This window comes from Pelobates fuscus, chromosome 4 (genome assembly GCF_036172605.1).
Source record: "Pelobates fuscus isolate aPelFus1 chromosome 4, aPelFus1.pri, whole genome shotgun sequence".
NCBI classification, from domain to species: domain Eukaryota; kingdom Metazoa; phylum Chordata; class Amphibia; order Anura; family Pelobatidae; genus Pelobates; species Pelobates fuscus.
Genome location: NC_086320.1, coordinates 335,492,886 through 335,564,974, shown reverse-complemented (window position 1 = coordinate 335,564,974; position 72,089 = coordinate 335,492,886). Strand labels below are relative to the sequence as shown.

Below are 72,089 nucleotides of genomic sequence, written 5' to 3'. Positions count from 1 at the left end.
GACTTGACACATCGCATGTTGCAAGTAAATAATCATCATGCCAGCTAAAATCTTTTAAAATATTAAGTAGACTCATTGAATCTTGTAAGAAAGCCGGAGTGCTTTTAACTAAGGGTTGGAGGTGGTAGTCAATATATTGAGACAATGCGGACAGGACTGAATTAATCCCAGAGACAATGGGGCATCCTGGGGGGTTGGCCATATCCTTATGAATTTTGGGCAATATATATATAACAGGAAGTCTCGGATGTTCTGGGAATAAAAAAGAGAACTCCTTTTTGTCCAAAATATTATCCTCTAAACCCTTCTCCAGGAATATTTTCAAATTGTTTTTAATTCCTTCTAGAGGGTCCTTTTTAAGTTTCACATATGTGGTTGTGTCATCCAATTGTCTATATATTTCCCGTACATACCAATTCTTGTCAAGGATGACTACCCCTCCCCCCTTGTCTGCTGGTTTTACAACAATTGATTTATCTCTTTTAATTGAATCTATAGCTTTTCTTTCTTGAAAAGAGATATTCTGTTCAAATTTAGTAAGGGGCTTAATATTATGTATATCATCAAGGCATGAATTCTCAAAAACCTTAATGGTATCTGTCTTAAGATAGGTGGGAAAAAAATCCGATTTTTTCTTCAGATCTGAATGTATAATTCCCAAACCTTCACTCATTAAAGCCGTATTGGCCATTTCTACTGGCATAGTTGGATTTTGTTTGTTAAAAAAATTTTTAAGACAAAGTTTTCTAGTGTAGCGATTAAGATCAAGAAATACATCAAACTTATTTGCTGAAGAACTGGGTACAAATTTAAAACTTTTGGATAAAATTCCTCTCTCTGCTGGGGAAAGGACTCTATTTGACAAATTAAAAATCCTTATCTCATTTCCCTCTGCCTCCTTTTTCCTGGCATGATCTCTCCCTCCTCTTTTTCCTCTTCTGATTTTCTGGTCCTTTTCCTTGGGGTTTCTTTTATCGGGGTATTTCTCCCCATTCTGTTCCCTAAAAAAACATCCTCCCTAGGTTCAGTTCTAAGGGCTTCAAAACGATTCTTTAGAGGTATTTGTGGGGAGTCCCTTCTAGCTGTACTTCTCCTATTATTAGAAATCTCTCTTTCCCTAAACCTATTCCATCTCTGAAAAGATGGCACAGGCTCAGGATAGTTTGGTCTAGGTGGCTCTGGTTGTGAGGTCCTTCTAGGTCTCTGAGATTTATTTTCCTGAAAGTGGGACCTTGTCTTATTGGGCCCATAGTTGTCCTCCATTCGAGATTGAGAGTCCTCTTTTCTAAATCTATAATTATTGTGAAATTTAGGATGCTGGTGGATATATTTGTTCCTGTATTGAATTGATGATTTCTCCCTAACTTCTGGAATTCTAGGTCTCTCTTTATGTCTCTGATGGTAATTGTCCTTGTTGGAATTGGGTGGCACCCTAACCCTATTATTAGCATAATCTTCAAGATCTCTATTAAATTTTATTTTTTTGTTGAAGATGAGACTTTTCTAAATTTTATTTTTTTGTTGAAGATGAGACTTTTCTCAATGTTATCTATTTTATTGCTAATTTTCTCTGAGAGACTCTCAAAGTCTTTAGTCCCTACGAAGGGTTCCAATTTAGTTTTGATTCCCTTAATCAAATCATCAATTTCCCATAAATTGTCCCTTCTTTCTGAGACAATAATATTAATCATAGTAATCGAAAATGATTCCAAAGCAGTGGTCCATATCTGTCAGGATCGGGACAGGGATCCAACACGCAGAGTACAAACAGGAGAAGTTACGTATACCGGACCTTAGAATGGCCGGACTAACGTAAGGAGTAAGCAAAGAATGGTCTAGAGACAAGCCGAGGTCGAGGGAACGAGAGAGCAGGTAAACGAGAGACAAGCCGGGTCAAAAAGGTAATAGAGGTAAGCAGGGTAGAAAAACTACGAGCCGGGTCAGAACCAAACAGACAAATAGAAATAAGAGCGCTGAGTGACTAGACTAGCTAGAACCACGACAGGGCAATGAACCAATACACAAAACCTTATTTTATACCCTGGTTCTAAATAGATGATCACGCCCCCGGCGAGTCCTGATTCGTGCTCAGGACTTGATTTACAGGTCGGAACGGATAGTCGTCATGACGTCGGCTACTAGAGCCGCGTCATAAAAGGAGGCGGATCAGAGGCGTCCGGCGTGTAAACGGCCGAGAGGACTGCGAGGAACGAGTGAGTCAGCCCCTCTGAGAGGGCGGAATTCTAAGTGTCTCACCTCCTCTGAGGTAGAGACAACAGGTACCCTGACAGTACCCCCCCTCTCAGAAACGCCCACCGGGCGGAAGGAACCGGGACGAGACGGAAACCGGGAATGAAAAGCCCTGCGGAGGCGAGGAGCATGCACCTCCTCCTGGACCACCCAAGACCTCTCCTCAGGACCATATCCTTTCCAGTCCACAAGATATTGTAACCTCCCCCGAGAAATTCGAGAATCGAGGATGGAGTTGATCTCATACTCCTCCTGGCCCTCAACCTGAACAGAGATTGTTGTGTGCAAACTCCGCCCAAGGAATCAGACCGACCCAATCGTCCTGGTGTTCGGAAACAAAACAACGCAAATATTGTTCAATCTTTTGGTTGGTGCGTTCAGCAGCTCCTTTAGACTGGGGATGATATGCAGAAGAGAAATTCAATTTGATACCCAATTGAGAACAAAAGGATTTCCAAAAACGGGAAACAAATTGGGGACCTCTATCAGAGACAATTTCGGAGGGTATACCATGTAAACGAAAAATCTCTCTCGCGAATATCTCAGCCAATTCAGGAGAAGACGGAAGTTTAGGTAAGGGCACGAAATGAGCCATCTTAGTAAACCTGTCAACCACCGTGAGAATAACAGTCTGTCTTTTAGAAATAGGCAAATCGACAATGAAATCCATAGCCAAACAGGACCATGGTCTCTCGGGAATTTCCAAGGGGTGCAAGAGCTCACAAGGAAGCGTATGAGGTTGCTTAGTCTTCATACAGACCTTACATGCCCCGACGAAATCCTTAATATCCTTACGTAATGAAGGCCACCAGAAATCTTTAGAAATCAAGGAACACGTCTTGCGTATGCCAGGATGCCCAGCCACCTTGCTGTTGTGAAAGCACTGCAACAGTTCCAGTTGGAGTTCAGGAGGAACGAAGTGCCGTGCCCCGGGAGCCTGTCTGGGAGCCAGATGCTGTACCTTCATGATCTCGGCAAGCAACGGGGAGTGTATCCTGAGATTCGTGTTGGCGATAATATTGCACTTGGGAACTACAGAGGACAAAACCGCATCAGATATAGTAGCGGGTTCATGTTGGCGAGACAAAGCATCGGCCTTAGAGTTCTTAGAACCAGGTCTATAAGTGAGCACATAATTGAAATGAGTGAGGAATAAGGACCAACGAGCTTGCCTGGCGGACAAGCGCTTGGCTTCCCCAATATAGGACAAGTTCTTGTGATCTGTCAAAATAGTAACAGGTTGCAAGGTCCCTTCCAATAAATGTCTCCACTCCTTTAAAGCCATAATAACCGCTAATAGTTCCCTGTCACCAATGTCATATCTGCTTTCAGGCCCAGACAATTTCTTGGAAAAAAAAACACATGGATGTAACGGTTTATCCACACCTAATCTTTGAGACAAGATAGCACCTATACCTGTCTCCGAGGCGTCTACCTCGAGTAGAAAAGGCAAAGACGTATCAGGATGAACTAAAATCGGTGCTGAAGCAAAAAGATCCTTGAGTGTTTTGAAAGCAACGAGAGCTTCAGTAGACCAAGTCTTAGTGTCAGCCCCCTGTCTAGTCATATTGGTAATAGGCGCAATAATAGACGAGTATCCTTTAATGAAGCGCCTACAGGGAGTGCAGAATTATTAGGCAAGTTGTATTTTTGAGGATTCATTTTATTATTGAACAACAACCATGTTCTCAATGAACCCAAAAAACTCATTAATATCAAAGCTGAATATTTTTGGAAGTAGTTTTTAGTTTGTTTTTAGTTATAGCTATTTTAGGGGGATATCTGTGTGTGCAGGTGACTATTACTGTGCATAATTATTAGGCAACTTAAAAAAAACAAATATATACCCATTTCAATTATTTATTTTTACCAGTGAAACCAATATAACATCTCAACATTCACAAATATACATTTCTGACATTCAAAAACATAACAAAAACAAATCAGTGACCAATATAGCCACCTTTCTTTGCAAGGACACTCAAAAGCCTGCCATCCATGGATTCTGTCAGTGTTTTGATCTGTTCACCATCAACATTGCGTGCAGCAGCAACCACAGCCTCCCAGACACTGTTCAGAGAGGTGTACTGTTTTCCCTCCTTGTAAATCTCACATTTGATGATGGACCACAGGTTCTCAATGGGGTTCAGATCAGGTGAACAAGGAGGCCATGTCATTAGATTTTCTTCTTTTATACCCTTTCTTGCCAGCCACGCTGTGGAGTACTTGGACGCGTGTGATGGAGCATTGTCCTGCATGAAAATCATGTTTTTCTTGAAGGATGCAGACTTCTTCCTGTACCACTGCTTGAAGAAGGTGTCTTCCAGAAACTGGGAGTTGAGCTTGACTCCATCCTCAACCCGAAAAGGCCCCACAAGCTCATCTTTGATGATACCAGCCCAAACCAGTACTCCACCTCCACCTTGCTGGCGTCTGAGTCAGACTGGAGCTCTCTGCCCTTTACCAATCCATCCATCTGGCCCATCAAGACTCACTCTCATTTCATCAGTCCATAAAACCTTAGAAAAATCAGTCTTGAGATATTTCTTGGCCCAGTCTTGACGTTTCAGCTTGTGTGTCTTGTTCAGTGGTGGTCGTCTTTCAGCCTTTCTTACCTTGGCCATGTCTCTGAGTATTGCACACCTTGTGCTTTTGGGCACTCCAGTGATGTTTCAGCTCTGAAATATGGCCAAGCTGGTGGCAAGTGGCATCTTGGCAGCTGCACGCTTGACTTTTCTCAGTTCATGGGCAGTTATTTTGCGCCTTGGTTTCTCCACACGCTTCTTGCGACCCTGTTGACTATTTTGAATGAAACGATTGATTGTTCAATGATCACGCTTCAGAAGCTTTGCAATTTTAAGAGTGCTGCATCCCTCTGCAAGATATCTCACTATTTTTGACTTTTCTGAGCCTGTCAAGTCCTTCTTTTGACCCATTTTGCCAAAGGAAAGGAAGTTGCCTAATAATTATGCACACCTGATATAGGGTGTTGATGTCATTAGACCACACCCCTTCTCATTACAGAGATGCACATCACCTAATATGCTTAATTGGTAGTAGGCTTTCGAGCCTATACAGCTTGGAGTAAGACAACATGCATAAAGAGGATGATGTGGTCAAAATACTAATTTGCCTAATAATTCTGCACACAGTGTATAATAATTGGAGAATCCAATAAACCTCTGAATGGCCTTGAGTCCCCTGGACAATGGCCAATCTAAAATAGATTGGAGTTTAACCGGATCCATCTTAAACCCGTCCCCAGAAATAACGTACCCAAGAAAGTTTATCTGAGACTGGTCAAAACTACATTTCTCCAATTTGCAGTACAATCCATGTTGTAGAAGTTTGCGCAATACCCTTCTGACTTGTCTGTGGTGAGTCTCAATCTCACTAGAGTGTATAAGTATATCATCCAGATATACAATAACGCAATCATGTTGAAATTCCCTTGACAATAACGACTATTGAGATCCAAGGGGAACCTGCCTGAAGAGTAAAAGAAATGTGTATGTCCCATTTAAGTGACATAAAAGCTGCATAAGTCCTGAGCCTACTTCTAAACGGCTCATCAAAGTGTGAGTGATTTCATCTCAGAATTTCCCATTTTATTGCATATAATATACAGGTTGCACTATGTTGTTCTCTGTGTTTATATTTTTTGTATAGGGAACTCTATAATTGAATCTACTTACTGTATATAAGGAGATACCTATTATTTGTTATACTCCAGGTAAAAAACCTCCTTGGTGTGTGTGCGCGTTTTTACTTTTTTTGGTTGTACTTTAGAAATATATGCCCTGGTTCACACATTTACTATAAAGGGAAATCATGTTTAAACGCTGTGATTTTTTTACAGTTGAAAAGGCAGCTGTACTTTAGGGATGATGCATTCATAATGGTGCAATGAGTTCAATCCATTTCTATTAAAATTTAACATTCTGCTACTTACTATATAGACGTCAACTTCATTACTATTTAAAATTAAAGCCAAAAATAGAAAAAGCATGTGTCTACATTAAAGCACATTTAAGCATATTTTAAATAAATTCAGAATTGTATTTATTAACAGTGCCTGTTGAAAAAATAAATAAATATATATATATATATATATATATATATATATGCGGATATATATATATATATATATATATATATATATATATATACATACATATACACAGACACTGTGATTTATTTTTTTATTTGATTTTTTTTAAAACCTTTTATCAAATGTGAATATAGAAAGAAATAAATGAATTAAACAAATAAATACTTAGCCACATAGGTATTCACCCCAGAGTCAATACTTTGTTGAAGAACCATAACTGTGGATGTTTTCACAGGTGTGAGCAGTGGAGTCAGGGTAAGGCAGTACCTCCTCCCCAGTTTTTGTTGCAATGGAAAAAAAAAAATCTATTATGCTAAAGATGAATGCTGAGTGTGTGTCAGAAATATTTTGTGTCTATCAAAATTAGAACAGTAATTCCATACTTCCTCCTTTATTGATGGCTACATCAGTGTTCCTCATTGCACAGCTTGTGGAGTTGTCAGTGTCAGCACGTGGCAATGTCAGATGCTTGCAAGTACCATGGATGCCTAGGGTCCACAGTTGCTGTGTTGTTCGTCTGTGCCACCCCCCTACCTCATGGGCACCACTCTGTGACTCCAGCCTGCTTAACAGTGTTAAGCAGGCTGCCTTCAGGCACTGAGGGACAAGCAGATATGAGGGAGAGACGGCGACCCACACTACACCTACCAGCTCTCAAACGGCAGAGTAGGCACCTGCCCACCGACATGACACATGCATACTCTGCCCAACAATACAGGTGAAGGGAGTGAAGAGGCTGTGAATGAGCTAAAGATTTACTGTGCTCTTCCTTCACAGTTCCTTGGTGAACTCTGTAGTGGTTGCCACTACATCACTACAAGGTGCATATGGGAGCTGTGCAGGAAGAGTACAGAGATACTTAGAAGGACCCACTTCCCACCAGGGAGAGGATCCACTCCAGCCCTTCTAGGGACATTTAGTGAAGCGGTGTAGATAAAAAATCATGTGTATGTCTGCAATTTAAATGAGATTACGTGTGTGTGTGTAGTGTACGTGTCAATATGTGTGTGTTTAGCAGACAGCGCCCTAATTTTGTATCCTGTAAAGTACACTATAGGCAGCCAGTCCCCTTCAACTCATCGAAGTGGTCTGGGTGCACTGTTCCTGTCCCTCTAACCAGGCAATTGTAATTATTGAAGTTATTGATAAACTGCAATTATTAGCTTGCCCGGTTAGCTCCACCTCTTGTGGCTGTCTACCAGAGAGACACTAGAGACTCTTCCAGGTAGTTCGGTGACTTTTGGTCGCTAAAACCCCATAGAAAAGCATTGATTTAATGCTTATCTATGGAGTAGTCCTAATGTGCTTGTGATGCTCGCCGTGCATGTGCATTAGGCCCCCTGCCAGCTGATGTCAGCGGAGGTGGAGCCAGACCCAGCACTGAGGGACACTGGTGCTGGAGTCAGGTAAGTGACTGGCAAAAGGGATTTTAACCCTTTCAGCCCTGCGGGGGAGACGCGAGGGAGGTGGGCACTATAGTACTAGGAATACAACTTTGTATTCCTTTGTAAAGACTTCTCTTTACCCGTATGTCTCACTTCCTCAATTCCAAGTCTCTCCTTGACTTCTGCCCTCTCCACTCTACTGAAACTGCTCTTATCAAAGTTACTAACAACTTAATTGCAGCTAAATCCAAATGACACTACTCCATACTAATTCTTCTTGACCTCTCTGCTGCCTTTGACACCGTTGATCATGCTCTACTTCTTCAAACTCTTCAATCACTCGGTCTCTGTGACTCTGTCCTCTCGTGGTTTTCCTCTTATCTCTCCCAACGCTCATTCAGCGTCTCCTTTTCTCCTCCCCTCATCCTGTCTCGGCCGGAGTCCCCCAAGGCTCTGTCCTTGGTCCCCTTTTATTTTCTCTTTATACAGCCTCTCTTGGCAAACTTATTACCTCTTTTGGATTCCACTACCATCTGTACACTGATGACACCCAGATATATCTCTCCTCCCCAGACCTCTCCCATGCCGTCGTGCAACATGTCACTGCTTGCCTTTCTTCCATCTCTGACTGGATATCCTCCCGCTTTCTGAAACTCAATCTCTCTAGAAGTGAGCCCCTTGTCTTTCCTCCTCCTAATACTGATCCTCCTCTTTCGCTCTCCCTTCAAATTAGTGGTATCCACATAAGTTCATCCTTGCAAGCACGTCCTGGCGTCATACTTGATTCTGGCCTCACCTTTGAGCCTCACATCCAGTATGTTGCCAAATCCTGTAGATTCCATCTTAAAAACATAGCCCGCATCTGCCCCTTTCTTGTGCATGATGCTACCAAGGAGCTTGTCCATGCTCTAGTAATTTCCCGCATGGATTATTGTAACCCTCTCCTAATTGGTCTTCCCAAAAGCCATATTGCCCCGCTACAGTCTGTAATGAATGCTGCCACCAGACTGATTTTCCTCTCTAGTCAGTCCTCTCACACCTAACCCCTCTGTCAGTTCTTACAGTGGCTTCCTGTATCCTATAGGAGTCAATTCAAAGTGCTAACCCATACCTATAAAGCACTGAACAATTCTAGCCCCTCTTATATCTCTTCACAGATCCATAGGGGTATGCCCCTTCTTGCTCTCTCCACTCTGCCTGTGACCTTCTCCTGTCCGCTGCTCACACCTGTACGGCCAACTCACGCTTGCAGGACTTCTCGCGGGCAGCTCCCTTCCTATAGAATAGCCTGCCTACCACCATCAGACTCTCCCCTTGTCTTATATCGTTTAAGAAGTGCCTTAAAACCCTCTCTTTAGGAAAGCTTATGGCCTCCCAGACTAACCACTACCTCACATACCTGTATCTTGCTCTCTCCTAAAGGGCAGCACTCTACTCTCTCCTCCACGTCTGCTTCACTCCACCTTATTTAATTGCTATTTCCTGTCCTAATGTGTTTTATACCCCACCTCCTATAGACTGTAAGCTCGTTTGAGCAGGGTCCTCTTCATCCTATTGTTTCTGTAAGTTTTCTTGTAATTGTCCTATTTATAGTTAAATCCCCCCTCTCATAAAATTGTAAAGCGCTACGGACTCTGATGGCGCTATATCAATAATAATAATAAGAAGGGAGTTAAAGGGACTCTCCAGTGCCAGGAAAAAAAAAATGTTCCTGGCACTGCAGAATCCTGTAGTGCCCCACTCCGCCCCACCCCCCATCCCATGTTGCTGAAGGGGTTAAAACCCCTTCAGTGACTTACCTGAATCCAGCGCCGATGTCCCTCGGCTCTGGGTCAGGCTGCTAAAAACTGCAAGAATTACACTTGCAGGGTTAAGGGTAATGGGAGTTGGCACCCAGACCACTCCAATGGGCAGAAGTGGTCTGGGTGCCTGGAGTGTCCCTTTAACCCCTTAAGGACACATGACATGTGTGACATGTCATGATTCCCTTTTATTCCAGAAGTTTGGTCCTTAAGGGGTTAAGGAAATGCATTCTTCCTCTTGTCTCTGTATTTAAAGCCTGCTTTTTCTTGCATTTAAAGGTGCTTTTAAAAATACTTCAGTTGTCTGAATTATATGTTTAACCCCTTAAGGACCAAACTTCTGGAATAAAAGGGAATCATGACATGTCACACATGTCATGTGTCCTTAAGGGGTTAAAATGTTTGATGGATGGGAAGTTACTGACGGATGTTGACTGGGAGGGAGTGACGAATGGCGACTTTAGTGTTAAAACCGTTTAGCCCCTTAAGGTGAGAGTGCGTCCGGGGGCCTCCTAGCATCATAACAATTTCATTTGGATAAAGTTGTTGTGGTGCCTTATGCTTACTTGTATTTTTTTATACATGGTGCTTTATGGTGCCTTATGCTGCCTAAACTGTCCCTTTAATCACGTCAATATTTTGGGTGTAATTTTGAAACGGTGCTCCATTATATAAACTTAGTTTTCTCTAATATGATTTTTAAATCATTTATTGCCTTTGCATTGAATTAGATCCTGGACTCTATAAAAGACAGAGATGTGTTGGAAATCTTTAAAGTGGTTGTTTCCCAAATATGTGTACCTCTCTGTTTACGGTGTTACACAAAACATCATCTCTTTTGGGGTCAAGAGTTGAGTATATGTGGCTAAACAGGGATGGTACAGCTTAGCACCCTGCCCACTGCTTGGAAGCATTCAAAATGTCGGTCAACCAGAAGAAAATGGTGACTTGGTAAAGACAACAAGCCCACTGATATGAAACGATATTCGTATAGCCCCTATTAAGGGTCTATGTTTCTAACTGCAATTTCATTGATACATTTTTGTTAAATAGTAAATGGTTAAAAACGGTGCTCAACATGCCTCTTGTCAATACTCCAGAATTCCTGGTTCTGTGAATAAATACAATTTGTGTTTTGTATATACACTATTGTCAATTTAAGGGTTAACATTTGTGCTCTCTTTTTATCTTAAGTGCTGGTTCCTCCCTTCTTTAACACTATTCTATATATGCAATATCTAAAACTGCTAGCTAAGTGAATCGTTAAACCATTGAGATTGCTATCATTATATCATGGCGTAGGCAGACCAAATATAGAAAAATGTTCGAGTACTGACAATGGCTTTTTTTGTAACACAGTAATAAGGTAATCTGACAGTATATGAAATGTCTGATGGCATCTCCTAGGCAAATTTCTCATTAAAAATGCACCAGTTTTATTTATGAACCACTGTATGAATCGTCAAAGGAAATGAAATATCCCATAACTCAGCATAATTGCACAAGGCACTAGTGACAGAGCCCACCTCCCACTTAGAATGTACCAGCCATTACGAGATTGTCTGTCTGTCTGTTTTACGTCTTCTATTGTACCTTTCACTGTTAAAGGGACACTCCAGGCACCCAGACCACTTCTGCCCATTGGAGTGGTCTGGTTGCCAACTCCCACTAAAAACGAATTGCACATGTCTAGTGTCTGGCTATCCATCTCATTTGCACCAGGTCCTAGCAACAAAAGGGTGTTCCACTAAGTAATAAAGATGCTTGCTAAGGGGTTAAATAATTTTGAGATTAATTGAATTTTAAGTCATTCTAAGTTGCATTTTCAGCTGAATTTGGGGAAAACACTTGAAGCATTTTTTGTGTTGAGCTATTTCAGTAGCTTTTGTTTGATTTGTTCATTGCAAACAGCTGAATGTTTGTAAATTTTTACAATAAACCTAATTTTTGAAAAATGTAAAAACATTTTTTTTAATGGGGTTTAATAATTTTGATTATGTGTGTGCATGGGCGTCCGCAGGAATATTTTCAGGGGGGGGGCATAATTGTAATGACATCCATGCTCGGCCCCATTTTGACAGTGTAATGAAGGGGAGGGGCATAGTCATTATCACATGAAGCGCAAGCAGAGAAACTGCTATGTTTACATATGGATAATCCAGCCTCATTGACAGCTGCTAAAGGCGCTTCCGTGCTTCTCACTGTGATTTTCACAGTGAGAAGACGCCAGCGTCCATAGGAAAGCATTGATAATGCTTTCCTATGGACTGGCTGAATGCTCGCGTGGCTCTTGCCGCGCATGTGCATTCAGCCGATGACGACCGAAGGAGGAGGAGAGACCCCAGCGCCAAGGGAGCCTGGCGCAGGAGAAAGGTTAGGATTTAACCCCTTCCTCTCCCTTCAGCCCGGCGGGAGTGGGGCTGAAGGGAGAGTTTGTTTTCCTGGCACTATAGTGGTCCTTTAAGAAATCTGATGCAAACTCTTATTAGAAGAATAAAGTTGACATTGTCTGATTTAAGTATTGCAATGTCTAATCTGTTTTAATATTAACACTACTCAATGCACCCCATTAGTACACCCATGATCAAGGCACTATCACTGAATTAAAAAAATAAAAATCTGTAATCTACATTTCGCGTTACATTTGGCCACAGCAATAGGTGGCATATCCCCTCCATGCACAACTTAACCTTTCTTCATATTCTCCATCTTTCCATTCTCCATGTGTCCATTTTCTAATAACTCCCTACACCCACCTTCATATTTATCCATATTCCCTCCTCTCCCACCCCTCATTCTGTCCCTTTCTCCATATATTCTCCCTGTCTGTTCCATCAGGTGGCATCCCCATTGAAAGGGAGCACATGGGGAGCATTTGGGGGCAGCATATTTTGCCGCCCCCTGGTTAGTGCCTGCAGGGGGGACTCGAGCCCTGATATTCTTAGTATCATGACGGCATTGATGATATTTGCAGTGAATAGGAGATGAAATAGCAGAGAACAACAATTGTGGATTATACCTCCTTTTATGTTGACCTCAGACACTGAATGAACACAATGCAAACAGTGCACAGGAATGTGTAGGAAAAGGCAACCTGTGGCACTAAAATTTTTTTTTTTGCACAATTTCGCATAAAAATCATTCACCCAATAAAAAAAATGGATAAGAATCCTGGATCTTGAAATCCTAAGCTGATAATTTGTTTTCAACCTATTGGCTAACCACTCAGCTGGGACAATGTAGAAATGAAAAGACGTGCAGAACAAGATGGGACACACTATGCATGACACAGTCCCTTAAAGGAAAACCATAGGTAGCCAGACCACTTCATCTCAGATAAGTGGTCTGGGTGCAGTACCTATGTCTGTTTAACTCTGCAATTCAAAACACTGCAGTTTCTGAGAAACTGCAATAATTACATTGCAGAGTTTACTCCATTTCTATTAGCTGTCTTCCAAATGGCCACTAGAGGCACTTCCTGGTCCCTAATGCAGTTTTAATTGCATGGGGACGTCTAACATCTTCAAAATCCCCATAGGAAAGCAGCATTAGATCCCACCATCGCCATGAAGTCACGGTTTGAGGAAACCTAGCCAGTTCTGAGGGAACCTCTTTGCTGGAGAGTGACACTACAGCGTTCAGTAATACAGGTTTCTATTCCTAATGCTATAGTGTTCCTTTAACCCCTTAAGGACACAACTTCTGGAATAAAAGGGAATCATGACAGAATATATCCGTCATCTGTCCTTAAGGGGTTAAAACAAAATGTAACTCTTCTTCCATTACTCCCACACCAGAATGTACTTACCTCACTGTGACCTGGACTTCTAGTCTTGGTAGGTCAGGCAGAGCTCAGTGTGGTGCATTCTCATAACGTACATAATGTCACGGTGCCTTGCATTGCTACATAAAGTAAATATCAACGAACTCGGCAAAAAACAAGGATAAAGCTCTCTCTTACAGAATACCCTCTGCATTACTCTGCACGCTGCCTATTTGTACAAAGTATCTATTTGTCTGTGTTGGGGACTGGATTTTATGTTTTATTGCATTTTCTGTTCAATTAAATTTTTTTTTCCAATGATTTTTTCCCCCCATTATATTTATTTTTAATATACCTAATAAAACAGTTGTATGTTGATCTGGTAGGATGTGAACATACAAAATCTGTGTTTATGCATTTCCGTCCTCCCCCCACCCATCCAAATTCCTACCTGCATGGAGTTCAGTCCCTGTGGGAAAGGCTGGATTCCTGTCATTCTGCACTGCTGGAGTGACCGTGATTAGTGAATGGTCTCCCTCTCTCTATTCCTGCTGGGTGATTTAATGTCTTCATTGTGTGAAAAATCAGAATGAAATTCCTCATGGTTTAGGTATTCTCTCCAACCCTGTAAGATATATTAAAAGGTATCTGACCCTGACCCCTCCAGCCCCCCCTCCCCCCCACCACCACCACCACCAAAAAAAAGGAGAGAGAAAAAAGACAACTTAATTTTTTATTTTTTTTTAATGTTCATTGCTGAGGCCAAGTTTTCACTGCAGCCAGACCTTCTTATAGTGAAGTGACTGTACTGCAATAGCACTCACTACAATGTGCTCTCCTTATTGCCTCTTCTTTGAGAGTGCTGCTTTAAAGGGACCCAATGTGTTTCTGTACATGTATAGGCACTTTCAAACACCATTAGATGCATCCTCATATTTAGAGATCGTTTGCACAATGCGAAAAAATATGGACATGCGTGTATACACCTACAGGGTCATTTACTACAGTGAGAAAGGTCAGGAACTCAATGTGAATTTCAAATTTAAGGAAAAAATAGTTCATGCTTTTAGTTCAGAATTATGGTCTAAAATTTGAAATACACTTTGATTTTCTCTCTGTATTCCCTGCAATTCTCACTTTTCAGTAAAGAACTCTTTCGAAAGGCCTACATCAGATATGTAACCAGTAAACACAAATTCATGTTTTTGTTTTTTTAATTCAATACCTCTCTGAAATATATATGCTTTAGTAGTAAATAAGTAACTAAGTAAATAAGATGATGTAATCAGGGTTATTCACTAATGTGAGAATTCAAGATGACTTCAAAGTGAATTCCAAATTTAAAGGTATCCTATAGTGCCAGGAAAACAAAGCCATTTTAGGTTAAAACCTCTTCGGCCACTTACCTGAATTCAGCGCCGAGGGACTCCGCCCATGCTCCTCCCCCACCGAAGAAAGCCGGCGGGGTAGACCTAATGTGCATGCGCGCATTAAACATCCCCACAGGAAAGCATTATTCAATGCTTTCCTATATTTGGAAAATCTGAAGCTGGAGGTCCATGAGCAGGTCCATGACCTCCAGCATCAGATAACAGACCAAAAGTCCGTTGGGATTCTGGAAGCGCCCCCAGTGGGCAGACTTAGAGCTGCAGTGTAAACATAGACCAGTTCACCACCGCATGGAATCCCACAAATCTATGTTAGGGGAAATTCCCCCAAATGTAGACATGCTTTCTTGCACATGCTAGCTAGCTAGTTCATCCTAACTTACCGGTGAATTCACTTTACGACCGTGTTGTAAGAACGGAACCTGGTCGGTAAGTGAGGACAACTTGTAATATATAAAAAAATTTATATAAGACCTGGTCTTAGTTTCGGGAAATAACTGTATTTTTCTCTACTGCAATAATTCTAGTTCATTCTGTGGACTAATGTTTCAAAGTTTTAATCCAAGCACAATGTTTAACTGCATGACTGCACTTGGAGCTGCCTACTTTACACTGCACTTGAACAAGGCCTTAATAACTCCTGTTTATACCTTGGGTTTAATGTGATGAATCGAATATGATTGTGATTTATGAAACATAAAATCCCCCCCTCCCCCCCTGTTTTTTTGTTTTGATTTTTTTTGGGTCATTTAGTGACAAACTTTTAAAACTGTAAACACGTTTATGCAGGGCGCTTCATGTCACTTTTTTTTTTCTTATATGTATAAACCATTATTGCCAGTTTTCCACCAAAATCTTGTGTTTTGCTTGGCCATTTACAGCACTACAGAAGATATTGGTGTTTTACACTACAATTTGTTTAGATCTAGAGTGTCCAGATTGATAACACGTCTGTATTATTAATATTCACTCTGCATGAATATTTTTGAATTATAAATTAATTACTGGTATAGAGGCACAGCTTCATTAATATTTACTCATAACACTCCATTTTTAGTTGCAAGAGGATTCGTCATTTCTTAGTGACAAATCCTCAATCATCACCCAAATTTTCAAGTTTGAAATATTTTTTTCCATTCTGTGCATGTAGTCAAGGAATAAATGAGGACATTGCACTGGGAATATCGCTTGTTTGAAATCCCTCCCTCCATGTACACCCATTGGAAGATTCCTACTACTTATTGGTGTAATATGTTTTTGTTATATATAACTTGTAAAAAATGTTTTAAGCTGTGTTCATTGTAAACTTATGTAGCCAACAGACCAAATTTATTGATTTAGAACTTCAAATTGCAGTACAAATGCAGACGATCAGAAATCTCCAAGCCTTCCACGCTACCATTACATTTCCGTACAATTTGGTGCATGTTAATTGTCTGAATTCCCATACTCTGCACCAAAAATGAATGTGTACATTGGTGTTCAGACTCCAAAAGTCCATCGGATTTGGCAATGATCCAAATGGGAAATTGAGGTCCAACTGTGGCGTTAGTTACAAACCATTCCGTTTTTACTGGGTTAGGTTCTCTAGACAGTTGTGTGGGTTTTCCTCTCCTCAAAACAGAAAAAGTTTTAAAAATGTGTGGTGTTGTGTGTAATAAGCCCATTGGCATTATATACAACACTGCAGCTCAATCGTTAGAAAAGTTTTAATTAGTGTGCAATACTTGCAAATATTCCATTCTGAGGTACCGTATATCTAACACTGAGTGGATAGAGCAAGGTAAAGACCTGAATGGCAGTAGATCAATGTATATAAGAAGAGGTTTATTGCAGGTAGAAATTACAGTCATAACAGGGAACCCGGTAGCAGAGCCAAATAACTATAATCACGGTGCCCGCCTTCCTTCCCCGTTTTTTTTTTAAATCTAACTTTTATACTATTGAGATTAAACGCCACCGTAACACGATGTTCGAGTAGATGTTATAGACTCAATCTATGAAATGGTGTTATTTTTTTCTTTCAGCGTGGTTTAATAAAGCAGTCAGGTTTTTTAATACATTATAGTTAGTTATTTAAATGTACATGGGGATTTGAGAGCCGACAAGTAACCATGTTCTTTGGTTCTAAATGGCTAACTGGCTCACTAGTAATTTGTAATAACGTACTATATATTGAAATCTATATTATAATCTATTTGCAACTTTGAGTCCAAATTAAATGCCATGATCTACCCTGCTTCAATTTGTGTCTTGATTTGATAAACATAATTTTATGAATAACTTGCTGCACACTTTATATTACTGGTTACATAACCTAAAGAAGATAAATACATTTATATATAACTTTAAAAACTAATCTTACACTTCTCAGTGCTATAAAATAAGATTTATTTTCACATAAAAAAGGGAATTTTTTTTTTTTTTTTTTTAAAGCATCATGGGAGGCATGTTTCCTATGCTGCAGATCTCTAGGTAAGCCATCCCCACCACATGTGTGTAAACACCATGAACTGAGCCCCACATGTGAGCATTCCATGCCTCACTCCACTGGAGAGCCTCCAGCTTTCTCTGCCGACGTCATCACGCCTTTCTCACGACGGCCACGCCCACCACTTGACATCCTGCCTTTTGATTGGCGCAGGCGTTGACGTCAGGTCTTCTGGCTGTTTCTCATTGGTCTTGACGCGCCACTGCCGCGTTCTGTCCCCTCCCACTTCGCTACTCTAGGACTGTCACCGGCCATTCTTGGGGGTTACAAGAGGAGCTGCGTCACCGGCTGCCGAGTGACAGCGCGCTGGGGGGAGAGCGACGCTACAGCGGCTCCACGGCGGATGTATACTACTCGTCCCCGCTAGAGGGGAACTGGGCTGTGTGTGTCATGTCTTCCACTCACCCCCGAGTGAAGCGCAGCTCCGGTTCCCCACCGACCAACGGGTCCGGCGCCAGCCGCCTGCTCCAACCCATCCGGGCTACAGTGCCCTACCAGCTCCTGCACGGCCCCAGCCGCTCCCCGTCAGCCTCGGTGGGGAGCAACACGGACCCGGGCCCCCACAGCCCCTCCAATGGCACCCCGCCTTCCCCTCTCCTCCCCCAGCCCGAGCCGGCCGCTGCCAGGGTCCGCAGGAGGAGAAGCACCTCCCCGGACAGGAGGAGTGCCGGGTCCCCCGGGAGCAGAGGTGAGAGACTGGAGCTGCCTGCCATGTGTGGGCTCCGGACCCCTACACGCCCCTCTCATATAGCGAGCCAGGGTGCAGGGATCGGCCTGTGAGGGTTCAGTACTGATCATAACCAGTGTGGGGGTCCCCCACCTAGACCACCCTCAATCTAAACCAGGCTCAGGGTAGCTGGGTCTGGCCACACATTACAAGCAGAGCTCGGGGTCCATCCTTTTAACCATGGGTTAGTACCCCCCTTACTCCAACCAAGAGATCTCCCCCCCCCTCTCCAACCAAGGCTGAGTACAGACCCCCCCCCCCCTCTCCAACCAAGGCTGAGTACAGACCCCCCCCTCTCCAACCAAGGCTGAGTACAGACCCCCCCCTCTCCAACCAAGGCTGAGTACAGACCCCCCCCCTCTCCAACCAAGGCTGAGTACAGACCCCCCCCTCTCCAACCAAGGCTGAGTACAGACCCCCCCCCCTCTCCAACCAAGGCTGAGTACAGACCCCCCCCCTCTCCAACCAAGGCTGAGTACAGACCCCCCCCCTCTCCAACCAAGGCTGAGTACAGACCCCCCCCCTCTCCAACCAAGGCTGAGTACAGACCCCCCCCTCTCCAACCAAGGCTGAGTACAGACCCCCCCCTCTCCAACCAAGGCTGAGTACAGACCCCCCCCTCTCCAACCAAGGCTGAGTACAGACCCCCCCCTCTCCAACCAAGGCTGAGTACAGACCCCCCCCTCTCCAACCAAGGCTGAGTACAGACCCCCCCCTCTCCAACCAAGGCTGAGTACAGACCCCCCCCTCTCCAACCAAGGCTGAGTACAGACCCCCCCCTCTCCAACCAAGGCTGAGTACAGACCCCCCCCTCTCCAACCAAGGCTGAGTACAGACCCCCCCCTCTCCAACCAAGGCTGAGTACAGACCCCCCCCTCTCCAACCAAGGCTGAGTACAGACCCCCCCCTCTCCAACCAAGGCTGAGTACAGACCCCCCCCTCTCCAACCAAGGCTGAGTACAGACCCCCCCCTCTCCAACCAAGGCTGAGTACAGACCCCCCCCTCTCCAACCAAGGCTGAGTACAGACCCCCCCTCTCCAACCAAGGCTGAGTACAGACCCCCCCCTCTCCAACCAAGGCTGAGTACAGACCCCCCCCTCTCCAACCAAGGCTGAGTACAGACCCCCCCCTCTCCAACCAAGGCTGAGTACAGACCCCCCCCTCTCCAACCAAGGCTGAGTACAGACCCCCCCCTCTCCAACCAAGGCTGAGTACAGACCCCCCCCTCTCCAACCAAGGCTGAGTACAGACCCCCCCCTCTCCAACCAAGGCTGAGTACAGACCCCCCCCTCTCCAACCAAGGCTGAGTACAGACCCCCCCCTCTCCAACCAAGGCTGAGTACAGACCCCCCCCTCTCCAACCAAGGCTGAGTACAGACCCCCCCCTCTCCAACCAAGGCTGAGTACAGACCCCCCCCTCTCCAACCAAGGCTGAGTACAGACCCCCCCCTCTCCAACCAAGGCTGAGTACAGACCCCCCCCTCTCCAACCAAGGCTGAGTACAGACCCCCCCCTCTCCAACCAAGGCTGAGTACAGACCCCCCCCTCTCCAACCAAGGCTGAGTACAGACCCCCCCCTCTCCAACCAAGGCTGAGTACAGACCCCCCCCTCTCCAACCAAGGCTGAGTACAGACCCCCCCCTCTCCAACCAAGGCTGAGTACAGACCCCCCCCTCTCCAACCAAGGCTGAGTACAGACCCCCCCCTCTCCAACCAAGGCTGAGTACAGACCCCCCCCTCTCCAACCAAGGCTGAGTACAGACCCCCCCCCCGCCAACCATGGCTCAGTACAACCCCTCCCCCCCCGCCAACCATGGCTCAGTACAACCCCTCCCCCCCCGCCAACCATGGCTCAGTACAACCCCTCCCCCCCCGCCAACCATGGCTCAGTACAACCCCTCCCCCCCCGCCAACCATGGCTCAGTACAACCCCTCCCCCCCCGCCAACCATGGCTCAGTACAACCCCTCCCCCCCCGCCAACCATGGCTCAGTACAACCCCTCCCCCCCCGCCAACCATGGCTCAGTACAACCCCTCCCCCCCCGCCAACCATGGCTCAGTACAACCCCTCCCCCCCCGCCAACCATGGCTCAGTACAACCCCTCCCCCCCCGCCAACCATGGCTCAGTACAACCCCTCCCCCCCGCCAACCATGGCTCAGTACAACCCCTCCCCCCCCGCCAACCATGGCTCAGTACAACCCCTCCCCCCCCGCCAACCATGGCTCAGTACAACCCCTCCCCCCCCGCCAACCATGGCTCAGTACAACCCCTCCCCCCCCGCCAACCATGGCTCAGTACAACCCCTCCCCCCCCGCCAACCATGGCTCAGTACAACCCCTCCCCCCCCGCCAACCATGGCTCAGTACAACCCCTCCCCCCCCGCCAACCATGGCTCAGTACAACCCCTCCCCCCCCGCCAACCATGGCTCAGTACAACCCCTCCCCCCCCGCCAACCATGGCTCAGTACAACCCCTCCCCCCCCGCCAACCATGGCTCAGTACAACCCCTCCCCCCCCGCCAACCATGGCTCAGTACAACCCCTCCCCCCCCGCCAACCATGGCTCAGTACAACCCCTCCCCCCCCGCCAACCATGGCTCAGTACAACCCCTCCCCCCCCGCCAACCATGGCTCAGTACAACCCCTCCCCCCCCGCCAACCATGGCTCAGTACAACCCCTCCCCCCCCGCCAACCATGGCTCAGTACAACCCCTCCCCCCCCGCCAACCATGGCTCAGTACAACCCCTCCCCCCCCGCCAACCATGGCTCAGTACAACCCCTCCCCCCCCGCCAACCATGGCTCAGTACAACCCCTCCCCCCCCGCCAACCATGGCTCAGTACAACCCCTCCCCCCCCGCCAACCATGGCTCAGTACAACCCCTCCCCCCCCGCCAACCATGGCTCAGTACAACCCCTCCCCCCCCGCCAACCATGGCTCAGTACAACCCCTCCCCCCCCGCCAACCATGGCTCAGTACAACCCCTCCCCCCCCGCCAACCATGGCTCAGTACAACCCCTCCCCCCCCGCCAACCATGGCTCAGTACAACCCCTCCCCCCCCGCCAACCATGGCTCAGTACAACCCCTCCCCCCCCGCCAACCATGGCTCAGTACAACCCCTCCCCCCCCGCCAACCATGGCTCAGTAGAACCCCTCCCCCCCCGCCAACCATGGCTCAGTAGAACCCCTCCCCCCCCGCCAACCATGGCTCAGTAGAACCCCTCCCCCCCCGCCAACCATGGCTCAGTAGAACCCCTCCCCCCCCGCCAACCATGGCTCAGTAGAACCCCTCCCCCCCCGCCAACCATGGCTCAGTAGAACCCCTCCCCCCCGCCAACCATGGCTCAGTAGAACCCCTCCCCCCCGCCAACCATGGCTCAGTAGAACCCCTCCCCCCCGCCAACCATGGCTCAGTAGAACCCCTCCCCCCCGCCAACCATGGCTCAGTAGAACCCCTCCCCCCCGCCAACCATGGCTCAGTAGAACCCCTCCCCCCCGCCAACCATGGCTCAGTAGAACCCCTCCCCCCCGCCAACCATGGCTCAGTAGAACCCCTCCCCCCCGCCAACCATGGCTCAGTAGAACCCCTCCCCCCCGCCAACCATGGCTCAGTAGAACCCCTCCCCCCCGCCAACCATGGCTCAGTAGAACCCCTCCCCCCCGCCAACCATGGCTCAGTAGAACCCCACCTCCCCCCGCCAACCATGGCTCAGTAGAACCCCACCTCCCCCCGCCAACCATGGCTCAGTACACCCCCCCCCCCCGCCAACCATGGCTCAGTACACCCCCCCCCCCCGCCAACCATGGCTCAGTACACCCCCCCCCCCCCGCCAACCATGGCTCAGTACAACCCCCCCCCCGCCAACCATGGCTCAGTACAACCCCCCCCCCAACCATGGCTCAGTACAACCCCCCCCCCGCCAACCATGGCTCAGTACAACCCCCCCCCCGCCAACCATGGCTCAGTACAACCCCCCCCCCACAACCATGGCTCAGTACAACCCCCCCCCCCCCAACCATGGCTCAGTACAACCCCCCCACCCCGCCAACCATGGCTCAGTACAACCCCCCCACCCCGCCAACCATGGCTCAGTACAACCCCCCCACCCCGCCAACCATGGCTCAGTACAACCCCCCCACCCCGCCAACCATGGCTCAGTACAACCCCCCCACCCCGCCAACCATGGCTCAGTACAACCCCCCCACCCCGCCAACCATGGCTCAGTACAACCCCCCCACCCCGCCAACCATGGCTCAGTACAACCCCCCCACCCCGCCAACCATGGCTCAGTACAACCCCCCCACCCCGCCAACCATGGCTCAGTACAACCCCCCCCCCCCTGCCAATCATGGCTCGGTACTATGTCGTCCCCCCCCCCCCCCCCGAGCTCAGTACAGACGTCGTTCCCCATCAAATAAGATACAGAAGGTTCAGATTAGGGGGTTCTTCCTTCGCTCACCAAACACACGACAGTGAGTTCAGCCCTTCCATCTCTGAGCATTGCTCAGATTAGGGGGGCTTAGATATAACAGCAGGAAGCACGGGCACACATCTGTTCTGTACAGATACAGTCCTGTGCATCCCCTCCACCTCATAATGAATTGTAGTAGGGGTGCTTTTTTTTTTTCTTTGTAGGCTTTAATATACCTCCCCAGCCCCCATAATGAGGTCAACTCACAGGGTGCGTTTAGAAACCTGCAGGGAAGACTGCACAGACTTCTTATAAACTATATATTTATTTGTTTTTCACCTGCTTGTTGGGATCAGGGATTTGTTAGCTGGGCCTAAGCAGAACATATGCGTTTCTAGTCCAGTGCACCATCTGCTTTTTGAGTTCTTTTCACCTTTACGTAATATTTGCACTCAAATGTCTATACACTATATAATGGGAGCAGTCCTGTATGTGGATAAAGTCATAGTTGTATATCAAAAAATAACCCACAGCTAATGCCCTTTTAGAGATTATACATTCTTCAGCGTCTGTATCCTCTACTAGTGACCTAGAGCATGTACACGGTTTAAGCCACTAAATTTAGACTTGTAAAGGAAATGGCAACGGATCTGAAAATTTTAGGCCTTAAGAGCCAGAATTAAAGACCTGTTCAAACCAACAATATTTTAATTTCTACTGTATTTGGCATACAAATTTACATAAAATATACTAATCACCATAGTGGAGTTATTTCCTAACCCATGACTTTATGAACTAGTGACTCACACTAGACCGATCCATGCATAACCATATTACACATATTTTTAATGGGCCCGTCCATCTCAGTGTTTACCCAGTCCGTGCACCGGTTATGCGTTTATGAAGGTGGGCTGTCTGGTGGCCTGCCTTATATGTAGAACATATCACTTGTTTGTTTTTTCATTACTGAAAGAAAACACAATTCTCTCTTGAGATGCAAAAAGTACTTCAAAATATAATTGATCTCATGGGTTCTGATATATGATATCATGAGCCATGTGCACGGAACTACTTATTTCAAATTTAAGCAAATCTATATATACTTGTGGTAAACATGCTGTTTTTTTGCGGTTTGGAAATCCAAGGTTTACGTTCAATTTGAGTAGTTTTAGGATATACCACAGATGTATTAATATACAGCATTTGTTGTATAATTACTTGCGCAGACTTGTGTTGTTTTTCAACATTAGGAATTTTAAAGAGAAATAGTAATTTTATGCATTTGCAAGGAATATTTGCATTTTAGTTATTTCTGTGTAGGAAGATCCTTATTAAGTACATTTTCCTATGATTGTTTATTATGTAAAATGCAATAGTTTTGACTTGTATAGTAGTCTTAACATATGGTATAACTTCAAACCATGTGCATGTGAGTTGTTAGTATGACATTTATAAACGAAGAGCCTTTTTAAAGTGTAAAAAGTCCATCTCTCTCCTTTTTTGTGGTTCAGTATTTTCAGTTTGTGCTTATACATTTTCTCTCTACTGTTGTGAAACACTTTAGCTCAGCAAGGTAAATTAGTCATGCGATTTAGCACTCTCTGTACTAGGCCGCAATGTAGTGTTTGATATAATGCTCTGAGGTTTTTAATTGCCTAACTGTGAAAGGGTTAATTTCTCCCAGGATTACTAGAGTTTGGAGTTAGACTTGCATTGCGATCACAATCAACACGACAAGCCGGCACACCCACTTTCCACCACAAAATCGTTTCTCTAAAAAAAATAAAAATGCTTGCAGAAAACCTGCTTTGGCTTATGCAGTTGGACTATGAAATGTTGTCCCCTATATTCTGCTTCTGCTGATTTTACATAAAACGATAGTGTGAAATCTTGTCTTCTGTATGTACACCTTTCTAGTCTCTTCTTTTGTTGTCCTTCAAGCAGTTACTATGGAAGTGTTGATGTTTTGTTTGTGGTTGTAACTGTGATCGTGTGCATAGTGCTATAAGTTCTTTTGCATTATAGCAGTTGTAAAGATTTTTATTTTTTTAGTATCGTTATGACTTTTTCTGGTGCAGGTCTGACACTGGTTTCCATTTAAAGAACATTTTTCTTTTTTTTTTTTTTTTTTTTTTTTTTTTTTTTTTTTGCTTAACCTATTCAGTTTTATTTATTTGTGTCAACTAACACCAGTTCTATTATGGGAACATTGATGCATGCTTGGGGAACACTAATTGGGTGGCGGTTAGATGCAGGATGTCTATTAACCTTATATTTATAAATCCTTTTTTTTTTTTTAACCAATTGTAGAACACAGGGGTGCCTTGTCAAAAGCTCGTGTTTCCAGTGGCAATTTCTTAATGAAAGTGATCTAGGCTTGCTGGTTGAAACGCTTACCCGCTTTTTCCTGGACTTAAGAAATATCTTGGCCACGCAGGAATGTGGGGGTGGGTTCCCATGGATTGTACCGGAGCTAGGTGCACCTAACCTGTTACAACACCATTGGAACCCAATACAATACCAAACACCGAAATTGTATATTGTATAGAAATACAATTGTATTGTGTGTATATATATATATTGTATTGAAATTGTATAGAAATACAATTTAATACCAAAGATGTAAGAGGTTATAACTTGACTGTTCCTTAAAACATGAAAAACAGAATCTTTCAGTTTGACAAAGAAACTAAATCGGTCATTCAGCCCCTTTGATTAGACATGTCTTTATTATTTTATGACCTGCTTTTAAAAGTATATATTTTTTTTTAAATGGTCAAAACACTAGTTTATGTGGTCCGGTCACTGCATTTTGTTGTATAACTGTTTTGTTAAAATTGATTCGGAATTGGTGTTAATTGGCAAGGAAATTAATTACTGGCACTTATTTAGGAAACAGTGGCATGCTGGCTAAGTCAGTCTGGGGCTATTAAAGTCTTTGACTTAATTGGGTCTATATACTGGCAGTATATAAATGTAAATCTTTGTATAATACTGTTCCTTGCTGCTTCGGCTAGCATTGCATACGTGTATATTTATCTTTTTTATTGCTATCCAGATTTGTCTGAGGGGCTGAAAAAAAAGACTAGCCTGCTCAAGCTTGCTTTGTGTCATTACAATAGCTACCCTGTGATGTGGTATTATTGGTTATTTTAGATATTTTGTAATGCTCTTAGCTTTTTTTTTTTTTTTTTTTATAAAGAGACAGATTTGCACAGTGTATTAAAACTCCTTCCCTGACGGCCTCCTTGTCAGCAGATGGGCAAGGAGGGCCATGAGGTGACACAAGTAAGCAGATACCCTTTCATCATCTATGCATAATCCGGAAAGACGTTCTGCCTTGGCAAATTATAGTGGCTTCGGCCTAAATTCAGAGCAGGCCCATGCGTTTACCCAGATTGTGGCTGCACAAAGCAGTATAAAGTTGCAGAGCATATGTAAACAAAAAAATCTGCACTTTTTTTTTCTTTTTCAATTAGCGGTGCAAATTGGCTTATTTAATTATACATATTTTATTTTTAAATAAAACTCTCTCCAAAGTGTATTTAGACAGCTGATATTTTCATTTGTTTGTCAGCCTTGAAGCATCTGTTGTCGTCATCTTTTCTATTCCAAATCTTTTATCGCCACTGCATTTTCACTTCTTGCTGTAATATAGAGGAAGCCATATTCTGCAAGTAAAGAAACCATAATTTGTTTTATTTAATCCTCCCCCACCCCCTCCTATTTATATTTTTGTTTAAGAAAAACAAATCTCTCTTTCGCAACTTGCCTAAGTAGTTTATTTTAATATAATGTTAAACTACGCAAAGTAAAAAATGGTGTGCAAGCAGCATCAAAGATTACACTTTGGTCACCAAAAAAGAACCGCTTATTGTAGTTATTCTGGTGAGTATAGTCACTCCCTGCATGTGTTTTCATGTGAACATTGACTTTTCATAGAAAATGCAGTGTGTATATTGCTGCCTAGGGATACCTCCAGTAGCAGTTACTCATATGTCCGCTAGTGGCTTGTGCAGATCTGATGTTCCAAGTCTCCACGCTCTGCATTAAGGCACTGAACATTCCTCCTAGAGATGCATTGATTCAATGCATCTCTGTGAAAAGATGCTGAGTGGCCAGCATGCCCGAGCCTAATGTGCTTGCAGAGTTTGCGCATGTTGGTATTCCTAACACTTTAGTATCCCTTTTAATAGCCATCACAGAAAACAAACTTGCCAGATAAGTATATATTTAAAGTAGACATCCTAAGGCATTTTAACATTCATTATGTACCCATTTAACTGACAAACTAAATATTGTAGAAAAAAATGTTTATTCAGATTTTTAACATGCATAACAAGGTAGGTTTTATTTATTTATTTATTTATTTTTTCCATTAAATATTTCTTCAGCTTGGTGTCGTTCTGTTGTCTATAGTTTGTCCCTGCTGGCATTTTAATGTTAACCTTGCATTTTCAGAGAAAAGGCAGTGTTTACATTACTGCCTAAGGAGTGGCGGGCACTCAGATGGCCACTAGAGGTGCTTACTGAGTAAGTGGTGCACAATTTTATATATTTTGAACTTTATTGAAATGCCTTTTTTATTTTATTTTTTCCTGGCACCGGAGAATCCCTTTAATCCTAACCATAAATAATGATGGGATTCCTTTGCTGGCCCTAATCTTAATTCAGACCTTAAAGGATCACTATAGGCACCCAACCACTTCAACTCAATGAAGTGGTCTTGGTGCCAGGTCCCTTTAGTGTTAACCCTGCAGCTGAAAAAAACTGCTATGTTTCACTGAGGGTTAATCCAGCCTTTAGTGGCTGTCTCACTGACAGCCGCTAGAGGCGCCTCCGTGCTTCTTACTGTGAAAATCATCGAGAAGACGCTGGATGTCCATCGGAAATCATCAATGCTTTCATATGGGTGGTTTTGAATGCGCGCGCGGCTCTTGCTGCACATGTGCATTTGGCGCTCAGGGTACTATAGTGTCAGGAAAACGAAGCGGTTTTCCTGACTCTAGTGTCCCTTTAATGAAATGGTCTGGCTGCCAGGTCCCTCTAGGATTAACCCTTTCTGCTGTAAACTTGGCAGTTTCAGAGAAACTGCTATGTTTACTTTAGGGTTAATCCAGCCTCTAGTGGCTGTCTCATTGATTTTCACAGTGAGAAGATGCCAGCGTCCATAGGAAAGCATTGAGAATGCTTTCCTAGGAGACTGGCTGAAGGCGCGCAGCTCTTGCTGCACATGCACATTCAGCCGATGACGGCAGAAGAAGGCGGAGATTCCCCAGCGCTGAGGGAGCCCGGCGCTGGGGGAAAAAAGGTAAGGGATTAACCCCTTCCTCACCCTATAGCCCGGCGGGAGGGGGGCCCAAAGGGTGAGGGGGACCCAAGGACCCTAGAGAGCCAGGAAAGAGTGTTTTCCTGGCACTATAGTGGTCCTTTAAGTGAGTAGGCCTCTTTTTTTTTTTTTTTTTAATATATTTCACACATTGTATGACTGTACCTGCATGCATTAACAATGGAATTTTCCAGTAGTAAGTAAGGAAAATATATTTAAAAAAAAAAAAAAAAAAGAGAAAATTTTCCCAGATTAGTTCTGGGATGGCTTTTCCTTATAGCAACTAAATTCTTCTCTAGGAGAGCACTATACTATGTGTCTAAGGTGGGTTTCTTATTCACCTTCTTGTTTTTTTGTTTATTTAGCAACTCTTACACCAACTAAAAACTTGTACCTTAGCTAAATACTTTTGTCAGGTTTTGCACCAGAGTGATGAGGCTGATCTTGGTGGAAGGACCAGCCATATTTAAAGGACCACTCTAGTGCCAGGAAAACATACTCGTTTTCCTGGCACTAGAGTGCCCTGAGGGTGCCCCCACCCTCAGGGACCCCCTCCCGCCCGGCTCTGGAAAGGGGTAAAAACGTACCTTTTTCCAGCGGTGGGCGGAGAGCTCTCCTCCTCCGATCCTCCTCTTCTCCTCCCTGTCGGCTGAATGCGCACGCGCGGCAAGAGCTGCGCACGCATTCAGCCGGTCACATAGGAAAGCATTCATAATGCTTTCCTATGGACGCTTGCGTGCTCTCACTGTGATTTTCACAGTGAGAATCACGCAAGCGCCTCTAGCGGCTGTCAGTGAGACAGCCACTAGAGGAAATAGGGGAAGGCTTAACCCATTCACAAACATAGCTGTTTCTCTGAAACTGCTATGTTTATGAAAAAATGGGTTAACCCTAGAAGGACCTGGCACCCAGACCACTTCATTAAGCTGAAGTGGTCTGGGTGCCTAGAGTGGTCCTTTAATGATCTGTTATTTAACACAATGGCAGAGTGAGAATTGTATGTGCACCTGTATAAAGTATGTAAATTTAAACCATCTCATCCTACCACCCACACTTTCTTCTTCCATTCTTCATATCAAACAATAATTATTAATTGAATTATGTGTTTCAGCATTTAATTATGTCTTAAAGTAGGCATTGGGGGATCAACAAATATATTTCCAGAGCCCACTCTGATACAGATTATCTGTCGCCTTTCGGCCCGATTGCTTATAACTGGTGCCGATATTCTGTACTTTTTAAAGTTTTAACAAGCGCAACCCAATTTTACAAAATATGCCTTCAGCTGATCTCTGTATACGGGGACACACAGGGAAGGGTGATGTGAGGGTGCAACACGACATTTAATTGGCTGACAGCTGGAGTTTTTGGATGTTGAAAAGGCTGCTTGCGGTAAATTGGGAAGGTGAATAAATTATCGGTAATATTGGTAAATTTAAAGGCAGATTAAAACAGTGATACAGCCTATCTGCTCTAATAATCGGCAGAGCCAATAATCTGTCTAACCCCAGTAGGAATGCTTTCACTTTATTGGGACTTATGGCATTGTTCTGTGACTACTAAATGTACATCAAGGCTCAAAATTTTCACTTGCCCACTAGCCATTGTTTATTTGAAGAAATTAACTCCTGGTCTGTGTGTCACGAATCCTCTGAGCGTGGCGAGTAACTGGTATGCTTTGTCTAGTAGTGTAGGACTTTACATTTTGAGCCTTCTGTACATAAGAGTGCTGTATGTGTAGGGGTAAGATTTGGTTGGTTAGTTATGGGTGCCATTTAGGCCTATCTTTATTGATTATGATTGGTGATAAATGGCAACCACGATAGATGTAGTGACCAAGTGCTGTATGACATGCGTGCTACTTGAATCACACTTTAAGCACCATTTCAGTAAGTGCGTGCAGTCCTGGTGACATGAAGCGTGAGTCAGACTCCTGTGGTCAGACCAACTATGTCAAACCATAAACCTATAACTTTTACTTTCTTTAATAGAAACTATCCCTCCCACCCCCCAAATCATAGCAGATAGATGGTGATGTTTTAACGGGATATGAATGCGTGACTATTTTTATTGTGCTAATACATTTCTTTTTTTTCTTTATTCTTTATTTTTGTTGTGCATGCAATAACAGTTATCCTACTCAGCCACAATAGCCGTCGCAGGCAAAATGATAACGGGTATAATAAGCTTGATATGGCATTTGAATAGACGGCACAAATTTTTGGTTATAATGTATGAGGGTCAGACAGCGGAGAAACATAACATATTAGAAGAAACAAGCGTTGTCTTTAGCGTTTGTAGTACAATCGATTATGCGTTCAACGATTACAAATGAACAGGCTTAAATATCCCCCTCCTATAGCGCTTTCCAGGCAATCAAAATTTTAACGTCATTATATAAACAGGCTGTAGCATTTAAGTGTCGGCATGCCCCACTCTCAAGATGATACTGCACTATTATGAACCATGAGGTAAGAGGCACAGTGATATATCAGTACATATGTACATTTCTAGTGGTCTGTAGTAGAAAGAGGAGCATTAAACATTAGATTGTAAAACTAAACATATTGACGTATTGCTTATAAGTAGTGTATACTGGATAACATGTTAATTGATATTTTGATTATAAGTAGTGTAGATTAGTCAACTTGCCAGTAGACACATTGCTTACAAATAGTGTATATGAGTTAGCATGCCAGTTTTATCTGACGATTAACTTGCCTATACAAGAGGGTGTACCACCTCCTAAGACCACATATTGTGGACATCCATGTTAGGTTGAAGCCATAAGATACAGCAATCTGAGGCTTGCCAATATGAAATATTTTTAAAGTAAAGATCAAAGGAGCTAGATGCAGTCAGACTGATAAACATTACGGGCATGTTATAATGGGAAATGGCACATGGATCAGGAGGCTTGTCGTGGCAGTCATTCTATCCCCATGTTGGGTATAATACAGTCCCGCTTAGCAGTGAGTTGCAGGCCTGAGGCTTGAGGTATCAGCTGGGGATCCGGCTTCTGCTCCTCTCTACACTTGTTTTTCCTCTGCATTTTGAGGGCTTTGTAAGGCCATGTTGCAGACCGGCTGATGTCGTGCTGTGCGTCGTTTATGCTGGCTGTGATGAGAAGTGCGGTCCTTTGGGCGTAGGGTGCAGCACCTTGTCTTGATGTGGTGTGCACTCGAGGAGGCCCTGGCTTCTCCAATCCCCTCCGCTTTGCTGCTTTGCATGGGTGAGGTAAGTACTGAGCTCTCTGCCTCCATCTTGTATCTCTGTCCGTTGTCGGAGCTGCAGGTTGTTGAGAGGAGAGCGGAGGCTGTCTAGGTGAGTGGTCATCCGATATTCGTAGTGCCCCATGTTGCCACTTGTGCTTAAGGGGGGAGCGATGCGGGGGGAGCCCCGGGATGAGCCCCTGTTTAGGCCTTGGGTGAATCACCCGTCGAGAGTTGAGGTGCTCAGGCTTGCGACGGGTCTCCAGAAACTCCAGCCAGTGCTGGCATTTCCACAAGCTGCGATGTGTGCAGACCACTCTGTATGCTGCTGTGGTTAAGCAGCCTGTGAGGGTTCCGGTCTCAACGCCATCCCGCATGGCCTCCGCCATTTTGGTGACACTGCCTGGAGCGTGGGTCTTAGCGGTCCTGCTGCTTCGCCTGTTGCACTTGTAGGCGATCGGGTCTCGAGGGTGTAGACCGGGATCACCCCCCCCCCGGTCCAGAGGTATCCCCACGGGTCCGACTCTAAGCCCCGAACAGTAAGCGGCAGGGCAGCGGCCGGCCGCCCCGCTCGCCTCCGGAGTATGCCTTGAGAAAGACGGGTAGGATTCCTCCACCAGGGGACTGTAGCCTGTTGGGCCAGCCTCACCCTGGATCCCAGGGCTCTCTGCCCGGCGAGGGCCACCGTTGCCGGCAGGTTTTGTGCCAAAATTCGTGGAAATATAGCTGTTTCTAATTTTAGGCTGCAGGAGCTGGTCTCGCATGCGACCAGCCAGCTCGGCGGTCCGGCCCCGCCCCCGCTAATACATTTCTGATGTAAAAATAAGGCTGCATAAATCAGAATAATTTGCCAGTTGCACAGTTCTCAGAATACCCTGCAAATGTCTGGAAGGTCTGATCAGCTTTGTGTATAGAAGAACTGACACTTTTCGGTTCCATGATTTTCTTTTACTAAGAATAGGCTATTGAAACAATTTTTAGGCAAGCATAAAACACGCTTGCCTTGGCAGTACTTCTAACGCTCCTAAGTTGCGCTAGCAAGTGCTCACCTCGTATCCATTCCTTTTGCCTCCCTTGCTAAACTAATCACCTCCTTTTGGCTTCCAATATCACTTCTATGTAGATGACACATGAATCTGTCTTTTCCTGATCTCCTTTGATTAGTGTCTCAGACTGCCTCCCTGTTAGTTCTAATTGGATGGTTGCTCGCATCATTAAACCCAACCTGTCCAAAACAGAACTTTTCTTTCCTCTCCTAGACATTGCTACTCCTGTGTCTGTCTCCCTTCAAGTTAAAGGAAAAATATTATCTGCTCTACTTCACAGGCCGCTGCAGGTCTTCTCTTTTAACTCCAAACTCTACTTTACTCCTCGTGTCTAGCCAACTGCCAAATCCTGCTGCTTCTATCTCAAAAAGATAGCTATCATCCACCCCTACTCCAGATTCGGCTAAGACGCTAGTCAATTCTGCCATCTTCTCCTGCCTTCATTTTGGCAATCTGCTTCTCACTGGTCTTGAGCATTACCAGTTTGCCCTGCTACAGTCTATAATGAATGCTGCAACAAGCTCATCTTTGTCATCCTACACCTCCCTCCCTCTGTCAGTCTTTAAATTGGCTTTCTATAAGTTATTGGGCTCAATTTAAAATTCTGGTGCTTGCCTAGAAATCTCTACATAACACTACTCCTACCTATCCAAATTTATTTACATACAATATGCTCCTGCAGGATCTAGCAAGCTGTTAACAGAGCGGGAGATAAGTGGAAGTGTTAACTTTAAATGATTCTTTACAGGAAGTTTTTAGGAAGGCTGTGTAAGTAACATGCAGGGAGGTGTGCCTAAGGCTACATAAACAAAGTGATTTATCTCCTAAATAGCAGAGAATAGAGCAGTGAGACTGCATGGGCATGATCTATACACCGAAACTGCTTCATTAGGCTAAAGTTGTTTTTGTGACAATAGAGTGTCCCCTTAACCTGCATTGCTTCCTCTCCTGGTCTTGACATCCAGGAAAAAAGAAATGATAATCTATTCTATTCTGTTGTATTTATTTATTTTTCAATGCATGGGGGTGGGGTGGAACCTGTCTCTTTTTGCTTTACCCCACTCCTCCTAGAATGTAAGCTTGTTTGAGCAGGGCCCACAACAGCAGTTGCGATTTGTATGCCTAGGCTGGAAAGGATGCAGATGGGGAAAAAAACCTTTTTTTTTTTTTCTCTTTCTTTGTTGTGTATGTATATTTCTCAAATGGCTATTTTTTATATTCTTTTTTTTTTCTTTCATTTTTTATATATATATATATATATTTTTTTATTTTTTTTGTGCATAATTGCATGGTGTACAAATTAAAACGGTGTTCTGTTGGTGTATGGTCTATAGATAAACTCCTACTGCTGCCTGACTTTGAAGGCACCCTATTAACATTTAAGATAATGGTAGAAAAAAAACTAGAGTGTGCTGATGGACAAGCTGGAACACATCAGCATGGGCAGCTGCAGCAACACAAGCTGCTTTGCCCCCGCAAAGCCTGAATGAATACAGAGCAACGTGACTGTGCTGACAAACACCATAACAGCAATCATTGCACTGCCATCTGTTTTGTTGACACAATCTGTGTTCATTACTCTAGTTTCATATCCTTTTGGGAAACCAATTAAGCTAGAGGTGAAGGTAGGCTGTTGACCTGAAAACATTTATCTTTAAAGGGACACTCCAGGCATCCAGGCCACTTCTGCCCATTGTAGTGGTCTGGCTGCCAACTCCCACCACCCTTAACCCTGCCAGTGGAATTATTGCAGTTTTTATAAACTGCAATAATTACCTTGCAGGGTTAAGTCCTCCTCTAGTGGCTGTCTATCAGACAGCCACTAGACGGACTTCCGTGTTCACTAAAAGTGTTTTTTTTGTTTTTTTAAAACGCTGGACGCCCCCACGCTATGCATGAGTACCTCCAGCGTCGCTGGAATCCCCATAGATGGGGAGCTCTAATGCGCGCAAGGCCATTGCTGCACATGCGCATTAGGTCTCCTCCGCCAGCTGATGTCTGCAGGGGAGGAGCATGGGCAGAGACTGACCCAACGCAGAGGGAAATCGGCGCCAGATTCATGTAAGTCACTGAATGGGTTTTAACCCCTTTCAGCAACATGGGATGAGGGGTGGGAGGGAGAAGGGCACTGGAGAATCCGTTTAAGGAATGCTGATTTTTTTTTTTTTTTTTTTTATTTAAAAAAAAGTGTTTTTCTTTCTGGTCTATCATTAACCAGGTAAAATTACCTAAGTAGAATTTTTGTATTTTAAGCTTTTTTTATTATTATTGTAAATACATTGTAAACGTAGATCACATCTTGTTGAATACTTTGTATAACATACTTCACATTGTCCTATTTAAATGGAACGATTAGTCAGAGATTCACCCCCATATTAATGCATGAAACAAATGTAAAGGTAAAATACGTATCTTTTTAAATTTCTTAGAGCTGCTGCACTTGCACAGGTAAGTGCCAGCAGGTGGATGACTCCGTCCCGGCTAGAATTAAATTCACCACTCATTCTGGTTTGAAGAGTTTGCTGTATTTTCCTGCTAACATTGTATAGGGTTCCAAGTCAGACGGTATGGTTCTAATTCAGATTTGGTGTCTAAGTACATAGTCCCTCACCAACTATTTTTAATTTATATTTATATAGAACTACATGTGTGTAGGAGTGTACATATTAAACCTATGTTACCTATTTACCTCCACTATCATTATGTTACTCAGTACTTAGAGGGGTAAAGACTGAAAAACTAGCTTGGTGTTGCATGTAAACAGCCAATATCGGGAATCGTTTGCAGTGATTTTTACTAAAAAATAAATTGGCAAACCATTCTAATTCCTGTGCAAAGATTTTTGCTGAATTGAGACAAGGAACCTTCTGTAACGGTTGATTTCATCATCTGTCAGGCAATGGTGAAATACAAGAGTGTTTGGCAGCCTTCCCCGCAGGAGGTGTGTCCACATTAATTAAAGCGGTCAAAGCTGGTATGGAAGCTGATAACACAGAACAACACCCAATGGGGAGATCTTGTTTCTGAGAACTCAGTTCAGGCAAAGGAGCCTTCTGGTATACCCGGTTTTCGAAGCATCAACTGCTCGGTTGTTCTAAATTAAAACCATAACATTCCACTCAAAAGTTCTTTCAAACAGATTCTATATCATATCTCCAGTTCAGAAGAAATTCCGTTTGCATGTTTTATAAACAGGTGCAGCTATGGGCAGGGAGTTGGCTACCATTGTGAAAACAATTTTTAATTGTACTTATTTTGATGAAGTTGAAACCTTGCATGTCCCTCTACTGCAAACACATCATTGTATTCTGACACTGTTCTGGAGTACAATGATACCCCACATGTCTGCCTTTTACCCTAATCCCACCTCTCAAGGGATGCCCTATGCACTGTAATTGCAGCCTGAGAGGGAGAGCTCACCATCCTGTTTCAGCACACGTAGATTGGCCCTGGGGAGCTGTGGAATATAAAAGATCAGTGTAAAAATATTAGTATGGGCTGCATCAAAAGTGCATGTTCCAAAAAAGTGATGGTTCTAAATAACAATAATCTTATCCTAAATCTCATTCATCGTAACGATAACGTTTTAGAAGTACGAATAAATTATTTTTGGTAGGAGACTTATGAGAGAGAGAGAGACTACTGTTACATTTCACAGACCAGAATGAGAAACGTCTGGTCAAGCTATTTCTTGCTCAGGGCTGAAGATATTAAAAATGCTGAAACTTATACAGGATTATTCGCTGAAGTGAGAATTCAAAGTGAATTTCATATTTAAAGGGACACTGTAGGCACCCAGACCACTTCAGCCCATTGCCAACTCCCATCACCCTTAACCCTGCAAGTGTAATCATTGCAGTTCTTATAAATAATGATATACAGCCACTAGAGCAGGGGTTCTCAACCTTGTCCTCAAGGACCCCCTACCAGTCCAGGGTTTAGGGATTACCTGGGTGTGTCTAAGGTGTTTAGAAAAAAAAAAAACACCTTAGAGTCACTTTATTTCTGTTTATGCAGCCCTAGCCACACCTCCCCTGGCTATGATTGACAGAGCCTGCATGAAAAAAACTGGTTTCACTTTCAAACAGATGTAATTTACCTTAAACAATTGTATCTCAATCTCTAAATTGAACTTTAATCACATACAGGAGGCTCTTGCAGGGTCTAGCAAGCTATTAACATAGCAGGGGATAAGAAAATCTTAATTAAACAGAACTTGCAATAAAGAGCCTAAATAGGGCTCTCTCTACAGGAAGTGTTTATGGAAGGCTGTGCAAGTCACATGCAGGGAGGTGTGACTAGGGTTCATAAACAAAGGGATTTAACTCCTAAATGGCAGGGGCATGGCATGTTCTATACACCAAAACTGCTTCATTAAGCTAATGTTGTTCAGGTGACTATAGTGTCCCTTTAAGGTTGGAGGCATCTTTGGTGCAAGAGGAATTCACAACCCAATGCGCAACAAACTGCGATGCACTATGTAATTTTGAGCTACAGTAGCTCGTCTGTGATCGGATCTCACTCTTTTCTTTCTCCGTTTAACATTTCATATTAAACTGTTGAATGGTCTTACCAGAAACTGAATCGGATACTCCAGGCACAATAACAATTGGATTGAGTACCATACCTAATAGAAATAAAAATATTCAAAGAAAACTGAATTTATCATGAACAATAAGTCAACAGCGGTTAGAGGGTACTTTCACTGGTTTAAATGTAAGGTACCGGCCGCGGTTACTTCACTGTGCACCGGGATATCTCTCTCCTCCCTGTCTCTCGTGCTCTGGGCTGCAGCCGTCCTACTGTCCGCATGTGATTTTTCCCACGAACGCTGTCCTGGGGTAGTAGAAACATGACTTCCGCCTTGAGGGAGTTGATGAGAGGTGGTAGACTTTGTGGTGGATGCCGATGGACCAACCTTTTTTTCTTTCCAGGACCCCAATAGCGACCTAATTTCAGCATCCTTTGGGTTGATTGTGTGAGCCCCCTCCTCCCCCCCCCCCCCACACACACAGAGGTACTTTGTAGTCTTCTCTAATTACGTTCAGTGTTGGATTATTTATATTGCCGTAGTCTTTATCTTCAGCATTGATTTTTAGTAGGTCAACTTAATGGTCAGTTTGGGTATGTTCTGTTGAAATTTTATTATTTTAGCCCATTTTCTGTTTTTGTTTACTACTACTACTACTACTACTACTAAATAAAGTGTGATTATTTTATTCTTTTTAAAACTATTTAACTTTTTAAAATTAAAATAAAAAACAAAAACAAACCTTTTAGTCGTACGCCTGCACATACCATATTTTCTGTTTGAACCAAAATCGCATTGACCTGGTGTGTAGCTGCCCATGTTTAATATTTATATATATATATATATATATATATATATATATATATATATATATATATTTTTTTTTTTACTTTAAACTTTTTTTTTTTTGTGTATGTTTATTATACTTTAACCCCTTAACGCCGTTACGGCGTGCTATGCCGTCACGGGTTAAGTGGGCTTTAAAGATGTACTTACCTCCGCCGCGATCCGCTTCGGGAGGACTGCCTCAGCCCAGGCAGCCCTCCCACGGCAAATGAGGCCCCCGGGGGCCATGTGATCGCTCTCAAAGAGCGATCACATGGCCCCCTATAGCTGGCTGTGGATCTGCCAGCAGGGGGACTGTTTGAAATATCAGACAGTCCCCCTGCTGGTGGGAAGTATAAAAAATAAATAAAATACAAGTGTAAAAATAAATTAAATATATTTTTACATATATATATTGTATATAATATATATACATATTATATATTTGTAACGTCATACAAAGTGTATTTTAATATTAATATAAGTGTATATATATTAATATTAAAATACACTTAGAATGACGTTACATATATATAATATGTGTATATATATATAATGTACATATATATTATATATAAATACGTATAAATAAAATAATAAATAAATAAAATAATAAAATATTGAAACAAAATTTAATATAAATTATATATGCATATGTAATTTCATTCTAACTGTATTTTGTTATTAATATATATATGTAACAAAATACACTTAGAATGACATTCTATATATATATATATATATATTAATATATATAGATAAATGCATATAATTACATTAGTATACACGTAGAATTTAAATACCTATAAATGTATATATATAAAATTCTACATGTGTATTTAAATAATCTTTTAACGTAATTATGTGATTTGGTTAATTAAAATTTGATTGACATGCCTGGCAACACAGGGAGAAAGTGCAGAGAATTTAATTCGCAAGCACTATATTTGACCCTGTAACTCTCCAAGACACCATAAAACCTGTACATAGGGGGTACTGTTTTACTCGGGAGACTTCACTGAACTCAAATATTTGTGTTTCAAACTGGTAAATTGTATTACAACGATGATATTTTAAGTAAAAGTGACGTTTTTCGCATTTTTTACAAGCGAACGGCACTTTTATGGTCTATATTATTGTTGTAATATGTTTTACTGTTTTAAAACACTAATATTTGTGTTTAGTGAAGTCTCCAGAGAATAACAGTACCCCCCATGTACAGGTTTTATGGTGTTTTGGAAAGTTAGAGAGTCACATATAAGGCTTGCATTTCATTTTTTTCACATTGAAATTTGCCAGATTGGTTATGTTGCCTTTGAGAGCGTATGGTAGCCCAGGAATGAGAATTACCCCCATGATGGCATACCATTTGCAAAAGTAGACAACCCGAGGTATTGCAAGTGGGGTATGTCCAGTCTTTCTTAGTAGCCACTTGGTCACAAACACTGGCCAAATATTTGTTTTTTGCTTTTTTCACACAAAAACAAATATGAACGCTAACTTTGGCCAGTGTTTGTGACTAAGTGGCTACTAAAAAAGACTAAACATACCCCACTTTCAATACCTTGGCTTGTCTACTTTTTCAAATGGTATGCCATTATGGGGGTAATTCTCGCTCCTGGGCTACCACACAGTCTCAAAGGTAACATTACCAATCTGGCAAATTTCAATTTGAAAATGGAACGTTCTATATTTGACCCTGTAACTTTCCAAAACAACATAAAACCTGTTAATGGGGGGTACTGTTGTACTCGTGAGACATCGCTGATTACAAATATGTGAATTTTGTTGCAGTAAAACCTAACAGTATTATGACATTCACAGTTAAAATGTCAGACGGAAATGCAAATTTAAAAAAAAATCTTATTTTCTCACTTTTTTTATTTTATTCATAATGAATTATGTTCCATATATGAATAGTTAATGATAGATTAAAGCCCTGTTTCTCCTGAACAAAATGATATATAATAAGTGTGGGTGCATATAATTTGAAAGAGGGGAACTACGGGTGAACAGACATATAGCGCAAATTCCAGTTTTTGTTTACGTTTTGTTTTGATCAGAACGTGCACTATTGACTCCGTCCTGAAGGGGTTAACAGGTGGAGGTAGCTCAGTTGGTAAACTGCAAGGTCACAGGTTAATATCCCGGCAGGGTCAACTCAGCCCTTCATCCTTCAGAGGTCGATAAAATGAGTACCATCAATTGGGTGATAACTGTTATTATTCAGCTGCCAACTTGGTTAATTCAGAGCGTGCGCTGAGAAGTGCTTTGAGTCCCACTGGGAGAAAGGCGCTATATAAATACTAGTTGTTATATTATTAACAGTACGTACCTTATACTAATGTAATTAGTTGAACTGCTGTTTGCTAGAAAAACATTATCCCTAGCGCCTGTTGACAATATTGTACTGGTGCTGGCTTTAATTTTGATACTACTTTTTTTTTTTTTTTATTTAATTTTTTTTTTTTTTTATGTAGCTATATACTAAATTTATAGTTTTTTTTTTTTTTTTTTTTTTTTTTCCCCCAACATTTCTGGTTATATTTGTTCTAAGATTGTTTTCCCGTTTTCATTTCACAGTGGAAAGATCAAATTCACAACACCTAAGAGCATCCCATACAATAAGAAGAACTTCTTCCTTGGATACCATAACTGGACAATATCTGACTGGACACTGGCCCCGAGATCCCCACGTGCACTACACTTGTATGAATGATAAATCTACCCAGGTACTATTTATTTTTAATAAAAACTCACTGTATGTGCCATAAGGCAAAGATTGACATGCGTCGTAATTCTATATGGCGTATCCCTCCATTTTCCCAGTGTCATTGAAACCATTCAGATATCACTAGGTATGTTTTAACAATAATATATTTGCTGATTTATTACAAGTGATTGCTCATTATAGGGAGTGAGCTCATTATAGGCGGTGAAAATTGAAACAACCTATCAAACACAACAAACTTCTGGACCACTACACTACACTTCCAACCAAACACTGCAACACCCCCTAGATGTAGCAAATACCGTTAAATAATTATTTTGTTGGATGTGCTACCACCCTGGATGCTAAGATGACAAATTACACATTTTCAGACCACAAATAAAGATCAGGGGCTGCTAAATCGTCAAAATCTTCATAAAGAGAAATTAAATTTTAGGCCTGTTAGTGTCGTTAAAAAGCATCTTGAAAATTTAAAAATTAAAAACCAGTGTGGACTAGATCTAATCCCAGCAATGTTGCTGAAGCTCGGTGCGCCAGCAGTTGCTAAACCTGTCACTACCCTAATCAATGAATCCCTGGTGTCGGGATACATACCCAAACTTTGGAAGACCGCAAAAGTTGTATCTATCCATAAAAGTGGTGACAATACTTTGGTATCTAACCATCGCCCGATATCATTGCTCCCTGTATTGTAGAAAAATCTTGGGAAAATGCATTCACGCGCAACTGTGAATATTATCAACGTTCAATCAGGCTTTCGTCCAAATCACTGAACTTCGACTGCCCTCAAGTTTTCAATGACATTCAAATTGGCATGTAACAAGGAGACTTAACTGGAGCTATTTTCCTTGATTTTGCCAAGGCCGTTGACACAGACCATGGCATTCTTTTGCAAAAAATTTAAAACTCTGGCGTTGGAGGTCATCCGCTAACCTGGTTTCAATCGTATGTTTCAGACCAATTGCAAATATGTGGCCATTTCTGATAGCGCTTCCCTCCCTCTTCCAGTCATGTGTGGTGTTCCCCAAGGCTCCATACTCGGCACCCTGCTGCTCACATCATTTATAAATGATATGCCTAACATCTGCAAATCCTCAACTGTACACATGTGATCTACGCTAGTAAACCCAAGCTACTGCAGCTTGAGGCTGTGCTCCAAAACCAATTCGTAGAGGTATAAAAGTGAATAGCAGATTACAAACTCTTCCTAAACACTGACAAAACCGTTACAATGATATTTGGAACTTTACCTAAATTACATAAACTACAAAATCAACAATTGTGTATCAGGACAAATTCAAATAGCACCCTGACAGCAGTCTGCCCTTTTAAATATCTAGGTATGTTGCTACACCCCAATCTATCCTTTGGCCTTCATATTGAAAAAAATCTCTTAAAAACTTTACCCAAAACTAGGTGCCCTGTACAGAAGCAAATCCTGCCTAAGCCCTACAGTAAGGAAACCGTGCAATAAATGCTAATGCCGGTCATTGATTATGGAGATGTAGTGTATGCACCCGCACCGCAAACCCACCACAATAAACTTAATGCGTTCTAGAACTCATTCTGCCGCTTTGTACTAGAATGTTATTACTTTACCCACCACTGTGACATGTTAAAAGAACAAAACTGGCTATCGCTGGAATCCCAACGCACTATTCATCTTTCCAGCCTTGTGCATAAGAGCATTTCTGGGAAGCTCCCACCCTACCTGAGTAGAATGCTCTCCCCGGCTGTTCCCACCTCCTATAATCTCCAATTCAGTACTAGCATGATATTTGGCATACTGCAATACAAAAATAAAGTGACTCAAACTATGGCAATATCTCAGCACAGAATGCACCTGTCATGGTTGAATATATTTATTACCTGTTATGTGTTAAATTTCTATATGTATTACATTTTTATATTGTATTTTTGTAATATTATATCCTATTGTAACAATGCAATGTTTTATGGACATACTTGAAACCGAGAGAAATCTCAATGTATCCATCCTGGTAAAATATTTTACAAATATAAATTAGAAAGATTTCAGGCTTGAGCAATCTAACTGGGAAAAATATTTAAATAAATAGATTGCTCAAACCTGATATCAAGACCACAAAAGCAGGACTTGGGCATGCGGTAAAACCGCATTATGCCTAATGACCACATTAAACGGCAAGATAACCAGAACCCCTCCCTCCCCCACCCCACTTGAAAGAAAAAAATATATATATTCTGGTTATCTTGCCGTTTAATGTGGTCATTAGGCCGCATGCTGTTTTACTGGCTGTCTAAGCACTGCTTTTGTGGTCTTGATATCAGGTTTTAAACAATCTAATGGACACAACTCTTCCTGCATGGTTATCTAGGTTGTATTAATCTTCTCTTACTGATTCGATTTCCTTTGCCTTCTGGTTTATGGTGTTTCCCTGTTGTGGCCAGTAGAAACCGTGACCTCAGTCCTCATCCACAGAGTTAAATCTTTCGAATTATAAAATCCATGCATCCATTAGCATAGAGTACATTAAAGGATCACTATAGGGTCAGAAATACAAACCACCATCTAGCCCCCCTGGGCCCCTCATGCCTCCATAAATATAGCAAAATCTTATTGTATTCAAGCCTGAAGCTGTAACTCTGCATGCTGTTGGAATCAGAAAAAACAAGCAGTCTGCTGACCTCATCAGAAGTGGTAGCCTGACCCATTCACAATGCTTCTCTAGGATTGGCTGAGACTGACAAGGAGGCAGATCAGGGGCAGAGCCAGTATGATTCAAACACAGCCCTGGCCAATCAGCATCTCCTCATAAAGATGAATTGAATCAATGAATCTCTGAGGAAAGTTTAGTGTCTGCATGCAGAGGGAGGAGATACTGAATGTTTGGATGCATTTTAGGCAGCCATGACCCAGGAAGGATCTCTCACAGCCATCTGTGGAGTGGCCAGTGAAGTTATCACTAGGCTGTAATGTAAGCACTGCATTTTCTTTGAATAGCCAGTGTTTACAGCAAAAAGCCTGAAGGTAATGATTCTACTCACCAGAACAAATTCAATAAGCTGTAGTTGTTCTGGTGACTATAGGGTCCATTTAAGGGAAAGACTGAAACACTAGTATTGTCATTATCCAGATAATTCTCTCAGATCATTCAATGGTTGCAAGTGAATTTAGAAAATAACATTCTGGGGATTCTATGCAAAAATAACCTGTTTATAAAACTGTACATGTGAGTTACCTAGATGAGGATCAATTAACTAAAGAAAAGGCACACAATGCAACAGGAACTAATAGGCTTTGGGGAAACACCCAGCATATTTAATAAACAGCTAACTGCCAGTGGACACCGCATAAGTAATGAAAATTCAAAATATTCTGCTATGGCCAGCTATGAAGCCTTCAGCAGGATAGTCTTACCATGCATGGATCAGAAACTATGATCTGAAGAAGTGGTGTGGAGCCTCATAGGGGCACTCTAAGTACCAATAACCCGAGGTTCATGAAATGCTTTAGATACATGGATTATGCCCCTGCTACATTCTGTGCCATTTAGAATTTAATCACTTAATTTGTTCAGCCTTAACCATACCTCCCAGACTTTGACTCACACAGCCTCCATACACACTTCCTGGAAAAAGTCAGCGTTTTGAATGTAATTTTTTTTTCTAATTGCACTTTTTGTAATTTTACCGGACTCTGGTTGGGCTAAACTTTAATATTTCATCTAAACGGTTTCAGAGATTACATCAATTTTTATTTTTTTGATAGGCCTGCCAAACTCTAACAATAACAAAGTGTGTGTGTGTATATATTTTGCTTATTGTGCTTGCTGAAACCTGTTGGCCCTTTTGACATGTGACATATGGCAACTCGCTGAAAATTTTCTTCTATTGTATAAAGCATAGAAAGGAAAGGTCACTGTAGTGCATAACTAGTGTATAAAAATATTCTAATGCTGCCATAAACCACATAGCCACCACCGTGCTTCTTCGTATATCTGGATTCCCAGAGGACAAACTGCTCCAGAGCGGAAATGGTTATTGTGGAGGCACACTAATGCAACCCACATTTATTGTGAATTGCAGAGAAAGAACAATGCAAATGTTTATGGGCCTTCATTCTTTATCAGTGTGTGTACTGTTTTGTTTTTGTTTTTTTGTAGTTTTTTTTTTTTTCTTTTTAAGATATAGATACCGGTAGTTAGGAATGGCCTACACACTGATATGCCAGAAGTGTATTCATTCCCCATCGTTACAAATTTGGGTTGCACTAGTCAACCAGCAATATCCTTTTGTATTTCTGGAGTACTTTGTTTCCCACTGTACCAAATTTCAGACTTTATTGCCCAGCAATGTTTGTTTGTTTTTTATATTCTATGGTAAATACAGAGGGCGGGGAAGGCGGATACATTTAACACCAACAAAGGTAGCTGCTGTGCTAGTTCAAAGGGACACTTTAGTCACCAGAACAACTACATCTTATTAATGTAGTCCTGGTGTCTATTGGCTGTTTCTGCAGACTTTTTAATGTAAACACCACAATACTGCTTAGGCACACCTCTTGTGGCAGTCAATAAGAGAGCCACTAGAGGTGCAGCAGTGATGTTTAGCGTTTCCACGCTCTGCATGGAGACGCTGAACTCTCCACCTAGAGATGCATTGATTCAGTGAATCTCTATGAAGAGGTGCTGTTTGGCGCAGTGAGGCATTTTGATACGCATTTATTTATTTATTTATTTATTTATTTATTAAAAATTCTTAAGAAACGCAGTCTTATTACCCATAGGGTCTCGATGCGCATACCAGCAATCAAAAACAAGCAAAACAATATCCAGCACACAACAGCATTATAATCACATGCATTTGAACCAGGTTAAAAATTTCATGTCATCCCGTATGCCTGAGCAAATAAAACTGTTTTTAAGCTCCGGCGGAACTTCAATAGATCATTCTCAAGTCTTAATGTCAGAGGCAGGGAGTTCCAAAATTGCGCTCCCTGAACATCACTCGTCCTCCCTCCGCACTTTTTCTTTTTAAAATTTGGAATCTTCAATAAGGCTAAATCAGCCGATCTCAAGGATCGACTGGGAGCATAGCGTGTGAATTTATCCTTCAGATAGTCTGGTCCCATACCGTGGATTGCCTTATATACCAAACAACCATTTTTAAACAGAACCCGTTCACGAACGGGCAGCCAGTGCAGGGCTTTTAAAGATGGAGTGATATGGTCATTGCGGGCCACACCCGTAAGTAGCCTTGCAGCTGCGTTCTGTATCAACTGTAGCTTGTGTATGATGTTCTGAGGCAGTCCAAGGTACAGGACATTGCAGTAGTCCAATCGGCTACCGATGATGGCGTTGACCACCGAGATTTGATCGGAGGGGGCAATAAATCTAAAAATAGACCTCAGAAGCTTCAGGTGGTAGTGGCAAGAGCTTACCACCTGATTGATCTGGGGCTTCAGTGTCAACCTAGAGTCGAAAATGACTCCCAGATCTCTGACCTTGGTGGCAGGACTCGGAGATGGAGAAAACGAGTCCGGCCATGAAGGAAAGATACTATTCGCAATAGCCTTCCAAAGTTTACCCTCGGGAAAGTGTTGGATTGGCTAAAATCTATAAGTTTGATCTCTGGACAGGGGTGGAGCCAGCTGCATAAAGACCAGCGTGTTTCTGGGGAAAAAGAGTTAAAAACTTTTTTTTTTAAAAGAATGGCAAGAGGACCGCAACCTAAATGTGTTTTTACAATTAGTGTCAGGCATACAGGTTGTTACTTTAACCCCCTTAAGGACCAAACTTCTGGAATAAAAGGGAATCATGACATGTCACACGTCATGTGTCCTTAACCCCTTAAGGACCAAATTTCTGGAATAAAAGGGAATCATGACATGTCACACATGTCATGTGTCCTTAAGGGGTTAAGGGGATAAGTTCACTGATAATTACAGTTTGCTGTTGTGATTTCAAAGAGGGATGAAACTGAGAATACATGTGAAAGGGGAACTTACTATTCGATCTATATCCATTATCCATCTATATAGTTATATCTGAAGGGCTGGGTGTGGGCTCTTGTGAGAACCAGCTGAGTGTCAAGACACTTGAAAAAATGGTTTGGCTACCTGTTTTTCCAGAGGTGCTAGTGCACTCCTGGCTTCATAACCTCTGTTATGATGCTTAGACTGTCCCTTTAAAATAGGCACATGGAAATTGTTGCTATAAATCAAAACATATACACTGTATTACTCTTGTGACAGAACGTGGCAGTAGTCAGATTTGCAATCCAGGTTAGTTAGCCTATGCTTTAAATGTCATTTGTATGTAGTAAAATTGCAATGGTCTTATTTGTATTTTATTTTTTCTATACATGAACAAACTAGTCATAAAATATTGACTAAACCTATGAAAGCGTGACACTTTACTTGGCGATTTATTTAATGCAGTTTGGCAAACTACAGGGAAATAACTTTAAACTTTTCCTTTCATTTAGACACCTAGCTGCTGGGGCGAAGAAGGCACAGAGAAGAAAAGCACACATCAACGCTCTGCTTCTTGGGGTAGTGCAGATCAACTCAAAGAGGTATCTTTCTTCTAGTCTAGTAATTTTACAGGCATTTGCTTTGTTCTGCGCAGCTAATAATGAAGAAAACCCAAATCTAAGCAGCCATATTTGCTGTGGGTGTGGGGAGAAAATAGAATTTAAAACTAAAACTAATTAGCTTGAATGGCATTTTTTTGTGGGGGGTGGGGCTATATAAGATCTAAATTATTTTTTTATTTTTTTTGGTTTTTATGTACAGCTTCTCTAAAAAAAATTAATAAATAAATCCTATATAGCCCCACCTCCCCTAGGAAATGCAAACTCTTCTCAAACACGTGAATTTCAACATATTATTTTTAAACTATATTTCCACCCCATTACACCACTGCGCTAGTGGGATATCTTGAAGTATTTGGCATGTACTCCTGACAGTATGAAATTGGTACACCTACCTCTGTGGTTTTTTTTTTTTTTTTAAGAAGTGGTCAAATACTTACAACTTTAAAAAAAAAAAAAAAATATATATATATATATATATATATATATATATATATATATATATATATATATTTTTTTTTTTTATTTGCATAAAAGAAACGTGTTTGCGTCATTATACATATTTTTAAACTTCTCCTGCGTTTTAATGTTTCAGGCCAGGCGTTATTAAAATACTGCTTAACCCAAATATGTCACCAAGAATAGGAATAATGCTATGTGAATAAAAACACAGGTTGCAAATTACTACGTGTCTCTGTACACCCCCGTTGTTTTAGAATTCTCGCCAGTAGCTCTACACCCACTCTTGATAACCTAGTCATCATTGCTGCTCAAGTTCTGGCACATTACAACTGGATCCACAGTTTCCTAAGAATAGAGAGACAGAATTTATTATGGGAACTTCACTAGGGTTTTTTGATTTGTGATTTGAGCTTGTGTTTATTTTTCTTTTTTAAATGCTTTTTTCCAAAAAGAAAGCATATAAAACCAAAAGGAGATTTGGCATATCTTGCTGGTAAACTAATATCGCTGAGTCTTAAAGGGACTCTATAGTCTACATATAAAAGCAAGAAAGACCGGTCCCCCAGCCTTCCTATTTGCTTTTATATGTACTTTCAAATATAAAAAATCATTTTCGATGCTTTTTTTATATTAAAAACTTACCTCCGTTCCAGCGCCGAGCTCCCAGCCATGCCGCGCCCCCCTTTTCGTCAAAATGACGAAATCGCGGGGCCCAATAGGACACTTCTGAGAGAAGCGTCATTGCTCCCTTGTGCGCATGCGCGACTTCGACGCACATGCGCAGACTTCAGCTCTGAAGTCCTGAGCGCACTACCGCGCATGCACGCGGTGTGCGCGGCGCTGAGCTGACAGCTCAGCTCGCGGTTTTTGCCCGCCCCTCTCCTCTCTGACAGGCTGGAGAGAGAAGGCGCGCACACAGTGCCTTCTCTTTCCTGCACACGTCAGACGTATCTTAATACTTCTGACGTGTACAGGGCCTTTTTAGGGCCCTGCATGATAGGAAGTTCCTCTGGTGGCCGTCTTGAGTGAAGGCCACTGGAGGTATTCCTATCAATCAATGTAAACACTGTATTTTCTCTGAAAATACAGTGTTTACATTAGATTGCCTGCAGGGAGCTATAGATCTCACCTGAACAAATACATTAAGCTGTAGTTGTTCAGGTGACTATAGTGTCCCTTTAAACGGACACTATAGACACCCAGACAACTTCATCTCATTGAATTGGTGTGGGTGCAGTGTCCCTGTCCCACTTGGACCTACAGTGTAAATCTTTGCAGAGAAACTGCAATAATAACGTTGCAGTACGAAGACTTCCTCCAGTGGCTGTGTATCAGACAGCCACTAGAGGCGCTTCTGGGACTCTTAAGTGAGTCTTAGTCTCTTTAACCCCTTAAGGACACGTGACATGTCATGATTCCCTTTCATTCCAGAAGTTTGGTCCTTAAGGGGTTAAATGGTAAATTTGATTTTATACTTTCCTATGGGGAGAGCATAATGTGCTCACAAGGTCTCCTGTCGGCGGAGGGACAGTTTCACCCCAGTACCGAGGGATATCCGCGCTGGAATATGGTGAGTTAAGGTGTTGTGTGTTTTTTTTTGGTTTGTTTGTTTTTAAACACTTTTCTCTGCTGGAGTGTGGGGGACCAGAGGTCACTATAGCGTTGGGAATAACGCTATACAGGGTGGCCCGTATGTCCCTACCCATCCATATATCTTATGTATCCAGTGTATCTGTGTGCTGGATGGGTAGGGACTTATGGGCCACCCTGTAGAATCCTTTTAACTCGCCTACATGTGGGGGGTGTACAAAACAGGTCTATGGAAAAACCTGTAAGATCAGGCAGAATCTTCCACAGACCTTTTCACATAATGAGTGACAGATGATGGCATATGGTAATTCAAGCAGTTCAATGAGGCTCTGAATATTGCCTTTTTCTAAAACATATGCATAGAAACATAGAATGTGACGGCAGATAAGAACCATTCGGCCCATCTAGTCTGCCCAATTTTCTAAATACTTTTATTAGTCCCTGGCCTTATCTTATAGTTTAGGATAGCCTTATGCCTATCCCACGCATGCTTAAATGCCTTTACTGTGTTAACCTCTACCACTTCAGCTGGAAGGCTATTCCATGCATCCGCTACCCTCTCAGTAAAGTAATACTTCCTGATATTATTTTTAAACGTTTGGCCCTCTAATTTAAGACTGTCCTCTTGTTGTGGTAGTCCTTATTTGTCTAGTGTATATCTTGCGCTTGCATTTTAAATTCACTTATATTCCACCACAATATACAGTAAGTAAGATTCTAACAGATGACCGTGCCTAAGGGCTAAAGTTAGACCTACTAACACAGAAATAGTCTTTTGGTCTTCAAACTAAAAGGACCTTCCTAAGCAAAATGGCCTTTACACATCATTGCAAGGATTATAGTGTAAAGTGTCTTAGGGCTCTGTCCCCCAGTATGGCAGGCTTTTTTTTTTTTTTTTTTAAAGCCGGATGACAAACTAGGAGCCTTCTTTTAGCAAAGGTTGTATAGTGCATAAATGAGAGGTTCTGTTTAGGAGACTGAAGTCAAATGAGACTGCTAGTTGAGCGCCTGTTTAGGAGACGCTTTGTATACCTGGAGCCTTAATTTAACAATTTTGTGCAGAATTTTTTTTTTTTTTTTTTTTACTTAGATTGCCAAGCTCCGTCAGCAGCTCCAGCGCACAAAGAACAGCAATCGTCATGTCAAAGAGAAAGATGGTCAGCTGCCTCCTCTCCAGGGTAACCACGCCAGTCATTCCCAGGTAACTACCGTTCTTTAATTCATTTTACTTCTTGGCCAGTTTGGGATGACCATTGTCAGATTTTTTTTTTAAGTCTCAATTTCTTAAAGGAACATGCCAAGCACCATAACCACTACACCCTGCCATGGTGGTTGTGGGGCTCTGGCATTATCTCAGGGTAAACAGATAAACTGAGGATTGTTTGATAACATGGGGAAAACGAGGTGCAAGAGGGTACTGAGAACAGCTCAAATTGCCTGCCCTTTGGTGCGTCCCCGCTCAGATCTCAAGCTGGTTTTAGTCTATCTTTTAACCATTACAAAAATCCAGGGCCATTTGCATATCCGACTTAATCAAGATAATATACGGAGGAGGTCTCCTCTGTTTCCTTGCATACACTTGCTTATAACTGAAATACACACAAATACAGGTGTACAGGAACCTAGAATGAAAATAACAACCCATATATTACGCTATAATCAATTTTAAGATTTAATTTATTTATTTTTAGCAAAAAATGAGCAAGCCATGGTGCATAGTTTCCCATACATCTCCAAGTGCGTAACTTTTGTTTTGTTTTTTAAACCAAAAGGCTTATTTACTGTTTAATTATTGTGCTTTGAAGACTTCTGCCTTTTTTATTTTCAAAAAGCCCCTAAAGTCGTCTTTCACCAGAACAACTACGATGAGGTGTAGTGGGTACGCTGCTTAGTGTCCCTGTCATTTACGGACTATTGACCGCATTAGAGATGGCAGAGAACTACTTTTTTAGATTATCTAGATTAATTTATTTGTAATAAAGCTAAACTTAATCCAAATTTAAAGCTCCACAAGTCAAATTGGAGTTGGTCAGGGCTGTTGCTTTCTTCATGATAAAGTGCAATCAAGATGATTTTTTTTATTTTTTATTTGTAGATACAATGAAATGTTATGTAGATTTAAATAAATAAAAATAAAAATAAAAAAATGATATGAATACTACCAGGTCTTTGCCAACCTGCACAGTCTCCAGAGATCCCTCATGCAGGTTTTGCATTAACCTTCCATTAAACTTCCCAAGACCTGGACAAGGAAGCACCTCTAGTGGCCGTCTGAGTGACTTCCACTAGAGGTGTTACTAGGCTGCAGTGTTTACATTGAAAATACTGCAGGGACTGACTGTAGGAACCAAAACCTTAAGCTGTAGCTGTTCTGGAGACTAGAGTGTCCCTTTGAGTGTCCCTTTAAGTGTCTGAAGCCTGGCTACGTATCGATAATTTGTCTTCTAGATGCTCTGTACATATGCCACCCAAGGCTTTATATCTAAAACAGTGAATTTTATTTTATTTGTGGTTGTAATGTTTGGAGGTGTCCCTAGTTATGGTCATTTTAACTTGTGTAGGACCAGAACATTTAGAAAGGATGGAGCTCTATTCAAGCTTCACAGCTTTTGTCAACTTCTCTTGACCCCGAATATGTGTTCTTTCATCCCTCCAGCAATGTGTTATGTCCCCAATAATGTCATCCATGAACTGCTGATGTGCATGATTTGATGCACATACCCAGATATGTTGAAATTATTTGATTTCCAGGTGCAGCCATCTTAAAAATTAAAAATGTAAAAAAAAAAAAAGATGGCGGAGAGGAGTCCCAGAGGTACCTGTAATACATCAATAGCAGTAAGTGAAGTCTGTCATGGGTCCAAAAAAGGTTACGGGGTGGAAGGGATGCACTGGTGCTTCAGCTTTTAGAAAAGGGATCCATCCATACCATGACAGTCTCTTAAAGGAGAGTGTTCTGCTTAAATTGTGTGGTCTTTCTTCAAATATTGTTCAATGTCTGTGAATCTGAATGTTTATCCAACACACACTATTTATATTTATTTTAATAAAGGATTCATCAGTGTGATAGGCTATGTTTTTAGTTAACAAAACATTTTCGGTTTAACAGTTTTCATAGTGAAGTGTGGTTTCCTGCTTTGCAAACAAAACCTCCTTGTGTGTGTGAAGTTTGTGTTGGCCTATCATTGTGTAACTGGGTATTTTGCAGACAGCTAAAACATGAAATTCTGATGTTCTACACCCAAGGTGAGTGAGATTATGTAAACTGGTTAGGTGGAAGTTAAACATTTCTTGCCTTGTTTTTTAACAGTTGACCATATGACTGGTTACATTATTTTATTTCATATAGACAAGTTCTAACTTGTCTGCAGTATTTAAGAATCACTTTGTCCATTGTGTCTACAGTTTTAAATTTGGCAAATACTAATAACAATTACCATTGTTTTTCTGCTCTCAGAAACCATGACTTTTTAAAAATTGTTATTTATGTTTCAATACTCTGATCTTTATCTCTGAAAAATCTATACTTTTCTGGTTTTGTCCCAGTTCCCGCTCTCTGGTTTGAGAGGTATGGGGGGTGGGGGGGGGTTGTTAATTTGGAAAATTCATCTTTCTTAAAAATAACTGAGCAATAATCCTATTTAAATTGACTTCCTCTAATGCTGCTAATTTTTTTTTTTTTTTTTTTTTTTTAATTCCTACTTTTTACTAAATCTTGCTTTGTGTGTTCAGGGAGGTGTCCATAGAAATATCGACAGTGGTTGGCTGTATCACCGGTCACAAGGTGTTGCTAAAATGGGGAGTTGTGATGGGCAGAAATGGCTTCCAATAGTTTCATGCTGCAAAAGTGGTTATATAGACAGTTACTGGTGACTTCTTAAAAAGTATCTTTGCGTGCACTGTTAATTACACCAGCACAGTGCATGGATTATCTGTTATCTACTTCAAGGGGATTGCTGTACTTCACATTTTGTGGTTATTCTAAAAATTGCAAATCCCAGCCTTTATTAAAAAAGTGTGTGTATTTTTTTTGCCAAAGTAAGAATTGTCAAAGGGAAAAAAGTTGAGCTCTTGTAAAAGGCCTTATCTTTTTGCTTGATTCAACTTTATATCTTATTTTGATATAAATATAAACACAAACCTGTATCCCTGACAATATAGGCGTAAATTCACATTTTAGGTTCCTAGTTCTGGTGACTATAGTGTCCCTTTAAGCTTCCCTTTTTAGAATGGGCTAGTCATGGAAGTTTATTCACTTGCATTATAAACATGTGTGTAATTTGAAATGCAAAAGACACTTAAGACGCACCCATCACCTGATAATACAGCTGTGTGCTTGGCAAATTGCCATTTAGTCCAGGTCTTATCAATAGCTGTACAGTCACTAGGGGAGCTTTGTGTGTGTTAAAGTGACACTAATCTTTGTCTCCTCTGCATTGCTCATTATCTCTCTAATATAGAGCTGGATGGATGGACTTTGATTTAGATAGATGGTGGGGAAAAAATGTGTTTGAAAACCCCTTCCACTTGAAGTCTGTGGATAGTTAATGCAATGTTAAACAAAAATCTGCACACCAGTCAAGCCATAAGACTTACTTACTTTTCCAACAAAAATGACACATTTGCAGTGAGGTTACTACCGCAAAGAATTCTGGGCGGGCATATGCAAATTAGTTTAACAAAGACTCACATTTTTGCCTCATTCCATTTTAAACATGGATTCCTTTGAAATCTCTATAGCCTGTTCTCAACCCCATAGACAATGTTTCCTCAATTTTATTTTGAATATCTCTGGTGGGGTCCCGTTCCAACGGTTGGTAGGTGTTCTGATCTGATAGTTGTCCCCTCATTTCGTTTGCATAATATGTGTAGTCCATAATCACAATAACGCCACCGTTCACTGCTGAGCGTATAATTATCTGACAATTCTTTAAAACCTTAAGGACAGCAGGCGTCCACGTCCTGGCCACTTGCCGGCGATCCCACACTGGCGATCGCGATGGGGGGGCTTACCTGGCATCTGAGGGTGTCCCCCCCCTCCCCCCCCCCCCCTGCTGCCGATCTGGCCCTCCTTGGCCATGTGATCGCGAGAACCTCACGATCACATGGGCGGAATAGCCGTCCATAGCAGTGCCAGCAGGGGAGTGCCGGGAATGACCGGTAGTCCCCCTGCTGCCTGTAGAAAGTTAAATAAAGGTAAAACTGTTTTTAAAATATATACTTGGATTTTATATATATTTTTATATATATGTCTGTCATTAAAAATAAATATATGTGTAATTTCATTCTATCTGTATTTTGAGATATACATACACACACTACCTTGCACACAGGCTACAAAATTCCGTGGCCGGGTGCACTGCCAGGGCTCCAATACCCAAATTGCAAAAGTAGGTGGCTGCACTCTGTCTTTAAATAAAAAAATTAACTTTTATTCCATTATCTTAAAAACTGGATCAACGTTTCAGTCCTCCTCAAAGACTTGAATCAGGATCATATGATCCTGATTCATCATTTATGATCCTGATTCATCATTTATGATCCTGATGAAAGTCCTTGAGGAGGATTGAAACGTTGATCCAGTTTTTAAGACAATGGAATAAGTTAATTTTTTTTTATTTAAAGACTGAGCGTGCAGCAACCTACTTTGGCTGGCTATCTGTCAACTAGTGGAGTAAAAGCTGCTAAGCACATGAAACGTGATTCCTATAAACCTTCAAACACAAATATTCTACAAAGTGTCAGCGTTTAACCCCGTTTAACATGTGACATGTCATGATTCCCTTTTATTCCAGACGTTTGGTCCTTAAGGGGTTAAAGTAGTTTTCTCCTTAATAAAAAGTATATATCATATTGCTTTTTTCTTTTTATTAAGGGGAAAACTACTATAAGCGCTGACTGTAGAATATATATGTATATATCACTATACCTAAACATAATTAAAAATCTATAATTTTGCGGAGCTAGCAGAGCAACGGAGCAGTCGCATCTCCTGGAGCTCCGGCTCTCACGAACCTTAACTATACCCTATACAAGGGAATCGGAACCCACAGAACCCACATACTGCACTACCAACAACAGGCCGAAAAACTAAAAAAGTGAAGGCTGACAAAGGCTCCCTCGGCAGGGATATTGGAGACATGCTGCGGAACTCACAACAGGCCGCATGGCCCAAAATGGCACCGACGGATGACTTCTCATATTCCTCCCTCGGAGGACTACACCGCAGACCTAATGGAAGGAGCCTCCTTCAGACCTGCACTGGACCGCAACATAAAACCAACCGGGGACCCGGTCACCGCGGACCAAATAAAAGAAATGCTGGCGGAGCTACGCAAGGGCCTGGCGGCCGACATGGCCTACTTTAAGGAGGCCATAGAAGGCGCGGCGGCCAAAATTGTCAAACTTGAAGCCTGCTCGAGTACACAGGACACCAGACTCACTAAGCTGGAACTAAGAGTGCTGGATTTGGAAGCACGGCAAGGCACCACTACCGACCGACTGGATGCCCTAGAGGACCAAAGAAGGCGATATAATGTAAAAATCCGGGGAATACCGGACACAGTCGCTCTCACGGAACTACCCCATTATATTTGGCGCTTCCTCGGGACCCTATTACCCCCAAAACAGGCTAAATCCATAAAGCTGGATGGATTTTTCCGCATTCCGAAGTCAGCACGGGCTCCTGCAAACGCAACTGCGGACCTGATACTACGTTTCCAGTCGCTGACAGATAAAACTTCCCTCCAGGCCGCGATAAAGGGGAAAACTCTCTTGCTGTTCGAGGGCACAGAACTAAAACTCTTCCCGGACCTTACCAGGAATACACTTACCTGGAGGAAATCACTTCAGCCGCTCCTACAGCATCTCCGGAACAGAGAGACCCCTTACCGCTGGGGAACACCGCGAGCAGTGTCCTTCACTCATGATGGGACCACCCACAAGGCTCAAAACTATGAAGACCTAGAATCTATCCTGACCGCAGCGGGAATCATACCAGCAGCACCGTCACCAGGTGCAGGACTGTCCGGGCTAAACCCTGCAAATATTCCGGAATTCACTCCGAGGGAGTCCCAGAGACCATCGCTTGCCAGGGGTACCACCTGAAATGCTGTAGGGCACCTGACTCGGGAGAACAATCTGCTCCGTTGCCCATGACGAACGTGGCCAACACACCTTGGGACTGCTATACCTTATACTAAAGTTGATGTTACTGTTTTACTTTCCTCCTTCCCTTTTTTTTTTTTTCTATTATGTTCTATCTTTGTATTAATTTCATGGTGCAAATTAGGCTGACTGCTTGCATAATTCACGATAGCCTTCCCCCTACGGGGCCCTACTGATGGCTAAACGGCACTAGCATATACTACATGATAACCTCACGCACGAGACATGAGAAATTCGCGAAGATAGGGGCCTCCACACTGAGTCCGCTAGATTGCCATTTATCTCGCATATTCACCGTACATATAACCACCCCCATGCCAGCATACAGGCGTCCTTAATCCAACGCTCAGACACTCACCTGACAGGCAGGTGGAGACACCCTAGGGGACCTATACTCACGAGGACCATAGCGGAGACCACACACCCACATAGGGTCACAGTGTCGACCTTCTAGACCACCTAACCAAATATAAATACAAAATGTGCACTGTTTAATAGTGCTACCTACGTTTCTGATTGTTAACATTTCGGCGGATGAGAGCTGTTGTGGCATTGTCTGCTACTGTGTTTATGTGCACAAAAAATAAAGAATTTAAAAAAAAATCTATAATTTTATTTTAAGTCTGTGCATATATTTACGTAATTTGACATAATTAATTGTATTAATTACAATTAACTTTCTAAGACACCATAAAACCTGTACATGGGGGGTATTGTTTTACTCTGGAGACGTCGCTGAACACAAATATTGGTGTTTTAAAACCGTAAACTAGATTACAACGATGATATCATCAATGAAAGTGACTATTTTGCGTTTTTTCACACACGTCACTTACAATGACTATATAATTGTTGTGATACATTTTACAGTTTTGAAACACTAATATTTGTGTTCAGCGAAGTGTCCCGAGTATAACAGTACCCTTCATGTACAGGTTTTATGGTGTTTTAGTCAAATATAAGGCTTGTCTTTCAGTTTTTTTCACATTGAAATTCGCCAGATTTGTTATGTTGCCTTTGAAACCATATGGTAGCCCAGGAATGAGAATTACCCCCATGATACCATTTGCAAAAGTAGACAACCCAAGATATTGCAAATGGGCTGTGTCCAGTCTTTTTTTTAGTAGCCACATAGTCACAAACACTGGCCAAAATTGGCGTTCAAATTAGTTTTTTGCATTTTTCACACACCAATATTAATGCTAACTTTTGGCCAGTGTTTGACCAAGTGGCTACTAAAAAAGACTGGACATACCCAACTTGCAATACCTTGGGTTGTCTTCTTTTGCAAATGGTATGCCATCATGGGGGTAATTCTCATTCCTGGGCTACCATACGGTCTCAAAGGCAACGTAACCAATCTGGCGAATTTCAATGTGAAAAGAAACTGAAAAATGTAACATGCTATATTTGACCTTGTAACTTCCCAAAACGCCATAAAACATGTACATAAGGGGGTATTGTTTTACACGTGTGACATCGCTGGAAACAAATGTGTATTTTATTGCAGTAAAAGCAAACCGCATTATGACATTCACCGGTAAAATGTCATGCAGAACTAAAAAAAAAAAAAATTTTAGTTTCTCAGTTTTTTTTATTTTATTTTATTCATATTACATTGTTTCATAGCTAAATATTTGATGTTAAATGAAAGCCCTATTTCTCCTGAATAAAATGATGTATAATAAGTGTGGGTGCACTTAATATGAAAGAGGTGAATTACGGTTGAACAGACATAGTCAAATTCAAAGTTCTGTTTACATTTTATCTTTATCAAAACGTGTACATTTGGCTCAGTCCTTAAGGGGCTAATCTACTATTAATCACACAGGAGGCTCCTGATGGTTCTAGAAGGCTATTTACAGAGCAGGAGATAATACATTCTAAATTAAACAGAATGTGCAATAAATAGTTTTTAAACATTGGATCTCTTTACAGGAAGTGTTTAGGAGGACTGTGTAGGTCACATACAGGAGGGAGGTGTGACTAGGGCTGTATAAACTAAGTAACGTATCACCTAAAATGGCAGAGCAGTGAGACTGCATGATCTATACACCAACACTGATTCATTAACTTAAAGTTCTTTTGGTGCCTATAATGTCCCTTTAATATTGATCAAATGAACAACCATATATTTTATCAGTGCAATAGTTGCCTTTTTTTCTGCTTTTTAAAAAATATACTCATTTTGGTGTTTTTGTTCTAAAGTTATCTCTTCAGATGATTGTCTATCATGTCAAAAGTGGTGTTTGCTACTCTTTTCAGAGAGTACAAGTGTGTTATGTCAGAATGTGTTCACCTTGAGCTTCAAACTTGTCTCGGTGCAGCTAGTGGCGAAAGGATCTGTACGGAGGCGTATAGAGCCATACACTTGGAATATTGCAAACCATGCTAAAATAGGAATTGAGGCATTCTTCAAGCTTATGAATTTGACCATGTGGAGGCCCCAGGGACAGACTATTAGGCTTTTTTTTTTTTTTTTTTTTTATGATTTTTAATTTGTTTACTTTCACTCTGTCTGGTCTGTTTTATTTTTAAACTGACATCTGTGTATTTTTATTATAGTAGCAACCTTGGCATCTGAGGCACATATGATTAATCATTTGAAAATACGCCACAGCTTATTTAAATATCTTTGCTACAGATACACGTCTACCCAAATTCAGTGGAATTTCTGAATGAGATTAAAGAGGTAGTTGTGCAGTAAACTAAAATAACATGTTTTATAGTTGAAGAAAAAAAATAATTCTTTCCAAAATCTTATCAAATACGTCCCATTGTAAGTATGCCAATAATAGCATGAGGCCTTCCAAACAAACCAGGCAGCAGTAGGATGTCCATGGCAGATTGTGTCTAGACTTGATGTTTAGAATTCTCTGTAGACCACAGCCCTTGAATGGACCTATGGCATTGTCTACACTTAGTTTTAACTTTATTTATTTTTCTCAACCCACTCTTAATTGTTCCAGTTGTGTCTGCCCTCCATTTGTAAACTGCTTGAAATAATTACGATTTGTTTTTTATTGTTATTGGGTTCGTGAAGGGTGCTCTGTCGTGTAAAATTTTAAAGATTGTGTGTGCATGCACATACATATTTCCCTCTCCCCAATTTCCTTTAAAGTAGAAAGGTAATTTTGCATTGTGCTTTTTGTTGCAGACTTCAGTATCCAGATCCATCCCCATGCCCACTGCGAGTATCTCCGTTCCAAAATCTGTAGGTTCAAGAACTCCATGTAATGTTGAAGGAATAAGTCCTGAACTTGAAAAAGTCTTCATTAAGGAATCTAGTGAAAAAGATGATGGAATAAAGGTATGGTCTTAATATACATTTTGGTCTTAATATACATTTTGGAATTACCTTTTTAAGAGCACCACTAAATTTGTATGAAACGAATTATATCCCTCTGCTATAGGAGACTTACAGGAGAATTCTGGTCTGAAAAAGTGGAATGTGACCCACTTCTCCTTAATGAGCAGGATAAACCTAATTTAAAAAAAAAAAAAAGTCCATCCTTTAGAATCTCTATTTAAAACTGTGCCTGTTTCAGTGCCTCACAACTTCACTAAAATAACATATCACAGATTGTACACACCCAGCAGCACTCATTCCAATATATTTGAAAACTCAGTACGATGTCCAGCAGGGAACAGTGGATTTGGTGGGTAGAGTCCGTCAGATCAGTCATTGAAAGAAATTCATTGGTCTGCACTGGGTGCTAGACAAAAAGATATATAAAAAAACAAAAACTGGGATCTCTGGCTACAATGGTTCAAGCTACCTAAACGCTGATATCTCAATCTATTAAATGTATTTTATAATATATGACTATGACTCGAATTGTACATGTTCCATACTACACTTCAGACAAAAAATTGCCCCCCCCCCCCCCCCCCCCCAAGGCATATCCTGTCACGTTTGTGTGAAAAGTTTTACTTAAAAGCTCCTTATTGCAGATACCCTCCCTGGTAGTCTTGCCATCTTTTGCATCTAATCTTTACCATCACTACATTAATATTGCAAAAGCAGCCCACACTTTCTCACTCTATATATTGTGTATCAGGGCTTACAAGGTTTATGCTACTAGTAAGGCTTTAAGTTACTTGCTGCAATAAGCCTTGTGGGCTCATGGCACACACGACTGGGGTTAATAACCTTTTCAAACAGTATCTGCTAACAGGTGGTAAAAGTGATGCAGCTTTGTAAAGCTATGTATAAACATTCTCATTGCAGTCCTCAGAAATTCCCGATGGACGTAGAGCACCATTGCCTTCCACTTATCGTAGCAGTAGCACTCGCAGCATTGACACACAGACTCCCTCTGTCCAAGAGAGGAGCAGCAGTTGCAGCAGCAACCATTCTCCTTGTGTTTCCCCTTCTTGTCCCCCGGGGTCACAGGAGGGAAGTCCATGCTCAACAGATGACTTGCTTTACGACCGTGACAAAGGTAAGCTTATACCAGTTGAAATTGCAGTTTTACATTATTTAATTTTTATTGTTGTGACGTGTTCAGTGTGAGTGTGTGTACATTTCTTCTCATTTCATTTGCCATGCTTTTTGTTTTTGTTCTTACTGCTTCCAAACATCTTCCATAAGTTGCTTCCAGAGCAATGTGGTTAATCACTAGACACGGACTTATGTTGAGATGATCAAATATGGACATTTTATGCTAAACGTGGCGGGTATATCTCCTGGCTTGAAAAATGTATTTTTTTTCCCCCTTCATTCTTATCTTGGTCCACACACACAACCCTTCCATGCTTTGTGAATAGCTTACTCTTTAGTAAGACTGCAACAGAGCCTTATACCATGCATCATTGAAGATCGTTTTTGTGGATGGAATGTCTAGGCCAGGGATAGGCAGCCTTCGGCACTCCAGATGTTGTGGACTACATCCCACATAATGCTGGCAAAGCATCATGGTAGTTGTAGTCCAAAACATCTGGAGTGCAGAAGGTTGCCTATGCCTGATCTAGACAGTCTTGCAAATTACCTGCTTTTTTGAAAGATGTAGAGCTATCCAAAGCATGATTGAATCGGAATGAAGGGGGGTAAAGAAGCAAGAGCTGTCCAAGTAGCTAGGAAGAGTTTCTTGGGCTAACAGCTGCTCAGCTCCTGATACACGCTAACAGAATGGAAGCTAAAGCATGCGTGTATGGTCGATGAGCTATAGCGTTCCAGAATGTTTACAAAAAAACTTTTTTAATCTAGTTTCCATAGTGGATAAACTGAAGATCTGCATGTGATTACGGCACACAAAGCTAAGATTGGCTGGAGTGGAGTAAATCTTTGCAGCGTTGAGACTCCATTGATTTTCTTGCACATGGACAATTTGTTCCCATCAGCAATAATGAGCGATGGCTTTTGGAACATGACCGGATGTAATAGCTAAAGCTTTGGCTGTATTCCTGACCCTATAGTGCTCCTTTAACCACATCTCAAACATGTATTCCTGACCCTATAGTGTTAAAACCACCATGTAGCCCACCTAAATATAGTAAAATCTTACTTGTATTTAAGTCTGCAGCTCCTGGCTCTGCCCCTGTTTACCTGTTTATTGCCTCTGTCTGCTGTCATCATCAGAAGTGCTGGTCTGAGCCAATCACCGTACTTCCCCATAGGATTGGCTGAGACTGTCAAGTAGGCCGATGAGGGGCCAGCACACGTAAAACACAGCCCTGTCCAATCAGCATCTCCTCATAGAGATTAATTGAATCAATGCATCTCTAGGAGGAAATCCTGTGTCTGCATGCAGAGGTTGGAGACACTGAATGGCAGTGCTGCTTACTCTGCAGCACTGGCCCAGGAAACACCTCTAGCAGCCATCTAAGGAGTGGCCAGTGGGGTTATCACTAGGCTGTAATGTAAACACTGCATTTTCTCTGAAAACTTCAGCATTTACAGCAAAAAGCCTGAAGAGAATGATTCTACTCAACAGAGCAAATGCAATAAGCTGTAGTTGCTCTGGTGACTATAGTGTCCCTTTAAAATTTGGCAAAATATTTTAGTCTGCTTTGTATGTATATCTGCTGATTGTACTAGAATTATGCAGTCTGTATAAGATTTACTTATTTTCTTCATCATAGTCCCGAACCATATGAAGAAATTCAGTGATAGTGCTGCTTTGTTTTCTATAGTTTGTAACTACCTAATATGTAGTGTCTTTTTCATTGCATCCTAACAGCATTTTTACCAATTTGCGATCTGGACTGAGTACTCTTACTGCAAATTAGCTATAAACCAGTGATTGTATGTGTTCATTCTTTAATATGCTGCAGATGGGGATCTTTATTCTGTGCATAATCTTGGTTGATGCATCACTTTGCAATGAATGTGTTACAAAAATCTTAAATGTAATATGCCCAATTGTGTTTCCGTTGTTAAGCAAAAATAGTCAGACATTGCAATTGTAAAGCTAGATTCTTTAAGGCCGTTAATACTACCTATTGTTTTCTTACACAATTAAGGTGTACATGCACAAGTCTCCTCTTAGTGGTGGAATATCTGGTGATCAAGTCATGATTGACTATGGAAATTCAGCCACACTTAATCCCGTGCATGTGTGCAGTGCTTAATTTGAGTGCTGTAAGTAAGCTGTATGAGCAATGGGTAACTCAATTTTGCCCTGGATCACCTTGGGTGTGGTTGCTCAAAGCAGCAGGTGGTTCCTTTTTTTTTTTTTTTTTTTTTTATCCTTCTTTAAAGCAAAGATTAGCTGGCACGAAAACTGTAATTTTCCATGCGGTCAAGACACTTTAAATCTGCTCTCTCTTTTGGAGGTCTTTGCAGATTTTACAGATGGTGACATTGCTGCATGGAGTGCAGTGGCCCAGGGATGCAGCAGAAGTTCTACTTGCCTAAAGCTGTCCCCCACGATTGTCACCAATTTCTTTCTTCAGCTTCTTGTTCTTAATCCACCAGGAAATGTATTCTTGTGCCAGTCAAATGTGAGCAGCATTGAACGCATTCAGCGGTGCCATGCTGTATGTGATGATTCCAAATGTGAAGCCCTGTGAAAATCAAAGATCTTAAATAAATTCCTCTTGTAACTGCGAGGCTGACACAGTAGAGGCATGGTCTCAGACAATTGTAAACTCTTGTTCGAGAAAAGAGAATGCATCGATGCACCACAACATTAATGTTTAAGATGTAGCTGCCTTGGTGCCAATTGTCCCTTTAATGTACTCGTCCTAGTTTAATACTTTATATCAGTATTGTGGTCAGTAAGTTTTTATGATGCTATTTACATTCAACATTTGCACCATAAACTAAACATTTTCTCCATTGTTACGAACGTCTGAAATAGGAACCACAAATGTTTGTGTATTCAGACCAACACCTTAACCACTTTTGTTCCACACCTTGACTGCCATACCAACAAGACAATTGACCAGCCTAATTGTTGCCACATACTTGTATAGTGTTTCTATTACATTCCGATCTTTGTTTTGTCTTTAGAGAATCCAATATTTGTTCCAACATACACTAAAAGTGTGATTGCAGTCTCCTTGGGACTTGTCCGGTGTAACATGAACTATTAAGTCAGTACAGATGAAAAATAGTGTCTCTGGTTGGAGACTTAATATGAATACGTGTGGTTTCAGTGTGTATGTGCTGAAAATAGTAGCTAAATTCGTTTAATCAGGTTATTCATTAAAGTGTAAGTCAAAGTGACTAGCTAATTTTGGAACAAAATGTTTCAGTTTAATTATACAGCCGTGGGACACAGATTGGTTATTTTTGCCTAAAATTTGAAACACACTTTAATTTAAGAATTTATTCTAGCGGAAAACCCAATTATCTAAATAGTCTTGTCTGATTTGGCCAACATTTGAATTTTGCTAAGCCTCTGGCAGGAAATGGTTTCTTTTTTGCAAACCCTATGGAACAGTTTGTGGGATCCAAGTCAACTGCTTAAAAATAATAATGTACAGAGAAAACCTCATTATAGGGTTATCTGTACTATAATCTGGTGTACTGAGAAAAAAAATCAATAAAAGAAAAACATTTAAGCCAGAATAGTAGAATTGATGGTTGGAAACGTTTTCAACTTTTCTTTTTTTGGCCTAAATGGTTTCAGATCCGTGTAAATGAACTCCATGGTGTGACCCAAAACGTTCTCTGCTGTGGACATTGTGTATACACGCACTCTGTTTCTGCATGAAGAATACTATACATGTGCTTTGCTTGTTTTTGCTTCTGCTTTGCTTTACTCATAGAAAGCTTAGCCAAACATTCCTTCTTCTTGAATACCAAGATAGAGCATAATTTTTTTTTATTTTTCAGCTGTAGTTACATGAAACTCTGATTATTTGGAAGACCAGTCTCTCAACTCTTGGCTCTCAATCACTAGTAATATCGCTGCTTTAAATTTTCAGACAGTGGGAGTAGCTCACCGCTGCCCAAGTATGCCTCATCTCCCAAACCAAACAACAGCTACATGTTCAAACGAGAGCCCCCAGAGGGATGTGAACGAGTGAAGGTCTTTGAGGAAATGTCGTAAGTAATGTATCTTTTTGTCGGCTGGTGGCTGCTAAGCACTAAAGTCTTTCTTCCGTGTTCAGCCTTTTAATGATTACGTAGACAAGTCCAGCTGATGTGCAGCTACAGACAAAGAGTCTACCAAACTGCTGCACTCCTTCTGTTTGCTTCCAATGTTTACAGTAAGCTTCAGTATGTTCTCTATAGGGGAAGCAAATGGTCAATGTATGTACAAAAAGGAAAAGGTATAATAGCACTTTTCCTTGACTGATTTCTCCTCAATGCGTTAGCCATGCTGGTTGCAATGTTAATGCTGCTCAATCTGTTCTTCAGCCACATTTCAATAAAGTTGTATGTTGCTGGCCTACGCTGGGGGAGATGTATAAATGTGCACAAATATTCACACCTACTTCTGTTGTAGGTAGAATATACAGGAAATACATTACTCAATCTGGATGCTTTTTAGAACGAACAAGTGAGGACAACTTTCAATTTATTAGTATTGAGTGGATGAAAAAATGTCAGTTCAGACCTTGGTATACACTGTGCAGAAGCAAAAATAGGAATCAGGGGCTCATGGTTAATGGTTTATACATCTCCTCCATTGTATTCTTCAAAGCAGTCAAGTTTTCCGAATTTTTTTTTTTCTTTTTTTTAAAAAGAACTGTTCTCTAAAAACAGAGCTGATTGCACTAATGTGCATGATGTTAACCACTGGGTGATTTGGTAATTTCCGGTCATTGAAATCAGCATGGACGTCTTTATTACAAACGTCACAATTTCTCAACATCCCTGCTAAAACATGACTTTCAATTTATTCTACATGTGTTTAAAATAGTAGTCTAAACCATTTTGAACTTTGCTAATCTGAGACATGTTGCACACCTCTTTTCAATGAGCAGACTGCTATATTGTATAACTTGCGATGTCCATGCCTGAAGGACCAATACTATACCACATTTTGAGGTGTGTTTGTTCAACCATGATTTTCCTCTTCCTCATTAAAGGAACCCTATAGTCACCTAGACCATTTTAGCTTAATGATGTGGTCTGGGTGCAGTGTACCGGTCGTCCTAACCCTGCAAAGTAGAACATTGTGTTTTTTTTTTTGTTTTGTGTTTTATATAAAGAAACTGCAATGTTTATATTGCTGGGTTTAGTTAACCTCTAGTGGCTGAGGTGAGCAGCACAATGGAACTCTTTGTGCTTGAAAAGGGTACTTACAAAAAAAACACTTTTTTTTTATATATTTTTAAAAATTTAATTACGGAGGGGGAGACCGGACTACAAATAGGGACGGGCACTATAGGGTTGGGAATAGAGAACTGTTTTCCGAACACTTTAGTGATCCTTTAACTATGCCCACACATGTACCTTTTTTTTGTCCAAATATCCTGGTACATTACTCTGTGAGAGTCACACTTAATCATGAAAGGCCCTGGGTTACCTAATGGATTAAAGTGCACTTGGCCAACACTTTAATTACTGTGTAATGCTATTTTCAATGAATTATTTTTGGCAGGAGAGTTCAGACAGTTTGAGGGCTGAGGAGACTGGTCAACTGATCTTCACGCATCCCCATAGCTAACCATAGTATAGTGAGGGTGACACTTTGCGTTAATTGATAAATGGGTTAAATGTATTTTGAATGTAAATCAGGGCTTGGGAGACCATTAGTGAAAGATGACCTGATTTTTACTAATATCAAAGTCTCGCTCTCAATCAGTTTAGTACTAGCATTGCTATCTAGACCATTTCCCTGCATGCAGTTTCACTCTTTGTGGAGTCTGAAACGAATAGTTGCAATTACTCTTTCACCCTGATGTATTGACATATTAATGGTCATTTGAACCAATTTGGGGTGAAGGGGAGATGTGCATAATTCTAACGTCCTAATACTTTAATCCTATTTCTAGTAACTTCCATTGACATTTGAAATGTGTCTAGTTTCTTATGCCATGATATACAATGTTACGGATTCTAAATGGTAGAATGCTGTAGATTTAAAAAGGACGCTATAGTCACCAAAACAACTTTAGCTTAATGAAGCAGTTTTGTGTATAGATCATGCCCCTGCAGCTTCACTGTTCAATTCAGTCATTTAGGAGTTAAATCACTTTGTTTATACAGCTCTAGTCACACCTCCCTGCATGTGACTTACACAGCCTTCCTAAACACTTCCTGTAAAAAGCTATTTAAAGTTTACACTTCTTTTATTGAACATTCTGTTTAATCACACACTGGAGGCTCCTGCAAGGTCTAGCAAGCTATTAGCAGAGCAGACAATGCATTCTAAATTAAAGTTCAGAGAAAAAAATGGGTCGCAAGAGAATACTGAGAACGGGCAGCAACTGAAATAGCCTGCCCTTCGGTCGGTCACCGCTCAGTTCTCAAGCTGTTTTTTGCTCATCTTGTGCCATTACAGAGAGAACTTCTCTGAAACATCTCAGACTGGTCCCACCCATACGGGCAGTCCAGATCCGAAATGCCAGCAAGTTCCCTCTGCACGAGAGACACAGCAACCCCAGACGATCGTTTCAGCCTTGTAAGGCATCATCAGTGAGGCATAGCTGATATCTCCCTAGGCACCGTGAGCAAGGGGTCCACGTCTGGATTATCCCTTAAACTTGTGGAGAGAAAAAAATGGGTCGCAAGAGAATATAATAAATTAAAGTTCAATTTACATGTGAATGAAAATGGAACCTTTTTTTTTTCTTAACAGGCTGTGTCAGTCACAGCCAGGGGAGGTGTAGCTAGGGCTGCATGAACAGAAACAAAAGCGATTTAACTCCTAAATGGCAGTGAGACTGCTTGAGCATGATCTATACATCAAACCTGCTTTATTAAGCTAAAATTTGTAGGCAAATATGGTGTCCCTTTAATGTCTACAGCAAAGCATAGGGACGTAATGTGAAAGACTGAAGCCATCTGAGGGCAAAGTAGTGGCAGTTAATGAATCCCTCAACAGTATTCTTTTTTGTGGCAATTCTACACATTCTAAATATACATTTTGTAACCAGGTTTCTAGAAATGGCATGAATTTTTGTCTATGCAAGCAGTCCTCTTATGTCTGCTTGGCCTACCCTTTGAAACATGGTCATATTGGGAGGAATGACCATGTTTGATAATTTGCCTTCATTTTATGTTTGTTAAATATCTCCTTCTGATCATTGAACACATGCAAGAAAAGAAAGGTGAATGATGGCATCTTGAGAGAGTAACGGTGCAGAATTGTCTTGAAATGGATGTAGCTTTCTTTCCACTTGCTTCCGCAGCACATCTCCCCTCACTGAACACTTTTAGCCTTTAGTGAATTGAGTAAGAAAGAACTACCCCAACATAAAGTTAACTGTTCCTTAATATATAGATTTGAACAAAAATTAATGAATATTGCCCACTGCTAGCAAGTGTTCGGTTTCTTTGAAAACCAATATTGGCTTATCTTGCAACACAAAAAAATAATCTGCAATGCTAGTGTTTTATCGGAAATCTAATTGTGATTTGATGTTTGGCATTTATTTCATTAGTATGAGATTGTCATGTTCGATCACAACAAAAACCTAAATGAAAATATTTAATAAATGCTCTCCTTTCAAAACTTGAAGAAAGGATTATTACATTAAAAACCGTTCCGAGGTTACTGTACTCCTTCAAAGAGACACTGTGGTACAAAGAAAGCATTTTCAAACTCAGTGAGATGAAATGGCTAACACTGAAAGGATGGCCAGATTCAGAGATTTCCAGGCACGATAACTTTTTAAAGGGGAACTATAGTGCCAGGAAAACAAACTTTTTCTCTGTCAAGACCCCCTCACGCGGCACTGAAGGGTTTCATAAACCCTTTAGTCACTTACCTGGGTCCAGCTCTGATGTCCCTCGGCGGTGGCTCAGCTCTGCCGTGCTTGCATTAGGATCTCCCCATAGGACAGCATTATTCAATGCCTTCCTATACGTATTCCAGCGATGCTGGAAGTCCTCATGTATAGTCGTCTAAGAAGCCTGAAGACCTCAGCCACTAGAGGAGGAGTTAACCCTAGCAGTTATTGCAGTTTTATCAAAACTGTAATTACCATTTTAGGGTTAAGGGTGATGGGAGTTGGCACCTAGACCACTTCAATGAGCTGAAGTGGTCTGGGTGCCTACAGTCTCCCGTTAACACTGAAGGAAATTCGATGTATGCCCACAGTCCGGCCTCTACTGGAGGTGTGGCTAAGGCACAGATTAAACATTTCCTTCTAGTCTTTGTTTCATACATGCAATGGGCACTGTGATAAGCTAAAAGCAGTCTGACACGCTCAGCCAGCCATATCTGCTCAGGCTGCTTGTCATTAGCCCAAGCAGCACAGAGGGGATAGGTTGCTGGGGACTCTGGTTTAGATAATATAGACAATTTATTGCTCGATGGAAAGATTGCACCAGGGGACTCCTGACTCTAACCATTTCTATTGGTTAATCCTTTTCAATGCCTACGTTGTCCCTTTAAGTAGACTTTAGACTCATTTATGCCTAATCTGAGCCAGTTTGTGTGTTTTTTTTTTTTGTTTTGTTTTTTATCACCCATCTAACTGCCACCAAAACAGAATTTTAACCTGAAATTTCCCTCATGTTCCAAACTTCTATAATATTGAAATATTAGATGTTAGATATTAGAATTTCACATTTCCTTTAACATTATAGATCTGTATGTGATTTGTTTTTGTGCTAAACAATTTAGCAGTAACAGTCTGGTGACCATGAAAATGTTATTTAATGTGTGCATCCTTCCCACACCTTTGCGGTTATGGAAGATGTTTGCCAGAGGGAAGAATATCCTCCCATCTTTCATTACCATTACAGCCATATTAAACATGATCAGTGTTTCTTGCATTACAAATTATTAAACTGTTTTAGATTTATATACAGTCTTAACTATGAAACTCTTTTTTTTCTTTCTTTTTTCCCCCTCTGCTTTCCAGGACACGTCAACCAGCCTCTCCCGCTCTCTTTTCATGCCCCGACAAAAACAAGGTTAATTTTATTCCCACAGGATCAGCTTTCTGCCCTGTGAAACTCTTAGGTCCCCTGTTGCCTGCTTCTGATCTAACGCTCAAGAACCTTCCAAATAATGTTCAAAGCTCAGGTGTGAGCAGTGTGACCATTGAACACCTTTCATCTCAGGTCTCTTCCTCCTCTCTGTCAGAAAACGCCACCAGCATAGACAACTGCGAGACCAATGGCCGTGTATCGTCCCAAGACCTACAGCTTGTGGTGGAACAGCTGACTGAAGATCAGGTTTCATCATCTTCTCCTAATCCTAACCATGTACTTTAATTCCTGACAGAGCAGGTCTCTGTTTCAACAAGCTGACTTGAATCCATGTTACAAAACTTTTGCATGTGGATTGGTAAACCCTAATTAACAAAAAAATAATACTGCTTAGAGCAAATTATTCTATATGCCAATGTTTATCTTGGACCTTACTTTTTTTTTTTTTTTTTTGGTGGTTTTTCTTTTCTCTTGAGTAGTGATAATTTGTGCAAAACTCGCACCGGTATTATTTAATCTATTTCAGTGTGGACTATGCATTTCAAAGTATGTCTGAACAGGTAAATCTGCTTTCCGTGTGCTCAAACTTTACAGTAATCATAAGCTCTATCAGCAAATCAAAGCCTGTCTACGCCGAGAATTGTCTTGCTGTGTTGTGTTCTATGGAGAATACTGTACTTCAGGATTGTGTTTACAATTGAGCTAGATGTCTGACATCTCTAGTCAGTTAGGTGAATGAGTAGTCTGATATGGACTCCATTACAGGCACCTCTGATACTAAAGTGATACAAATATGTAATGCAAAAATAAACTCAACGGCCACATCAATTGCACAGTGCCCGTCCTAAGGCCTAGCTTTCAGGTACTTCTTTCGAAGTTATAAAACTCAGGTAACTTGGAATGTAAACCACATTGGAATTATCAATCCTTACTGCTTAAAAGAAGCTCAAAATTGAGTTGCGAGATTCTATTATATGCACATATTATTTTTTTATTTTTTTTTTCCCTTGCGGCATTCCACCATCTTGGAGTCCTATCCAGGTGGAACGTTCTAGACACTGCTCATCTAGAGGAACCAGCAAACCTTGTAATTCAAATGTCATAGTTCTTTGTATTTATTTTCTTTCCAGAATGGTCTTGAAGACTCTTGGCTACTGCAAAGTTCTAGTACATGTACACACACTTTTCAGTGCTTGTCAGATGTATAAAGTTTCCTACAAGGGCCACTGGCTATTTATTTGGATCTCCTGCTCAACCAATGTTTCCTCTTTAAATAGTGTAAAAAAGTCCCTTGTAAGCTGAAAACCAAGTTAATGCCTAGTTTCTTTAGTGTTTCATTTTTTTAAATTTTTTTTTTAAAGCTGACTTGTACAGCTGTTTTTATTTAAATGTACTTTTCTTTTTTTTTTTTTTTTTTTTTTTTTTTTACAAATTAGGCGTTTTGATAAATGGCACAAGCAATACAATGAACTCTTGCTAATCAAAATGTCACAAAAGCACCCTAGTGGTGGTCTCTATTTTTATAGTTCGTGCTGCGATGTGTAAACTTTGCTACTGTCTGATAATACATACCCTGTTCTGTACATGTTTGTTTTATTCTGTCAGTGTTGGTTCATTATGGCTATGCCATGACCCGTACCAAATTTCTGAGAATTGGCATTAATTGCAGTTGTCAATGTACAGAATAATTGATCCCATTCACACAATATTTAGTTTGTGATATATGCACAGTGATCTATCTCCCTGTAAAATGTTGCCTTGCCCATTATGTGTGTTTTATATTTTATTTCACTGTCGCACATTGTTTGACTAGAAATTACAGCGTATGATCCTAGGTGGAGAATAAAATATTTAATTTTTTTTTTTCTATTTATATTTTTATAAGTCTTTAGGCGAAAGTAGCAAATTATTCTTTTTCTTTGTGTGTTTCTACTTTGCTAAAGCCAGTTCATACAGTATTTAGAAACACTGCAGAAAATGGCACTAATTGCAACATATCTCAGGTCTGTGTAAGAAATAAAATAAAAACCTTTAAATTAATCACACGATAACTGTGGATAGATACGTGGAAATATTGAAGTACAACTCTGGTTATATTTTTTTCATGTTGAGATTCAGTACAGTATTCCCAATACTTACATTTTGATTCCTAGAATTGTACCATGACCGATTAAGGGTTAAAATGACATTCCTACATATTCTGAAACGATTACATTGATAAATTGTCCTCCTTTTCTATGTGAAACTAGATATAAAATGTATCTGTGCACATTTTCTTGTCTGCTTATTCTGTGTGATCAATCAAGGTTGTAGAAGGAAACAAATCCAAACACTCTGTAAAAGTTCTAGAACCTTAGCTTCAGTGTATTCAGGAAAAAAGTAGACATTTTGTTAAATATCGATTAAAGATTTGTACATAATTACTGTTATTTCTAGCCAATGTGCTGAACAGTATTCCAGTTACCACACAACATTGCTTCAGAGAAAAGACCTGTGTGGCTTTTGTTTTGTATTTTTTCAGTATAGAAGTTCTTGTGTCTTTATTTAAATAAAGTTATTAGTAAAATGCAAATCTCTTGTCTGTGATTTAATGTGAATTGCACTGTTTAAATAAAATATTTGCTCCATGACTGGATTTCATTTGGTAAAGGACAAGTAATAACCGAATAGACATGGCTTTTACATTTAAAAAAAAAAAAGCACCTAAACTTGCCAATGTGTCAGCTAAGCCTCCTGCCTGTTTGAGCACAAAGAAGCAAAGTTGGATTAATGGTGAGTGTGATA

The 72,089-nt window shown here is 41.5% G+C and overlaps 1 protein-coding gene across 1 annotated transcript; it reads left to right on the top strand.

Moving 5' to 3' along the window:
- The first annotated feature begins 17,421 nt into the window (after positions 1-17,421).
- GLCCI1 (glucocorticoid induced 1) lies at positions 17,422-71,877 on the top strand. Its single transcript, XM_063452425.1, has 8 exons — positions 17,422-17,878; positions 39,859-40,007; positions 46,475-46,564; positions 49,725-49,835; positions 58,959-59,111; positions 60,033-60,246; positions 64,178-64,298; positions 69,236-71,877. Exons 1-8 carry the CDS (start codon positions 17,581-17,583, stop codon positions 69,588-69,590), a joined length of 1,491 nt encoding a protein of 496 aa, XP_063308495.1. The 5' UTR covers positions 17,422-17,580; the 3' UTR covers positions 69,591-71,877.
- Positions 71,878-72,089: the final 212 nt, after the last annotated feature.

What these genes read in the sequence shown, in the direction of transcription:
- GLCCI1 (XM_063452425.1), top strand. Translation starts at nt 17,581, where the DNA reads ATGTCTTCCACTCACCCCCGAGTGAAGCGCAGCTCCGGTTCCCCACCG. An exon ending in GTGCAGATCAACTCAAAGAG is followed by an intron (nt 46,565 to 49,724) that starts GTATCTTTCTTC and finishes TTTTTTACTTAG; the next exon opens with ATTGCCAAGCTCCGTCAGCA. An exon ending in AAGGTCTTTGAGGAAATGTC is followed by an intron (nt 64,299 to 69,235) that starts GTAAGTAATGTA and finishes TCTGCTTTCCAG; the next exon opens with GACACGTCAACCAGCCTCTC.